This window comes from Loxodonta africana, chromosome 5 (genome assembly GCF_030014295.1).
Source record: "Loxodonta africana isolate mLoxAfr1 chromosome 5, mLoxAfr1.hap2, whole genome shotgun sequence".
Taxonomy (NCBI): Eukaryota; Metazoa; Chordata; class Mammalia; order Proboscidea; family Elephantidae; genus Loxodonta; species Loxodonta africana.
The window spans coordinates 86154054-86226142 of record NC_087346.1 but is presented as its reverse complement, the minus strand read 5'-3'; the positions used below and the strand labels follow the sequence as shown (position 1 = coordinate 86226142).

The 72089-nt window shown below is 36.6% G+C and overlaps 1 protein-coding gene and 1 pseudogene across 1 annotated transcript; one reads left to right on the top strand and one right to left on the bottom strand.

Moving 5' to 3' along the window:
• The window catches only part of LOC100663991 (UDP-glucuronosyltransferase 2B31-like), a 7631-nt pseudogene extending 639 nt beyond the window's left edge, over positions 1-6992 (top strand).
• Positions 6993-45168: 38176 nt separating this feature from the next.
• Positions 45169-62704, bottom strand: LOC100663710 (UDP-glucuronosyltransferase 2B17-like). The gene is made up of 6 exons (XM_023553368.2): positions 61981-62704; positions 57748-57896; positions 52661-52792; positions 48231-48318; positions 47168-47387; positions 45169-45530 (listed from the first exon to the last, which is right to left on the bottom strand). The coding sequence occupies exons 1-6, from the start codon at positions 62702-62704 to the stop codon at positions 45251-45253; spliced, it is 1593 nt and encodes a 530-aa protein (XP_023409136.1). The 3' UTR covers positions 45169-45250.
• Between the last annotated feature and the right edge of the window lie 9385 nt (positions 62705-72089).

Sequence of the window (72089 nt, the reverse complement as noted above, 5' to 3'; positions counted from 1 at the left end):
TTTGAAAGAAAGAAATTCATTTAACCAAGATGTCTATGAAATGGATTTCAGTTCTTCTGCTGATACAACTGAGTTGTTACTTTAGCTCTGGAACTTGTGGAAAAGTGCTGGAGTGGCCAACAGAATATAGCCATTGGATGAATATAAGACAATACTGAATGAACTTATTCAGAGGGGTCATGAGGTGACTGTTCTAACATCTTCAGCTTCCATTCTTATTGATCCCAACAAACCATCTGCTATTAAATTTGAGGTTTATCCTGCATCCCTTACTAAAGATGACTTTGAGTCTTATTTCATGAAATGGATCAGGAAATGGACATACGATCTGGTGAAATATACATTTTGGACTTTTTTTCAGTAGTACAAGAAATATTTTGGGAATATCCTGACTGTATTGAAAGGCTTTGTAAAGACATAGTTTTTTAACAAGAAACTTACGACGAAACTACAAAAATCAAAGTTCGATGTTGTTCTTGCAGATGCTATTGGCCCTTGTGGTGAGCTGTTGGCTGAACTACTTAAAACACCCTTTGTGTATAGTGTTCAGTTCACATGTGGCTATACATTTGAAAAGTATAGTGGAGGGCTTTTAACTCCACCTTCCTATGTACTTATTGTTATGTCAGAATTACATGATCGAATGGCATTCATGGAGAGGGTAAAAAATATGATAAAAAACAAAACATATGATATATGTGCTTTATTTTGACTTTTGGTTCCAGACTTTTAATAAGAAGAAGTGGGATCAGTTTTACAATGAAGTACTAGGTAAGTTATGTTTTTAGTTGATAGAGTGAAGTCCTAACTTTTCTTGTGGCTTTGAAGGTGAGTTTGTGTAAATAAAAAGCCAGAGGAATTTGTTTTCTGTAAGTAAAAAATGAAATGAAAACATGAAATGATCTATCAACCTCACAAATTTATAGAGAGGCTTTTATCATATTATCAGTTAGAAGAACCTGGTGGTTAATCACTAGGACATTTTATTGTATTCTTTATCTTACAAAATTCATTTTCAATCTCCATGAATGTCTGGATGAACACAGGCATGTAGATTGTAGAGTGATACATATTTCCAGCATAATTATCTATGTAGCATTGGGAAAATTTCTTGTCGTATAGCTCGGTTTTGTGATTTATTAATTAAAACATTTTTCCATAGTGACTTCTCAGGATTCCTTCTCAGTTGAGAGATACAGTGGCTTTATCCCAGATTCAAAAATTGTAATTTGTATCTACAATATTTTATTAATCCAAGAGCTAAATAATCATAGTGAAAATAATACAATTCTACATAACTTGTCCCTAGTGAACCTTGAAGTTTCAAATGATTCCACATTTCTTCATTAAGTGCTTAAAAATCACCTGTCTTACAGGCCTATGATGTTGTGGTTGGGTTGACATACAATTTATTAGTCTGTATTTTTTGAAAACTATGTGTCTTTGTTTAAAAAAATTCAGAGTGAGTATATTTATATCTATAATTTTTTTTAAATGCTCAGTATTTAATTGCAAATAGTTTAACTTATTAATGAAATGTTATCGAGCTCTTCACTTGAACCAAATGCTGTAGTTGGTACAAGGAATTCAGCCATACTCACAAAAACCTCGAAGTTTATTTGGAAAACCAAGTGTCAAGGGACTGGCTTGCTAAATTGTAGAAACTAGACTGGGTACTTCTGGGAAAGGTGTTTCCGTGGTTATGGTAGGATTAACTGATTGGGGAGCTCAAATTCCAGTTGTCTGCATTTTTGGGTCTGTTACTTTTGCAACTGTAGAAAAAATAAATGCATATTTAATTCTACATTGGCTTAGCTCTAATAACTGTTTATGGTGGTGAAAGTACTGATGTGACATTAGAGACGTAAGGCTCCTCTCACGCTTTTAAACATCTTTGGCTCTGTTATTGCAAGCTCCCTTCAGAAAATTACCTGAAAATACGGATACCAATTTTTTTCAAATTTCCTCCACTGTTTGTTTTCCCTTTTCTTTTCAGGAAGACCCACTACATTATCTGAGACAATGGGGAAAGCTGAAATATGGCTTGTTCAAACCTATTGGGATTTTGAATTTCCATGCCCATTCTTGCCACATTTTGATTTTGTTGGTGGGCTCCACTGCAAACCTGCCAATCCCCTGCCCAAGGTAAACTTATTACAGTGGGTTTAGAATTTTCAATTGAAATGATTCTAATTTCTTCATTCAGAATGTTTGACTAAGTAAGAAGGATGTGGGAAGTGTGCTAAGTAAGAAAGGATGTGGGAAGTATGCTAAAGTGACTTAAAAATTAGAAATTCATATATTTCCATGCCACCACATGTATCTGAATATTATTATCATGACAGAATAAAAGTGGGATATCTGTAAGACTTTGAGAATAGTCTAAGTTAAAATCTTCATTATTCAGCACATAAGAAAGTATCAGTCATTCATTCAGAGATTATTTTTAGAGTGACTACCATATTCCAGGTGAACTAGGTGATGGTTGGATAGCAGAGAAACCAAACAAATATGGCCTCTGCCCCCTCCCCTACTCCACCTCACATATACACATCTTATATTCTATTTGGAAAAATAGAACAGAAGCAAGAAATAAAAATACAGTGTGAAAAGAGTTATAATAAGGAAGGACCACAATGTTAAGAGAACACCCAGAAGGGATCATAGAAAGTAACCTGGAGTCATTGATAATTAAAGTGAAGGGTATGCAGGAATAGGTAGAGAAGTTGGGCAAAAGAGGAAGACAAAATGAAAGCATCTATAGTAGTAATGGTGGTCCCTGAGATCTCCTAGTGAGCAGGAAGAGGACATATAAAGAGGCAGATGACGTGAAAGAAGTCGTTGGATCCAGAAGGAGTTTGAAACATCTATTAAGGACATTGGGGAGACAGTGGAAAGAGTTAAGCAAAGGGGAGATATGAGCAGGTTTCTTTTACAAAAGAGCCCTCAAGATGCAGTTACTGGATTGGATTGTGAAGGAGCAAGACTGTGGAATGGCAGACCTCTTAGGAGATTGTTTCAGGAGATCAGGCACCAGATGATGGGAAACTAGACTAGAATGGTCGTAGAGTGTAGACTATTCCCCTAATATTAGTTAATACATATAAAACACTCCAAATACCTCTGGCACAAAATAAGTAATCTGAAAGTAATATTAGCTACTGCAATTATTGCTGTTTTTGTTATTATTACTATTAATCATTTCATATGTGTCAGGCACTTTAGATAGACTTCGCATTTAATAGGAATTGGTCTTCTAGTAGGTCAAAATTATACTCTCTAGCAAATTCCTGAAGAACATATATCCTGTGGAGTTTTTAAAAGTGGATGTGTATACGTTTTGGCAAACAGATGAACTAGCTGAATAGCTTAAATTTTGTTGTAAAGATTTAGGTTCTTCACCTGTATTGTAGTTAAGGGGAAGACCATTCCTAAACATTATAAATGGGTGAATATAAATGGGTACTGTCAACAATATTTGCAGCTAACCCCAAGTGTACTTGCTTGTGGCCTTGGTTTACATCATTGAAACTGTTCATCATTTGAAACCTCACAGTTTTACATCTTTGAGAATAAAAGTCTTGGTTTACCCAATCAGAGGAAGTATTTCCTACCATATACCAACCCCACAGGAAACCTCAGTAAAAGTCCCTTTGCGTATAAAAATAAAAACAAACCTAACTCACTCCACAGTGTTTCCAAGGATGTTTCTTGTGGATTCCAACTGCTGATCTTTTGTGTAGCAGCCATACATTTAACCATTGCACCACCAGAGCTCCCCTTTGAGTATATGCGTATCTATATCATAGCTGCCTGATAGAATGAACGCAGAAAATTTATCCTGTGCATATAATAAATACAAAAAAAAAAATCTGTATACATAATAAAGACTAAATAATTTCTACCCCTTGAATCTGAAAATTTCCCTTAGTTTGAAATTAGAAAATAATTCTGCCAGCGTATAGGATAATATTCCTTATGAAGGACAGTGAGAATCTATTTTAAATTACTATTACACCTTTAATACATAAATAAAAATCAAGCATTCTTAACGCACTATCATATACTCTATTAAAAGATCTGTTTTGTTTACTTTCTTCTTGGCAGCAACATAAAACTGAAATCCTTTTCAAGGATTAAAGCTCAATAGTTATTTTGAGTGTAAATTATTTAGGATATATATCTACATATAAAATGTCTTTCAAAGGGTCCAAATGCTGTGGTAAGATTAATGAACATTTTCTGAAATATAACCTTATTCATGAAAGGTTTTCCCATTCACATTAAAGGAAAATGACAGTCTTAATAGGAGGAGGAAAGAGAGGAGGAGATAGAGGATGAATAGTAGTTAAAATAAATAATATATTTACAGTAGTTATTTATATTGCAGAGACAAGATTTGAATCCAAGTGAATGATATGAAGACTGTTATCCATTATTTTAAAAAGTGATTGCTTCCCCATATTACTTGCTTTTCCATTATTAGATTCTCAGATTATTTGACTTTTTTAAAAAAGAAATAAAGCTTTTGACAAAATGCATCAAAAGATTTAAAAATAATTATAGCCTTTGACCTCATTATATACTTATAAGAACCTACCCAAAAAAACCTACATGAACCAAAAAAACAAAAAAAAATCAAGTGGTGTAGAATCAATATATATGGCAGTGTTATTTGTAAAAGTAAACATTGACAGTAATTTAAATTCCAACATTAACGAGAGGTTAAATAACATGTGTATCCACACAATTACATTTCATCAAAGAATGCTTAATTACACAAAATCAATCATTATATAAGATTAGTTGGAAGTCAAGGGGCAAATTGATAAAAAACAATATGATGAAAAATTTATTTTAGAAAAATGTATATACAGTGGAATTACAATTTTCTAAATATATGTCACATATTTATACATCAGAAACTCTAGTGGCGTAGTGGTTAAGAGCTATGGCTGCTAACCAAAAGTTCGAATCCACCAGGTGCTGCTTGAAAACTCTATGGGGCAGTTCTACTCTGTCCTATATGGTTGCTATGAGTTGGAATTGACTTTAGGCAGCAGGTTTTTTTTTTTTAATATACATTCCTGCATATGAATAATATAAACACTAGAAGGAATGGGTACAGAGTTTAAACACTTTCAGGATGGAGTTTATGGATGAACCTTACCTTCCCTTTTGTATTTTTCATACTTTTCCAAAATTTCTTACAATGTGCTTGTATTATTTTCAGTAAGATGTCACAGAATTAGGAACGAACCAGTCCAAGTAAGCGATTAATCTATAAAGAAAGATTGTATTACTGTAATGCTGTCAGGGTCCATCTTGCACAGCAAAGGGAGCACAAGTCGGAATAATTTTCAAACAATTCCAGGCAAACATGTCTTCACCAAGAACTTTATATAGTTTCTAGTGAGCTTCTCAAGAGCATGACCAGGTCCCTCCTGGAGAAAGGCCTCGGGTACCTCTCCCACTAGGGAGAGAATGCTCCCCCCAGGGCACAGTGAAGTGATGATGAAGGTCCCTCATAGCTACGGTTATGCATAGCACATTCCACAGGTACATCAGTTTCATAATATGATTTCAGGGCAAGAAGTATCACAAGTAAGCAGCCTAGAAATATGGACATTCCAATATGTAACCACAAATGTGTATTTATGGACTGTAAATGGAAATCTTATGACTATTTCACAGAAATTATAAACCCAAAGTTCTTCTGAACGTTAGAGATTCTTAACCTCTGGACATTAAAGGGCATTTCAGGGGAATATTTGGGAAACCATGAAAAAGCTTAAGGTGTGATTAAAAGATTATGTAACTGAGAGAGATATAGATATACAATCAGCCCCACTCTAACTAATTTTTCCTTAGTGTTCATAGTCATGAAGCAAAATAATAATGACTCCCAACCAAAAGAACACTCCAGAAAAATTGCTGGAATAAACACCTGTGTTTTAGTAGAACTATAACGAAACAGGTGCTGTCGAATTGATTCCAACTCATGGTGATCCCACATGTATCTGAGTAGAACTGTGCTCCACAGAGTTTTCACTGGACGATTTTCCAGAAATAGATCACCATTACTCTTTTTTTGGTGCACCTCTAGATGGACTTGAACTTCCAAACTTTGATTTGCAGCCAAGCACAGTAATTATTTGTACTGTGCTGGTACTCCAGTAGAAATAGAACTCTGTGGAATTAAAGCTGAGTTAAGATCCTGCTGTGGTGTCTCCTTCCAAGAAAGTATATTAGTAATTAATAACTGTAAAAGAAGAGTAAGGATTCTTCTCACTACTGTGTAGCTGCTTAATTTCATTTTTTGCTTATATCATACCTCCCCACGCACATATTTACGCAAATATACATAATAAAAGCCATAGATCTCATCTCACACATGCCTTCCAAAGGAACTGATTGATTAGTTTTATTGAAAAAAAAAAAAAGCAGCCACTATTCTAATAATTTTCTCTATCAATACTTGAAAACCCCTGGGTGGCACAAACAGTTTGATTTTGTGTACTAAACAAAAGATTGGCAGTTCCAATCTACTCAATGGCACCATGGAGGAATGATCTGGAGGTCTGCTTCCTTAAAGGTTACAGTGGGAAAAAAAAAAACAAAAAACAAAACCCTATGGAGATTTGTTCTACTCCGTAACACATAGGGCTGTGGTGAGTCAGAATTGATTCTACAGCAATGTGTTTGGTTTTGGCTGTTAGTTCTTGATTTTCTCTCAAGTTGTTTGTGGCCAAATCTTTAAATGTTGTTCAATACTTTGTTGCTGTTTCATGATGAAGCAAATGCTGTCTTCACAGGAAATAGAAGAGTTTGTCCAGAGCTCTGGAAAACACGGTGTGGTAGTGTTTACTTTTGGGTCAATGGTCAGTAACATCACAGAAGAAAGGGCCCATGTGATTGCATCAGCCCTTGCTGTGCTAGCCATCATTAAAACTTTAATGATTACAATATCATATGACATCTTATCTTTGTGAATCTGTACACTCAGGTATATCATGGGATAAAAAATTCATATTTTCCTACTCAATCAACAAGCAACTGTCTTTGAAACTTTTTCAACTTCATTTATCCAATCTTACTGAACATTCATTTATCCAACGACAGGCAGCTTATCTGCCATGTATAGCATACCATGTCAGGCACTCTAGTGAATAATAATATTAATACAATACTGAACCTGCTCTCACAGATCTTAAGATTTAGTAGGGAACAAAAAACTTCTGTAGTGTAGCATAGCAAAAATCAGAATATGACAAGTGTCAAATGTCAATTATCAAGTTCATGTCATTTTTCTTTACACTGAAAATAGCTTTTGCACTTACTTTAATTATATAAGTAACTCATATTCCGGGTAAATAATTCAGATAATACAAAAAAGTATAAATAAAATTCACATAAATTTCTACCATCCTGTGGTAGCCATCATTAAAACTTTAATGATTACAATATCATATGACATCTTATCTTTGTGAATCTGTACACTCAGGTATTTATTTAGGTGCTATCCCATGATTTTCACCAAATTATTTGCCATGGCCAAATTAGTTTTCCGATTCTTGAACAAACTTAGATTTTGAAATTATGAAGTCATGTGAAACTAGAGTTACTAGATGCTCTTTTTAACTTGTTTTTTACATAAATGACATACCATAATTCTATAAAATATGCTTTTTTATATAATTATGCACTTTTTGGCTTTCCTCCAATTTCTTCCCTCCCCCACCCAACCAGCAGGCAGCAGCACCCCACCTTCCAATGACTGGTGTTTATAACCTCATGTGTATCCTTCCCTTTCTTCTCCACATACAAGCACATGCACATATGTAAGGGAGGTTTTCACAATATGTTTTACTAAAGTGTATGATATGATCAACTTCAGAAGAAGTGAAAACTAAAATGATTAAATGAGGCTGAGGGTCAGAAAGAGACAGGTTTTCAATTATAAGCACCTATATACTAACTGATCTGTTAAAAACATATGTATGATTTCCTTAGATTTTTACTAAAGTTTATTTCCTTTTTCCTAATGACTTATTATCATGAAACCAAGAACTTGAAGAGAATACATAGTTTTCAATTTTTCTATTCAGCATTGTACGGGAAGTCCTGGCCAATTCACTAAGAAAATTATGTGAAAAGAATAAAATTTAAAATGCAGAAGGAGAATTTGTCATCACCTATGGATAATATGGAAGCCATGGTGGCATAGTGGTTAAGTGCCATGGCTGCTAACCAAAGGGTTGGCAGTTCAAATCTGCCAGTCGCTCCTTGGAAACTCTATGCGGTAGTTCTACTCTGTTCTGTAGAGTCGCTAAGAGTCAGAATCGACTCAACAACACTGGGTTTGGTTTGGTTCTGGGATGGATAATGTGGTTGTCTATTGAGAAAATTCAAAATTAGCAACTGAGAAAGTATCATAGGCTATTAAAAGTTCTGTAAGAAGACCAAATATCATAGCAAAATTAGAAATCAATGGAATTCCTAAACGTCAGAAAAAATAAATTATAAAATATAGATTTTATCACAATAGCAACAGGCATTATAAAATAAATGTAATCTTAGGAAGAATGTTAAAAACCTATAGAAATAAAAAAAAATTAGCATTTACTGAAGAACATAAACGAAGGCATAAGATAGAAAGACCTTGCATGTACCTGTGTATTTATTTCAAAATCTTGAAAATATTTTTAAGAAGCACACATATACTATTCTGGAATAGTAAATGTCCAACAATAAGAAAAAACTGAAAATGAAGTATACACACAAGAAAAGAGTGGGTGATAATTATTAAAACACTGTGGCACTGGTGTACAAATATACATATATCTCTATCGACGGCCATATATGTATATAGATAGATAGATAGGTAGGTAGACAGATAGATAGATAGATCAGTAAAGATACTAGAGTTCAAAACATATCCAGATAAGTTGATCTGTTGTATGTAGAAATTCAGTGTATGATAAAGGGGACATTTAAAATCATTTAGACCGGATTATTCATTCATACATGGTATTGGGACAGTTATACAATGAGATCTCCATTTAATACTGTCACAAAAACCAATTTCAGATCGAATTACAGAGTTAAATCTAAACAATAAACCTTAAATTGTTAAAAAATATAAAAAATAACATGTTTTAGAAACCTGGAATTAAAAATGGCTCAAAACTATCCTTAAATAATTTACATATTTAACAGTATAAAAAAATTAATTTTCATATGGAAGATGTCATAAAAAATTAAAAGATAACTTATAAATTAGTGGAGAACATTGACAACACCTATCACAAACCCATAATTGATACTCATATGTGTAAAGTCTAATAAAAGGTAAAGCTATAGATATATATGAGCAGAGTATAGAAAAAGACAATTACCAGGAAAAGAAATGTAAATAGCTAAGTGAGTTTATGAAAACATTCTGTATATCAAATCTACAAATGATTAGGGAAATGCAAATTAAAACAAAAAGAAAATAGCATCATTTCCTGTCACATTGGCAGGAATTTACAAGTTCAATATAGAAAATGGGCAAGTATGCTTAAAAGCCTGTGAGTGGCCACCGGAGATACTCCACTAGTCTCACCCTTTCAGGGGCAAAGGAGAATGAAGAAATCTAAAGATACAAGAGAAAGATTAGTCCAAAGGACTAATGGACAAAAACTACCATGGCTTTCACCAGACTAAGTCCAGTACAGCTAGATGGTGCCTGGCTACCACCACTGACTGTCCTGGCAGGGATCATAATACAGGGTCCTGGACAGAGCTGGAGAAAAATGTAGTACAAAATTTTAACTCACAAAAAAATACCAGACTTAGTGGCCTGACAGAAACTGGAGAAGCTCTGAGATTATGGCCCCTGGACACCATTTTCAGCTCAGTATTGTCACTCCTGACGTTCACCCTTCAGCCAAAGATTAGACAGGCCCATAAAACAAAATGAGACTAAATGGGTGCACCAGCCCAGGGGCAAGGACAAGAAGGAAGGAGGGAACAGGAAAGCTGGTAATAGAGAACCCAAGGTAGAGAAGGGAGAGTATTGACATGTCATGGGGTCATTAACCAATGTTATAAAACAATATGTGTACTAACTGTTTAAGAAGAAGCTACTTTGTTCTGTAAATCTTCATCTAAAGTACATTAAAAAAAAGAAAATTGGCAAGTCTGATAGGCTGTTGGTGAAAGAGTAAATTGTACAACTATTTGGAAAGTTATTTGACAATACCTATCAAAATGTAAAATGAGCGAACCATATAACTTCTAGATCCCTTCTAGATACTTCTCCATTTTATTAAAAAAAATGTAAGGATAAAATGTATGTACAAGAATATTCAATACGTCTCACTTGTAATAGGAAACTTCAGGAACTTTCCAATTGCCCAAGTATAAGTGATTGTAAAAAGACATTTTGGTACATCCGTACATAAGAAAAGACGAAAGCATTAAACAAAAAACAAACAAACAAAAAAGCCAGACCAATCAGCACTGATTCAAAAGTGTATTCATGATACATGATTGAGTAGAGAAAAAGCTATTCGGAGGAATATACTAGGGTGAGTCAAAAAGTATTGCTACTAGGGTTCTAGTCCATACAGGCACTGGTTTATTTCAAACAAAATGCATTTAAACATGTTTCCATGATCGGTGGATTGATGCAGACAAATTCTCTCAGCATTAAGAAGACTTGCCTTAGTCTTGCTAGGGTGCCTTCAAAAAAAAAAAAAAAAAAGGATATTTTTTGTGCCATGGAAAAAAACGATTTTAAGGTCAAGGCTAATATCAAGTTTTTAAAAAAACTCAAGTGGACAACTTCCCAAATCACTGAAGCTTTGCAGCAATTTTATGAGAATGCTGCCCCATATAAAACAGCAGTTTTCAGATGAATTAAACATTTTAAGGAAGGTTGGCAGAGACTTACCTCATCCTGAGACCAGAAGAACTAGATGGTGCCCGGCCACAACCGATGACTGCCCTGACAGGGAGCACAACAGAGAAGCCCTGAGGGAGCAGGAGATCAGTGGGATGCAGACCCCAAATTCTCATAAAAAGACCAGACTTAATGGTCTGACTGAGACTAGAGGAATCCTGGTGGCCACGGTCCTCAAACCTACTGTTGGTCCAGGACAGGAGCCATTCCCAAAGACAACTCATCAGACATGGAAGGGACTGGACAATGGGTTGGAGAGAGATGCTGATGAAGAGTGAGCTACTTGTATCAGGTGGACACTTGAGAATGTGTTGACATCTCCTGTCTGGAGGGGAGATAGGAGGGTAGAGAGGGTTAGAAACTGGCAAAATTGTCACGAAAGGAGAGACTGGAAGGGCTGACTCATTAAGGGGAGAGTAAGTGGGAGTATGGAGTAAGGTATATATAAGCTTATATATGACAGTCTGACTTGATTTGTAAACGTTCACTTAAAGCTCAATAAAAATTATTAAAAAAAAAAAAGAAAGTTTGGGAAGACCTCAAAGATGAACCAAGAGAGGGAAGACAGCTCAGAAGGTTATGGTGACTATTTGTTGAAATTCCAAAGGGGAAATCTGGGTAGATTTTTTTTGAAGGACACAGTATGATCATGGGGGCTTATTATGAAGGGATTTTAAGAAAACTGAAAATTGCACTGGTGAGGAAAATTCCAGGAAACTTGGGCAGCATAAGAACAAGTTCTTTCATTTTCTAGTGCTTCTGTAACAGTAACATCAAATGTGAGTGGTTTTAAAGAACAAAAGTTTATTTTCTCACAATTCAGAAGGCCAGAAGTCTGAATTCAGTGCACCGACTATAGGGAAATGCTCTCCTTCTGTCAGCTTTATAGGAAGGTCCTTGTCTCTTTCAATTTCTATAGCCCCAGTGTTCCTCAGTTCCTTGGTGATCTTCCCATGGCACCTATCTTTGTCCCTCTCTTTGATTTATTTCTGTATCTAATCTGGTCTTTTTATTACACAGAAGGGCTTAGGTTTAGGACACATCCAAATTCTCTTAGCATTAAGCAGACTTGTCTTAGGTTCGTTAGGTAAAGTGCCTTCAGGAAAAAAAAAAAAAAGGAAAAAAACAACAGTTTCTAGATGAATTAAACATTTTAAGAAAGGTCAGGAAGACCTCAAAGATGAGCCAAGAGAGGGAAGACCACTCAGAAGGTTATGGTGACTGTTTTTTGGGGATTCACAAGGGGTAATCTCAATCGATTTTCTTGAAGGACACAGGATGATCACTGGGGTTTATTATGAAGAGGTCTTAAGGAAACTGAAAATTGTCTTAGTCTCATTTGGGCACCTTAAAAAAAAAAAGGATACTTTTTGGCTTAATTAACAAAGAAAACACTAGTCTCAAATGGGATTATATTTACAAATATAGGGGTTATGTTTCCAACTCATTTTGAGAAGACATAATTCAGTACATAACAGTAAGCTTTAAGGTATTTTTGCTTGATAAGTCTAATTTTTATGTCCTTCATACTTTATAAGGAGCCCTGGTGGTGCAGTGGTTAATTGCTTATTTGCTAACCAAAAGAGCCCACCAGCCACTCCACAGGAGAAAGATTTGGAGGACTGTTCCCTTAAAGATTACAGCCTTGGAAACCCTATGGGGTGACTCTACAGTGTCCTATAGGGTCGCTAGGAGTTGGAATCGAATCAACAACAATGTGTTTGGGTTTTGTTTGTTTGTTTTCATGCTTTATAGTAACAAAAGCATAAAAATTAAGTATAAATTTATGTTATAGAGTGAATGATGTATGAAGATATAATTGGTGATAATAACAATATAATGAGGGGAAGGCGAGGCATGGGATAGGTATGGAGTATTTGTATCTTACTGAAGTTAAGTTGGTATCAATTTCATCTGGGTTTTTATAACTGTAGGATATTAAATGTATTATTCAAGGAAAATATAAAGAAAATATCTAAAAAGTATACACAGAAGGAAAGAAGAAATGAATCAAAATGGCTTACTACTAAAAAACAGCAAAACAGAAAAGTTGGCAGTAGCATAAAAAAAAATCACAAAATAGCAGAAGTAAGTCATTAAAAAAAAAGTCATTAGTTGTCAATAATTACAGTGAATGTAAATAGACAAAATGCACCAATAAAAAGGCATAGAGTGGCAGAATGGATAAAACAAAACAACAACAACAAAAAAATGACTAATATATACTCTGTCTATAGGAGACACATCTTAGGCTCAGGGACACAAACGAGTTGAAAATAAAAGAATGGAAATTTTTTTTTTTTTTTTTTTTTAGGCAAATAGAACTGGGTGGTGATTTTAATATCAAACAAATAGACTGCAATTGAAAATCTGTTAAAAGAGATAAAGGATATTAAATAATAATAAAAGGGTAAATTGATCATGACAGTATACCAATTTTAAATAGATATGCACTTAAATCAGCCCTCTAAATGTATAAAGCAAACACTGACAGAAATGAAGGAAGAAACAGCTCTATAAAAATAGGTGGCGACTTCAATGTACAACTTTCAATAATTGACAGCCCATCTAGAAAAAAGATCAATAAGAAAACAGAGGATATGAATGACACTAAAAACCAACTATACCAACCTGACCTATATAGAACACTCCACCCAAAACAGCACAATATATATTCTTCTCCAGGGCATATGGATCATTCTTCAGGATAGACCATGTTAGGTTTAAAGCAAGTCCCAATAAATTTAAAAATATTGAAATTACACAAAGTATTTTCCCTGACCACAGTGGAGTAAAATCAGAAATTAATAACAGAAAGAAAACTGAACAATATACAAATATATACACTATTAAACAACTAACGGGTCAAGGAAGAAATCAAAGATAAATTAGAAAATGCTTAAAGTCAAATGAAAATGAAAACAGAACATATGGAAAGTTATGGAACACAGTGAAATCATTGCTCAGATGAAAACTTATAGTGGTAAATGCCTACATTAAAAAAGAAGAAAGATAAGGAATTACCTACCTAGTGTAACAACTTAAGGAACTGGAAAACGAAGAGGAAACAAAACACAAAGCCATCCAAAGGAAAGAGATAACAATGTTAAGGGCAAGATAAATGAAATAGAAAGTATAAAAACAATAGGATCAATGAAAATGAAAAGATCTATAAAATTGAAAAATCTTTAGCTAGAATAACAAAAAAATAGACAATTTATAATTATCTAAAATCAGAAAGTGGCAACATTACAACCCACCCAACAGAAATAAAAAATGATCATAAATGAAGACTATGAACAATTATATGCTAACAGATTAGGTAATCTAGATGAAAAGGACCAATATACACACTTCTTACATAACTCAAGAAGAAACAAAAGATCACAACGGGTCCATAACAAGTTAAAGTGAATGACTAATCAAAAACACTCAAGTCAAAAACTAGCACAGGTAACCTTGGGCTAGATGGCCTCACTCAAAAATTCTACCAAACATTTATAAAACTAACCTCAATTCTTATTAAACTTTTCCAAAAAACAGAAGAAAGAAAACGTCCTAAAGCCGGATAAAGACAGTACGAGAAAATTACAGAACGATATCCCTTATGAATTGTTGTTGCTGTTAGGTTCCACTGAGTTGGCTCTGACTCGTAACAACCCTGTGTACAACAGAACAAGACACTGCCTGGCTCAACACCATTCTCACAATCATTGTTATGCTCAGGCCCATTGTTGAAGCCACTGTGTAAATCTGCCTCATTGAGTGTCTTCCTCTTTTTTACAGACCCTCTATTTAACCAAGCATGATGTCCTTCTCCAAGGACTGGTCCCACCTGATAACTTGTCCAAGGTACATGAGATGAGGTCTCATCATTCTTGCTTCTAAGGAGCATTCTGGCAGTACTTCTTCCAAGATAGATCTACTTGTTCTTCTGGCAGTCCATGGTATATTCAATATTCTTCTTCAACAACACTGTAATTGAAACGCATCAATTCTTCTTTCGTCTTGCTTATTCACTCTCCAACTTTCGCATGTATATGAGGCAATTGAAAATACCATAGTTTGGATCAGAAGCACTTAAGTCCTCAAAGTGACATCTTTGCTTTTTAACACTTTTAAGAGATTTTTTTTTTTTGCAGCAGATTTGCCCAAAGCAATATGCTATTTGACTTCTTGATTTCTGCTTCCATGTGTGTTGACTGTGGACTCAAGTAAAACGAAATCCTTGACAACTTCAGTATTTTCTCTGTTTATCATGATGTTGCTTATTGGTCCAGATGTGAGAATCTCAGCTCCTTTTTTTTTTTTTTTAGTGTTGAGGTGCAATCCATACTGAAGGCTACGGTTTTTGATTTACATCAGTAAGTACTTCAAGTCCTCTTCACTTTCAGCAAGCAAGATTGTGTCTGCATATAGAAGGTTGTTAATGAGTTTTTCTCCATTACTGATGCCGCATTCTTCTTCATATAGTCCAGGTTCTTGGATTATTTGCTCAACATACAGATTGAAAAGTATTGTGAAAGGATACTGCCATGATGTACACCTTCCTAACTTTAATCATACAGTATTCTCTTGTTCTGTTCAAACGATGGCCTCTCAGTCTATGCGCGGTTTCCTCATGAGCACAATTAAGGGTTCTGGACTGCTCATTCTTGACAATGTTATCCATAATTTGTTATGATCCACACAGTCGAACACCTTTGCATAGTCAATAAAACACAGGTAAGCATCTTTCTGGTATTCTCTGCTTTCAGCCAAGATCCACCTGACAACAGCAATGATATTCCGTATTCCTTTTCTGATTCCAGCTTGAATTTCTGGCAGTTCCCTATCAAGGTACTGCCGCAACCACTTTTGAATGACTTTCAGCATCATTTTATTTGTGTGTAATACTGATAGTATTGTTTGATAATTTCCACATTCTGCTGGATCGCCTTCCTCTGGAATGGGCACAAATCGGATCCCTTCCAGTCAGATGACCAGGTAGCTGTCTTCCAAATTTCTTGACATAGACAAATGAGCACCTCCAGTGCTGCATCCATTTGCTGCAACATCTCAATTGGTACTTTGTCAGTTCCTGGACCCTTATTTTTTGCCAATGCCTTCAGTGCTGCTTGGACTTCTTCCTCCAGTACTATCAGTTCTTCATGATATGTTACCTCCTGAAATGATTGAGCATCAAACAATTATTTTTGATACAGTGACTCTGTGTGTTCCTTCCATCTTATTTTGGTACTTCCGGCGTCATTTAGTAATTTGCCCATAACCCAAAACCCTTGCCCACAGAATCCTTCAAAATTGGAACTCAAGTCTTGAATTTTTTCCTCAGTTCTTTCAGCTTGAGAAGCACAGAGCATGTTTTTCCTTTTTGGTTTTCTAACTCCAGATGTTTGCACATATCATTATAATGCTTTGTCTTTTCGAGCTGCCTTTTGGAATCTCCTCTTCAGCTCTTTTATGTCATCAATTCCTCAGTTTGCTTTAGCTACTCTACTTTCGAGAGCATGTTTCACAGTCCCTTCTGATATCCATTTTGGCCTTTTCTTCCTTTCCTTTCTCTAATGACTTTTTGCTTTCTTATTGTTTGATGTCCTTGTTGTCATCCCACAACTTGTCTGGTCTTCAGTCATTAGTGTTTACTGTGTCAAATCTATTCTTGAGATGGTCTCTAAATTCGGGTGGGAGATACTCAAGGTCATATTTTGGCTCTTGTATAGTTGTTCTAATTTTCTTCAGTCAACTTGAATTTGCACATGAGGAATTGATAGTCTGTTCTGCAGTTGGCCCCTGGTCTTGTTCTGACTGATGATATTTAGCTTCTCCATCATCTCTTTCCTTAGATGTAGTAAGTTTGATTACTGTGTATTCCATCTGGTGAAGGCCATGTGTATAGTCACCATTTAGGTTGTTGAAAAGATGTATTTGCAATAAAGAAGTTGTTCTTGCAAAACCCGGTCATGCGATCTCCAGCGTCATTTCTATCACTAAGGGCATATTTTCCACATACTGATCATTCTTCTTTGTTTCCAACTTTCACACTCCAATCACCAGTAATTACAAATACATCTTGATTGCAACATTTTCAGACTGCAGAAGTTGGTAAAAATCATCAATTTCTTCACCTTTGGCTATAGTGGTTGGTGTGTAAATTTGAATAATAGTCGTATTAACTGGTCTTCCTTATAAGCGTAAGGGTATTATCCCATCACCAACAGCGTTGTGCTTCAGGATGGATCTTGAAATATTCTTTTTGATGATAAATGTGATGACATCCCTTTTCCATTCATCATTCCTGACATAGTAGACCATATGATTATTTGATTCAAAATGTCCAATACCAGTCCATTTCAGCTTGCTAATGCTTAGGATATCAATCTTCATATGTTCCATTTCATTTTTTTTTATTGTACTTTAGGTGAAAATTTACAGTTCTAGTTAATTTCTCATACAAAAACTTATACACATATTGTTATGTGACATCAGTTGCACCCCTTGCAATGTGACAGCATTCCCCCTTTCCACCCCAGGTTTTTTGTGTCCATTCAACCAGTTGCTGTCCCTTCCTGCCCTCATTTTGCCTCCAGACAGGAGCTGCCCATTTGGTCTCATATATCTGATTGAACTAGGAGGAACACTCATCACGTGTATTATTTTTTGTTTTATAATCCAGTCTAATCTTTTTCTGAATAGTGGGCTTCTGGAACAGTTTTAGTTCTCGGTTAACATAGACACTGGGGGCCATGGCTTCAGGCCAACCATTCAGTCTGGTCTTTTTAAGTGAATTTGACTTCTGCTCAGTACTTTTCTCTCTCTCCATCCTGGACTCTCTGTCGTGTTCCCTGACAGGGTGGTCATTGGTGGTAGCCAGGCACCATCTGGTTCTTCTGGTCTCAGGCTGATGGAGTCTCGAGTTAATGTGGACCTTTTGTCTCTTGGGCTAATAATTTCCTTGTCTTTGGTGTTCTTCATTCTCCTTTGCTCCAAGTGGGTTGGGACCAGTTGATGCATCTTAGATGGTCGTTCGCAGGCTTTTAAGACCCCAGATGCCACTCACCAAAGTTAGATGCAGGACATTTTCTCAATAAACTTTGTTATGCCAATTGACCTAGATGTCACCTGAAACTATGGTCCTCAGGCCCCAGCCTCAGCTACTCTGTCCCTCAAAATTTTTGGTTGTGTTCAGGAAACTTCTTAGCTTTTGCTTTGGTCCAGTTGTGCTGACTTCCCCTGTGTAATTTCTTGTCCATCTCTAAACCTAAGAAGATTCTTGTCTACACTCTGGTTAGTGAAATTCTCTTCCCTTCCCTCCCCAGCCTCTTAACTATCAAAGAATACTTTCTTCTATATTTAAACCTTTTCCTGAGTTCTTATAATCGTAGTCTCTTACAATATTTGTTCTTTTGCAACTGAGCAAAATGCCCTCCAGGTTCATCCGTGTTGTGAGGTGTTTTGCAGGTTTATCATTGTTCTTTAGCGTTGCATACATAGTATTCCATTGTGTGTATGTACCATAATTTGTTTATCCATTCATCTGTTGATGGGACATCTAGGTTGCTTCCATCTTTTTGGTATTGTGAGCAGAGCTGCAATGAACATGGGTGTGTATATATCTATTCAGGGCTCTTATTTCTCTAGGATATAGCCCAAGGAATGGTATTGCTGGATCATAAGGTACTTCTATATATAGATTTTTAAGGAAGCACCAAATCATTTTCCAAAGTGGTTTTACCATTTTACATTTCAACCCTCTCGCACTCCCCCCAAAAAACAAACCCACTGCCATAAAGTCGTTTCTGACTCATAGTAACCCTATAGGACAGAGAACTGCCCCACAGAGTTTCCGAGGAGCACCTGGTGGATTCGAACTGCTGACCTTTTGGTTACCAGCCATAGCACTTATACACTGCACCACCAGAATTTCCACCAACAGTGCATAAATGTTCCAGTCTCTCCACAACCTATCCAACATTTATTATTTTGTGTTTTTGGATTAGTGCCAGCCTTGTTGTAGTTTTAATTTGCATTTCTCTAATGGCTAATGAATGTGAGAATTTCCTCATGTATGTCTTAGCTGCCTGAACGTCTTTTTGTGAAGTGTCTGTTCATATCCTTTGCCCATTTTCTAATTGGGTTAGTTGTCTTTTTGTTGTTTCGGTGTTGCCGTATCTTGTAGATTTTAGAGATTAGACCCTTAGCAGATATGTCGCAGCCAACATTTTTTTCTCCCAGTCTGTAGGTTCTCTTACTCTTTTGAAGTCTTTTAATGAACTTAAGTGTTTGATTTTTAGGAGCTCCCAGTTATCTAGTTTCTCTTCTGGTGTTTGTGCATTGTTACTAATAGTTTCTATACTATTTATGCCATATATTAGGGCTGCTAGTGTTATCCCTATTTTTTTCTGTGATCTTTATAGTTTTAGATTTTATATTTAGGTCTTAGATCCATTTTGAGTTTGTGTTTGTACATGGTGAGAGGCATGGGTCTTCTTTCATTTTTTTGCAAATGGATATCCAGTTATGCCAGCACTGTTTGTTAAAGAGACTGTCTTTTCCCCATTTAATGGATTTTGGGCTTTTGTTAAATATCAGCTGCACATAGGTGGATGAATTTACATGTGGGTTCTCAATGGTGTTCCACTGGGCTATGTACCTCTTAAGGTATCAGTACCAGGCTGTTTTGACTACCATGGTGGTATAATAGTTTCTAAAATCAGGTAGTGTGAGACCTCCCGCTTTGTTTTTCTTCTTCAGTAATGCTTTACTTATCTGGGGCCTCTTCCCTTTCCATATGAAGTTGGTGATTTTTTCTCCATCTCGTTTAAAAATGCTGTTGGAATTTGGATAAGGATTGCTTTGTATCTGTAGATCACTTTGAGTAGAAGTGTAATTTTCAAAATTTTGGGACTTCCTACCTGTCATGGATCAAATTATGTCCCCCCAAAATGTGTGTATCAATTTGGCTGGTTCATGGTTCCTGGTAGTGTGTGATTTTCCTATGTATTGTAAATCCTGCCTCTATGATGTTAATGAGGGAGGATGGAAGGCAGTTGTGTTAGTAAGGCAGGGCTCAAACTACAAGATTGAATTGTGTCTTGAGGCAATCTCTTGACATATAAAAGAGAGAAGCAAGCAGAGAGACAGGGGGACCTGAAAGCAGTGCCCGGAGCAGAGCGTGTGCTTTGGACTTAGAGTCTCTGCACAGAGAAGTTCCTAGTCTGGGGGAAGATTGTTGAGAAGGCTGACAGAAAAAGAAAGACTCCCTCTGGAGCTGATACCCTGAATTTGGACTTTTAGCCCACTAAAGTGTGAGAAAATAAACTTCTCTTTTTTTTTTTGGTAAAGCCGTCCACTTGTGGTATTTCTGTTATAGCAGCACTGGATAACTAAGACATTATCCAGGTTTATTTCTAAGTATTTTATCTTCTTGGGGGCTATTGTAAATGGTACTGATTTGATGATTTACTTTCTGAGGTTCCCTTTGTTGATTTAGAGGAATCCAACTGATTATTTATCTTACATCCTGATGCTTTGATGAACTCTTCTATTAGTTCTAGTAGTTTTCTTATGGATTCTTTGGGGTTTTCTGTGTGTAAGACCATATCATCTGAGATTAGGGATGCTTTTACTTCTTCCTTACCAATTTGGATGCCTTTTATTTCTTTTTCTTGCCTTATTGTTCTGGCTAGTACCTCCAACACAATGTCAAATAAGAGCGGTGATAAATGACATCCTTGTCTGGGTCCTGTTCTCTAGGGGAATGCTTTCGGGCTCTCTTTAAGATAATGTTAGCTGCTGGCTTTGTGTAAATACCCTTTATTATGTTGAGGAATTTCCCTCCTATTCCTATTTTGCTGAGAGTTTTTAATCAGGAATGGTTGTTGGACTTTGTTAAATGCCTTTTCTGCATCAATTGGTAAGGTCATGTGGTTCTTTTGTTTTTTTATGTGATAGATTACATTGATAGTTTTTCTAATGTTGAATCAACCCTGTGTACCTAGTATGAATCCCACTTGGTCATGATGAATTATTTTTGATATGTTGTTGAATTCTATAGGCTAGAATTTTTTTAAGGATTTTTGCGTCTGTGTTCATGAGATATTTGGGCTGTAATTTTCTTTTTTTGTGGTATTTTACCTGGCTTTTTTTGTTTTTGGTATCAGGGTTAGGCTCGCTTCATAGGCTGAGTTCTGGAGTATTTCTTCCTTTTCTACACTCTGAAATAACTTTAATAGTCCTGGAGTTAACTCTTCCCTGAAAGTTGGTAGAATTTTTCAGTAAAGTCATCAGGGCCAGGTCATTTATTTTTTGTTTGTTTGCAGTTCTTTTTATTACTTCTTCAATCTCTTCTTTTGTTACAGGTCTTGGCTTTTCTACCTTGGTTTGTGTTAATATGGTTAGGTAGTATGTTTCCAGAAATTTGTTCACTTCCTCTAGGTTTTCAAATTTGTTGGAGTATAGTTTGTCATAGTACTTTGTTATGATCCCTTTTATTTTAGTTGGGTTTGTTGTGATATTGCCTATCTCTTTTCTTATTATGGTTATTTGCTTCCTCTCCTGTTTTTCTTTCGTCATTTTGGCAAATGGTTTATTGATTTTGTTGATCTTTTCAAAGAACCGACTTTTGGTCTTGTTGACTCTTTCAATTGTTTTTCTAGTCTCTATTTCATTTATTTATGCTCTAATCTTTATTTCCTTTTTCCCATGTCCCATGAGCTCCTTTTGCTGCTTTCTTTCTATTTGTTCCAGTTGTAGGGTTAATATTTTCATTTTGGCCCTTTCTTCTCTTTGGTTGTGTGCATTTATTGCTATAAATTGACTAGTGAACACTGTTTTTGCTGTGTCCAAAAAGTTCTGATAAGATGTTGTCTTAGTTATCTAGTGCTGCTATAACAGAAATACCACTCTCTGGCCTTAACAGAGAGAAATTTATTTCTTTACAGTAAAGTAGGCTAAAAGTCCAAATTCAGGGTGTCACCTCCAGGGGAAGGCTTTCCCTCTCTGTCAGCTTTCTCATCAATGTTCCCTGGACTAAGAGTTCCTTCGTGCAGGGATCAAAGGACGTGCTCTGCTCCTGGCACTGCTTTTTTGGTAATATGAGGTCTGTCTGTTTCTCTGCCTCGCTAACACAACTACTTCCCAACCTCCCTTATTAACATAATAGAGGCAGGATTTACAACATATAAGAAAATCACACAATAATGGAAATCATGGCCCAGCCCAATTGATATACACATTTTTGGGTGGACATAATTCAAACCTTTGGCACCCCAAAATCATATTCTTGCAACATTTAAAACACATTCACCCCATCATGGCATAGCAAAACTCTTAACTCCAAGTCCAAAATCCAAAAATTCCTCTTCATCTGTGAAATCTAGCATACAAGTTACCTGCTTCCAAGAGTACAATGGCAGAACAGGCACAAGCTAGGCGTTTTCATTACAAATGGGAGAAATGGGAAGAAAAGAAGACATAACAGGCACCAAGTCAGCAGAATACATTACATTAGCCCTCAAAGCTTTGAAAATAATCCTCTTTTCTCTGAGACGATTTACATAATGACCCTGCCCTCCAGACTCTAGGTGTTGGCCACACTCTCCAGATTCTGAGTGGGGGACCTTCAGCTCTGGGCTTCAGCTCCACATTCCAGGCCCACTGGGAAAGCAAATCTGCTCCCTCAGCTTTAGGCACTCACACCATTCTCCTTGTCCATTTCAATGGCAACTCCACCCTTAGACACACCAGAAGTCATGGCTCCACCCTTTGAAACCCCTGAGGTCATGGACATACATTTTGAGACTGAGACAGCTCTGCTTCTTGTGTTCCTTGTCTCTTTAGCTCTGTTTCCCGGTTTCTTGGCCTCTCAGCTCTGGGCCTCACGTTCACATTTGCCCTGCTGGGGCAAGTGTTCCAAAGCTCAGTAGCTCCACTGATAAGTGCCCAGGGGCACCCCACTTCTCCAGGAAGCCTCCTGCACATAGGCACTCAGCTCTCTTGCTTGGTAGGTCAGCTCCAGTGCCGTCTGGCACTGGTATCCTGGTTCTGCTGCTGCCAGTTCTCTGCTGCTACCACTTCTCGGTGCTTCAGGTTCTTTGCTGCACTGGTCCTCTGCTGCTGTCACTCCTCTATCCATTCATAGTTTCAAAACCACTTTCACATTTTAGGTATCTGTTAGAGCAACACCCCACTCTCTCAGTACCAAATTCTGTCTTAGTTATCTAGTGTGCTGTAACAGAAATACCACAAGTGGATGGCTTTAACAAAGATAAATTTATTTCTTCCCAGCAGAGTAGGCTAAAAGTCCAAATTCAGGGTGTCTGCTCCAGGGGAAGGCTTTCTTTCTCTGTCAGCCTGCTCATCAATGTTCTCTGGACTAGTAGCTTCCCTGCTCGGGACCCTGGTTCCAAGGGACGAGCTCTGTTCCTAGCACTGCTTTCTTATGGTATGAGATTCCTCTTGCTTGTCTCTGCTGTGTCTCAAGTGATTGCCTCAAGACACAACCCAATCTTGTAGGTTAGTCCTGCCTCACTAACACAACTGCCTTCTGTCCTCCCTCACTGACATCATAGAGGCAGGATTTACAATATATAGGAAAATCACACAATACCAGGAATCATGGCCCAGCCAAACTGATACACACATTTTTTTGGGGGAGAGGGGTCATAATTCCAATCCATGACAGATGAATTTTCATTCTTATTTGATTCCATGAATTTATTTTGTCCTTGATTTCTTCTGTAATCCAGTAGTTTTTGTGCAAGGTGCTGTTCAATTTCCATGTATTTGACTTTTTTATCTTGCTGTTTCTGTTATTGATTTCTACTTTTCTGGCTTTATAGCTAGAAAAGATGTTTAGTAATATTTTGATGTTTTGGATTCTGTTCAGCCTTGCTTTGTGGCATAACATATGGTCTATTCTGGAGAATGTTGCATGTGTGTTGGAACAGAAGGTATATTTGGCTGCTGTTTGATGGAGTGTTCTCTATGTCTATGAGGTCAAGTTGATTGACTGTGGCATTGAAATCTTTTGTGACTTTATCGAGTTTCTTTCTAGATGTTCTGTCTTTCACTGAAAGCGGTGTGTTTAAGTCTCTTGTTATTGTCATGGGCTTCTCTTTTTCTCTTTTCAATGCTGTTAGAGTTTATGTATTTTTGACTTCTTTCGTTGAGTGCTTGCATACTTATTATGGTTATGTCTTCCTGCTGTATTTTCCCTTTAATCACTATATAGTGTCCTTCTGTATCCTTTGTGGTGGATTTTGATTTAAAGTCTATTTTGTCAGATATTAATATTGTCACTCCTGCTCTATTTTGGTTGTTGTTTGCTTTATATATATTTTTTCCATCCTTTGAGTTTTAGTTTGTTTGTGTCTTTGAGCCTAAGGTGTGTCTCTTGTAGGAAGCATATTTTTTTTCTTTTATTTAGCCCATTCTGCCACTCTCTGTCTCTTTATTGGTGCGTTAATCCATTTACATTCAGTGTAATTATTGACAGGTAAGAGTTTACTGCTGTGATTTTTATTTTTTTGTTGTTGTGGTGGTATTGCCAGTTTCTTTGTTTCACTTAATTTTCTGTGCTGAGTCATTTTTCATCATATATTTTGTCTTCATCTTTTGCGTTGTTGATTTTGTGTTTGCTGAATCTTTATGCTTTTCTTCTTCTTTATTTTTAATGGGTAGATTTCTTAGTTTCCTTTGTGTTTACCTTAAAATTTACCTCTATTTTTCTAAGTTTAAACCAATCTTTTATTGCTCGATATCAACTTAACTTCTTCTCCATATGAAAGTTCTATGACTATACTATTTAGTCCCTCTTTTTTGTTTTTATGTTGTCATGGTTTACGTATTGATGTCTCTGTTTCCCTATTTTCAGTCTTTTATTCAGTCTTTTAGTTTTGACTTCTTTTTGTGACTTCCCTATCTGAGTTGATATCTGGTTGTTTTGCCCTGTGTTCTAGTCTTGAGTTGTTGTCTGATATTGTTGGTTCTCTAGCTGAAGGGCTTCCTTTAGTATTTCTTATAATTAGGGCTTGGTTTTGCAATTTCCTTTAACTTCCATTTATCTGGAAATGCCCTAATTTTGCCATCATATTTGAGAGGCAGTTTTGCTGGATATATAATTCTTGGCTGGCATTTTTTTTTTTTCTTCAAGGCTTTATATATGTCATCCCATTGCCTTTTTGTCTGCATAGTTTCTGCTGAATAGTCAGAATTTAATCTTATTGACTCTCTGTTGTAGGTGGCTTTTAATTTATCCTTCACTGCTCTTAAAATTCTATCTTTATCTTTGGTTTTGGCAAGTTTGATTGTAATATGACTTTCTTTTGGGATCTGCCCTGTGTGGGGTTCATTGAGCTTCTTGGACAGATATCTTCTTGTCTTTTATGATATCAGGGAAGTTTTCTGCCAGCAAATCAGTAATTCTCTTAGTAGTTTCTGTTATTCCCCTCACTGTTCTAGTACTCCAATCACTTGTAGATTTTTTCCTCTTGATATTGCCCCACATAATTCTTAGAGTTTTTTGGGGAGTGTGTGTTTTTAAATTCTTTTATCTGATTTTTCTCAAAAATATTGCTGTCAAGGGATTTATCTTCAATCTCACTAATTCTGACTTCCATCACCTCAGTTCTGCTCCTGTGAGCCTCTATTGAGTTGTCTAATTCTGAAACTTTGTTGTTAATCTTTCGGATTTCCATTTGCTGTCTCCCTATGGTTTCTTGCAGCCTGATAAATTTCTTATTCTGTTCTTGTATTGGTTTCCTGAATTCCTCTATTGCTTTGTCTGCATGTTCCCTTACTTGGTCTGCATTTTGCCTGATCTCTTGAAGAGCTCTGTACATTAATCTTTTTGAATTTTAACTCTGGTTATTCAAGAATTTATCTTCTTCTGGAGTGTTTCCTGGTTCTTTGTTTTGGTTGTTCACTGAAGCCATTTTGACCTGTTTCTTTATGTGATTAGGTATTGATGTCTCTGAAAGATCAATAATTTATTATATTTATTTATTGTGTGTTTGCTTACTGTGTATTAGCTTTTTTAATTATTATTGTTTGTTTCATCTTGATATGCCCAAGTAGACTAGGCATGTAAGCTACTTTGGTTATTAGTATCTTTGAAGCTCTCAAGTCCTGTCTTCAGGTGGTTAGAGCTGCTACTAAGTGTTTGAGCCCAGGTGTCCACTTTTCTTGTGTGGATTTAGTTCAGGTGTCTAGGTCATCAGTCACCGAGGGTGTGGCACAGTCTCTCACCTACAGTGCTATACTGGTAGGGCTGTGTAGAGGTGACTGGAGCAGGTACAGGTATCTGGCTGCTGTAGGGTAGTATGTGCTGAGTAAGGCAGGGGGCTGATGGCTGTCTCTGAGTGCCTGGGTGGAAAGCATATCTGTCCCCTAAATCACTTAGGTGGGTGAGATTTGCAGCCAGACTTTGGACATCCAGTGCTGTTGGCTGTAAGGACTGGGAGTCACCACTTGTTCTTGGACCCCTCTTGTGGGTAGCTAGGTGGAGTGGATGAAACCATCAGACCTCAGGTCCTGGATGTGGGTGGTTGAGGATCCTTCTTAACAGGCAGGGCAGTGTCAAATGTCAGGAATCTGCCACCCCACTCCCCCTTGGCTGCTGCAGTTGAAAAATAGGCTTCTGGTACATAACCTGTTATTCTATGTTATTGAGGGTCTTCTCTGTTGAATTGGCCCACACAGGCCTAGGCATAGGTGATGGGCATTAGAAGTCTGTGGACCACTTATGCCAGTGCCTAGGCAAAGGAACAGTGCCTGCCCTGAGTTTTCAGCTTAGGGCACATGGTGATTTTTTTAAAGCCATGAGTCTAATTTGGTTGCAGATAGTCCTGAGTTTCTGGCTTAGGGGGCTTGTCATTAATGAGTGTCTATGGTGTTGAATCAGCCCATACAGGTCTAGGTAGGGTTAAAGGTCTTTACAAGTCTGTAGACAGCTTTGGCCAGTGCCTAGGCAAAGGGGCAGTTCTTCCCTGAGTTTCTGTGTGCGGGACTTGGCAGGTCCCCCCCTCCCCCGAAAGCTGCGAGGCTCATTTTGGGGCGATAACCCTAGTCCAGGCTTAAAGGGCATGGTAATTGTTGAATACTGCCAACTGGTGTCAGAGTGAAGCAGGGAGGGGGTGGGTGAGGGAAAAGTGGCACTTCTCTGTTGTAGAAGTCCTGGAGGGGAAGGGGTTATTTTGATCTCAGATGGTAGTTTAGATGCTTGCACTTAACTTTCACAGATCCAGTGTTGTTTCCCTCTGGCTCCGGAGGCTTGTGTAGACTCTCTGCAACCCAGTCTTTTCCAATGCGGTAAAATGCATCCTGAGCACTACTGCTCCACTCAGCCTGCTTGTGCAGACCAACCTAGCCCACAGGGTGCCGGTTACCTCAAGACTGGAATTCATTCACTGCTTCTGAATTGTCTGTCCATCCTCCTGCTGCTCAGTCTGACTCCTTAACTTTGTCTTTAATGATCAGGATTCCTAGATTGTCATATATAATCAATTCACTTGTTTTTTCAGGTCTTTATTGTAAGAGGGACTACAGGAAGCATCTGGCTATTCTGCCATCTTGGCCCCACCTCCTTCATTTCATTTTTGACGACTCCCAATTTTTCTAGAGCCATACTTCGTACATTCTGTGTTCCGATTATTAATGGATGTTTTCAGCTGTTTCTTTTCTTGTTGAGTCATGCCATATCAGCAAATGATGGTCTCAAAATCTTTACTCCATGTATGTCATTAAGGCTGACTCTACTTTGAGAAGACCTCTTTCCCAGTCATATTTTGAGTGCCTTCCAACCTGAGGTGCTCATTTTCCCCTATCAGATACTGTGCCATTGCTTTTCATAAGGTTTTCACTGTCATATTTTTTCAGAAGTAGACTGCCAGGTCCTTTTTCCTAGTCTGTCTTAGTTTTAAAGCTCCACTGAAACTTGTCCACCATGAGTGACCCCACTGATATTTGAAATAGTGGTACATAGCTTTCAGCACCACAGCAACATGCAAGCAACTGCAATACAACAAATTGAAAGACTCCCTTATGAATATAGATGCAAAAATACTTAAGAAAATATTAGCAATTTTATCCCAAAAGCTTAGTAAAAGGATTATACATCATGTTCAAGTGGGATTCATCCCAGGAATGTAGAATAAATATTAGAAAATTAATCAAAGAAATACACCACATTAGTAGAATAAAGTCAAAGAACTATATGATCATTTCAATTGATGTAGAGAAGGCATTTGACAAAATCCAACACTCTTTCATGATAAAAACACTCAACAAGCTAGAAGTAAAAGGGATATTCCTCAATAGGCTAAAGTGTATTTATGAAAGGCTTGCAACTAACATCATATTCAATAGAGAAAGTCTAGAGCTTTCCTCTTAAGATCAAGAACAAGACAAGGATGCCAGCTCTCAACACTGCTATTCAGTGTTGTCCTGGAAATTTTAGATAGAGCAATTAGTCAAGAAAAAAGAAATAAGAAGTATCCAATTTGGGAAGGAAGAAGTAAAACTATCCCTTTTCACAGATGACATTATTCTATATACAGAAGACTCTTAAGGATCCAAATAAACCACCAGATGTAATAAATGAATTCAACAAAGTGGCAGGTCAACACACAAAAATCAATTTGGTTTTCAGTACATCAGCAATGAACAATCTGAAAAGGAAATTAAGGAAGCAATTCCATTTACAATTGCAAGTAAAAGAATAAAAAACATGAGAATAAATTTAACCAAAAAAGTCAAAAACTTGTATACTGAAAGCAATAAGATATTACTGAAAGAAATTAAAGAAGATCTAAATAAATGGAAGGATGTTTCATGCTCATGGACTGGAAAATTTAATATTGTTAAGACATCAGTACTATCTAAAGCAATCTATAGAGCCAATGAAATACTCTTAAAAAATGCTCTTCCTTGCAAAATGGAATATCCAATTCTAGATTTGTATGGAACTGCAAAGGGCACTGAATAGCCAAAGCAATCTTCATAAAGAAGAACAAAGTATGAGGATGCACACTTTCTGATCTCAAAACACAGTTTTAGCAATTAAAACAGTCTACCACTGGTGTAATAGTATATGGAACAATGGAATAGAATTGAGAGTCCATAAATAAAACTATACATCTGTTGTCAATTGATTTTTGACAAAGGTGCAAAGTCCACCCAGTGAGGGGGGAGGAATAGTCTAATAAACTGTGCTGAGACATCTGAATTTCTACAAAGAAAAGAGTGAGCCTGGACCCATACCTTATACCATATACAAAAATTTATTCAAAATAGATGGAAGATTTAATTGTGAGAACAGAAACCATAAAACTTTTAGGTGAAAACAGAAGTAATGCTTTGGCACCTTGTTTTTAAGTGGATTCTTAGCTATGACACCAAATGCACAAGCAACAAAAAACAAAATGGGTGAATTATACCTCATAAAAATTACAAACTTTTTTGTTCATCAGAGTACTTTGTTAAGAAAATGAAGAAACAACCTACAGATTCAGAGAAAAATTTTGGAAACTATCAGTTAAGGGTTTGATATCCAGATTATATGAAGAACTCCTATGACTTAACAACAAAAATACAAATGACTCAAGCAAAAAATGGGTAAGTGACATGGGTAGATATTTCACCAAAGATGAAATGCAAATGTCTGATAAGTACATAAAAAGATGCTTGATATCATTTGTCATTAGGAAAATGCAAATCAAAATCACAATGAGATACGATTTCACACTCATTAAAGTGGGTATGATTAAAACAATGGAAAACAACAGTTGTTGGAGGGGATGTGGTGATGTTGGAGAAATATTATACGATTCCACTTATGTGAAATATCTAGAATAGGTAAGCATATTAATTGTTTAAAAGTGTGTTATCTATTTTCTATGTATTTGTGTATTTTTCAGTTTCCTTTCTGTTATTAATTTCTAATTTCACTCCACTGTAGTCAGAGAAAATACTTTGCATAATTTCAATATTTTAAAATTTGTCGATTCTGGCTTTATGACCTAACATGTGTTTAATCCTGAAGAATGATCCACATACATTTGAGAAGAATGTATATTGCTTTATTGTTGATAGAGTGTTCTATGTATTTATATTGGTTCTGGATGATTTATAGTGTCATTCAGGTCCCGTATTTCCTTATTGATCTGCCTAGACGTTTTGTCCATTACTGAAAGTGTTGTATTGAATTCTCCAACTATAATTGTGGAGCTATTTCTCCCTTCAGTTCTGTCAGTTTTGCCTTATACATTTAGGGTATCTAATGCATGTATATTTGTAATTGTCATATCTTCTTGATGAATTGACCCTTTTATGATTATATAATGTGTTTTGTTATCCCTTTTACAAATTTTGACTTCAAGTCTTTTTGTCTGATATTAAAATCACTACCACAACTCTCTTTTGATTTTTGTTTGCATGTCATATTTTTTTTTTAATCCTTTCACTTTCAACATATTTGTGTCCTTGGGCCTAAGATAAGTCTCTCATACATAGTACATAGGTGGATAATGTTTTCTTATCCATTCTGCCACTCTCTGTCTTTTAATTGGAGCATTTAGTCCATTTATATTTACTAAAATTACCTATAAGAAGACTTACTATTTTTTGGTGTGTGTTTTATACCTTCTTTGTCCCTTATTTTCTTTAACACTGCCAACTCTTACGTTGTGTCACATTGCTTTTTTGTGTGTTAAGTTATTTTGTTTCCCTTCTTCTCTTTTATAAGTATTTTACATTTAACATCGTACATTTATAACAACCTGGATTAAATTGATACCAGCTTAACTTCAGTAACATACAACTCTATACCTATACCATTCCTATCCACTTTTTATGTCGTTATCACCAATTATCTCTATACATCTTTTGCCCTGTAACATAATTTTTTTTGTTTCTATACATTTGTTATTGTAAAGCATGAGGGACATAACAATTAAGATTATCAAGCAAACATATCTTAAAACTTACCCTCAGTCTTGCCCATGCAATTATCTTTAATCAAGATCTTTCTATATCTAAGTTCGAGTTACTTTCTAACATACTTTCTTTTCCAGCTGAATAACTCTCTTCAGCATTTTTTGTAGTGCCAGCTTTGGGAATAGAAACTCTCTTTGCTTTTGTTTATCTCCTAATGTTTTAATTTCAGCCTCATTCTTCAAAGGCAGTTTTTCTGGGTATAGTATTTTTGGTTGACAGCTCCTTTCTGTCAACATATTTAACATACCATTCCATTTCCTTCAGGCCGCTAAGGTTCCTGAGGAAAAATTTATTGGTAATCCTATATATGTGACTGTTATCTTTTCTCTCACTGCTTTCAGGATTCTTTATCTTTAATTTTTGAAAGCCTGATTATATCTCAGTGTAGACTTCTTTGATTTTACCCTACTTTGCATTCTTTTAGCTTCTTGGATTTGTAGGCTTATCGCCTTCATCAGATTCGGGAAATTTTCTGCCATTATATTTCTTCAAGAATTCTTCTGTCCCTTTCTCTCACTCATCTCCTTCTGGGTTTTCCATGACGCATAACTTGGTTTTCTTGGTGTTGTTCCACAAAGACATTAAACTGTATTCAATAGCCTTAAGCCTCCTTTATTATTGCTATTAAAACCAAAAATCTGTTGTTGTCTAGTCGATTTTGACTGATAGTGACCCTATAGGACAGAGTAGAACTATCCCATAGAGTTCCCAAAGAACACCTGGTGGATTTGAACTGCTGACCTTTTGGTTAAGAGCTGCAAGCTCTTAAGCACTATGCCACCAGGGTTTCTTTCTTGCTTTTAGCTCCATAATTTCAACTACTTTCTCTTCTAGTTCATTGATTCTTTTACCTCATGAAGTCTGTTGTTAAGACCTTCCAATTTGTTTCTCATTTCAAGTATCCTCTTTCATTTCTAGTATTTTGTTTTTGTTTCTTTTCATACTATCTCTTTTTTAAGAAAATTCGTTTTCTCCATGCATGATTTTCCTGATTTCTTTTGGCTCTTTGTCTGTGTTTTCCTTATGTTCTTTGAGTTTATTTAATGTTGTTGTATTATATATATATATACACATATATATATATATATTTTTATTATATTCTTAGATTCTGTTTTTTATCCAGGCTTCCATAGATACAGTACCCTCCCTCCTTCTTGTTTGCTTGAATAGGCCATTATTTTCATTTTCTTTGTGTGTCCTATGATTTTTTTGTTGAAGCTGGGAAATTAGAATTTTACAGGCTGTTAGATTCCTCAATTCTCTCCTGGTTAATAACCACTTGCTCTCAAGTTGGTTCTGACTCAGAGCAATCCTATAGGACAAGGTAGAAATGCCCCATACAGTTTCCTAGGCTTTAATCTTTACAGAAGCTTTCTCCCATGGAGCAGCTGCTGGGTTCCAATGGCTGGCCTTTTGGTTAGCAGCCAAGTGCTTAGCCACTGTTCCACTCGGGCCTTTTCAATTCTCCCCAGTATTTGATATTTTTAACAGGATTACATTCTGGTCTGGAAGAAACTCAGGTGAGCAAAGCCTTCAGATCTTGCTTACCACCTTACCACCCCCTCTTCCTCTCTTTGTTAGCCTCCCCTACCTCTGTATTTTTACTAGGATTTGAAAAGCACAGACCAAGATTTCTGCCTTTAAGTGTCTCCCAAATAGAACGGTGAACATGCACCAATTAATCAGTCCACCAAGGGGTATAGCCAAACTAAACAGAACACACACTAATCAATCTGTCCAACAGAGGGCACAATCTTCTTAATTTTTTATTGTTCCCTCACCTGCTCTGGTGAGGTTGTGGTTAAGAGGTATGACTGCTAACCAAAAGGTCAGCAGTTTGAATCCACCAGATGCTCCTTGGAAACTCTACGGGGCAGTTCCACTCTTTACTATAGGGTCTCTATGAGTCAAAATCAAATCGACAGCAAAAGGTTTGCTTTCTTTTTCCCCTGCCCGGTGTGGGCTGTGTTTTCGTGTCCACGTTTTCAGTTAGAGAGATAACATCCAATAAACCACCAGTGGTGCTGAGTGTATCCCCCCATTCATGGATTCCTCCTTAGCTTGCTGAGGTCCCACTTATCTCTCAACCAAAGATTAAAAGAGTTTAGATGAGCCATGGGTGAATTGCCTGGGACAGCAACAGACTTTCTGCCATGCTAGGTTGGGGAAAGGTTCCCATACCCCAAATGGGCTTTTGGGAAGGTCTTGCTGATTTCAGAGAGAGAGCTGGGGACTTCTCCTGTGCACAGACAGGCAGTGCACTTGCTAGGGCAGTGGGCTTCTCTGCAGGTGTCACTTCTGCAGTCTGTGGCAACAGATAGTTTATGGCCCTGAGAGGTAGAAGTGTACTGCCAGTGAGAGACACAGCGTTCCTACTGTATTAGAGTCATTGTTGATGCATGTCCATGTACATATTTTTGCTGCTGTCCTCTGCCCACTGACTGAGAATCCCCCAGGGTCAAACTCAGATATCTTTCTGTATTTCTTGATATATATGTGTGTGGGGAGAGTTGGAAACTAAGCCTGCTCATGTCAATATCTTCCCATAATTCCCTTCAGTAATTACTTTAAATGTTAGTGGATTAATCTCTCCTATGAAGTAGCAGAAATTAGCAGAATAGATTTAAAAAAATATTAAACTATATGCTGTCTACAAGAGATACACTTTAGATCTGAAGGCACAAGTAGATCTAAAGTTAAGGAGTGGAAAAGAAATTCCAAGCCAATAGCAATTAAAAGAGAGCTAGGTTGACTATACTACTATTAGAAAAAATGTATTTTAAGTCCAAATTGTCACATTAGACTAAGAAAGGCATTATATGTTGATGAATAGTATCGACCAATAACAAGAACAATCCTACAAAAAGATAAAACAATTATAGACATATGCATACCTAAGAACAGAGCTACACTATATATAAGACAAAACTAAGAGGAGAAACAGACAAGTCAATAATGGCTGGAGACTTCAAAATGCCACTTTTAATAATGAATAGACTAACTTGAAAGAAGATCAATAATGAATTAGAGGACTTGAACAAAACAATAAACACATATAGAACACTTCACCCAACCACAACAGAATAAGCGCAATACAAATTTTACTCAAGTATACATTTACCTTTCCCAAGAGCAGACCATAAATTAGGTTGAACTGTCTCAATACATTTACAAAGATTGAAATCATACAAAGAATCTTCTCCGATTACCAAGGAATGAAACTACAAATCAATAACAGAAGGAAAACTGAAAATTTCACAAAAGTGGAAATTAAATGACACATTCTTAAATAACAGCTTGGTCAAAAAGTAAATCACAAGGAAAAATTAGAAAACATTTTAAAACAACAACAACAACAAAAGGAAAATCTACCAAAGGCAATGGATGCAGCAACAAGAGTTCTTAGAAGAAAATTTACAGTTGTAAATATCTACGTTTCAAAAGATGATCTTAAGTCAATAATCTAACTTTACACCTTAAAGAACGGAAAAAAAGATCAAACTAAACCCAAAGCTAGCAGAGGAATGAAAATATTAAAGATTACAATTAGACCTGTGATAAACAAAATAAAGAGAAAAATAATAAAACAAATTAATGAAACCCAATGTTGGTTCTTTGAAAACATCAACAAAATTGACAAAACACAAGGTAGATTAAAAAAAGAAAGGAAAATATTAAAAATCAGAAATGAAAATGGGGACATTACTGTCATTCTTAGAGAAAAAGGATTATAAGAGAATCCTATGAACAATTGTACATTAACAAATTAGATAATTGAGATTAAATGTACAAATTGCTGGACATACAAATACTCAAACTGACTCAAGAACAAAAAGAAAATCTGAACATACTTACTACAATAGATTGAATCACTAATCACAAACTTCCAGGGAAAAGGAAGGCCATGACCAGATAACTTTACCGGTGAATACCATCGACATTTAAAGAATAATTAACACCTGTCATTTTCAAGGGCACTGAAAATAATAAGAAATAAATGCTGGCAAGAATGTAGAGAAATTGGAACCCTCTTATGTTGCTGGTGGGAATAGAGAATGGAGCAGCCACTGTGGAAAGAGTGAGGCAATTTTTCAAATGGTTAAACATAGAATTACCATATGATTCAGCAATTACAGCCTAGGTATGTACTCAAAAGATTTGAAAACAAGTGTTCAAAAAAAACTTGCACTATTAATTAATAATAGCCAAAGTTGAAACAACCCAAATGTCCATCAACTGATGAGTGGATAAATAAATGTGGTATAACCATACAATGGAATACTATTCAGTGATAAAAAGGAAAGAACTGATACATGCTAAACATGGAAGAAACTTGAAAACATGCTAAACAAAAGAAGCCAGACACAAAGGCCACTTAGTGTATGACTCCGTTTGTATGAAATGTGCAGAACAGGCAAATCCATACAGACAGACAGAAAGCAGATTAGTAGTTGCCAGGGTCTGAGGTAGGGAGAATGGGAAGCGACTAATTAATGGTACAAGGTTTTCCTTTGATGTGACGAAAATGCTCTAGACAGAGGTGGTAGTAATGCTTCATTGTGAATGTATTAAATGCCACTAAATTGTATACTTAAAAATGGTTAAAACAGAGACTTTTTTGTTCTGTGAATTCTACCTCAATTATAAGAACCAGGTGTCTGGCCAGATTTGGCCTACAGATCTTATTTTGTTAACCCAACCCTATTTATCCCACGAACTTAATTCCTACTTATCTGAAATGGGAAATTCTGTAATTTTTATCTTTTACTTTTGGAAATGCTGTATTTCTTTCTTGTTTTTTCCTTTCTTTCTATTGCCATCCAGCTGATTCTGACTTGTGTATCAGTGTAGAAGTACACTTTATAGGGTTTTCAATGACCGTAGTCTTACAGAAATAGAACACTAAGCTTTTCTTCTGTGGTGCCACTGGATGGATTCAGGCTGCCAAAGATTCAGTTAGTAGTTGAGCGCTAACTATTTGCACCACCCAGAGACCTGAAACATGTTACATTTAAAAATTATGTTAGATAATTTATGGCCAAAGCTGAACTCATTGTGGAAACTTTCTATGCATTTTAACAGTGATAAAACCCATTACCTTACTGTAGGTTCTATTCCAACTCATAGTGACCCTATAGGACAAAGTAAAACTGCCCATATGCTTTCCAAGACTGTAATATTTACAGAAGCTGACTACCACATCTTTCTCCTGCTGAGTGGCTGGTGGTTTTGAACCACCAACCTTTCAGGTAGCAGCCCAAAGCTTTAAGCCTGCACCACCAGGGCTCCTTAATAACGATAATAGTCCATGGAAATGGTGCTTTACTACTTACAATAACTATATACAGAAACTATTTTTAAGGTTTTACCATGTGTCTTAGTTATCTAGTGCTGCAATAACAGAAATACCACAAGTGGATGGCTTCAAAAAACAGAAGTTTCTCTGGCTAGTAGGCTAGAAATCCAAATTCAGGGCATCAGCTCCAGGGAAAGATTTTCTCCTCTGTCAGCTCTGGAGGCAGGTCTTTGTCATTAATCTTCCCCTGGACTAGGAGCTTCTCCATGCAGGAACCCTGGGTCCAAAGGACAAACTCTGCTCCCAGCACTGCTTTCTTGGTGGTATGAGGTCCCCCGTCTCTTTGCTTGCTTCTCTCTTTTACGTCAGAAAAGATTGGCTCAAGACAAAATCCAATCCTGTAGATTAGTCTTGCCTCATTAACAGAACTGCCAGTAATCCCATCTCATTAACATCATAGAGTTAGGATTTGAAACACTTAGGAAAATCACATCAGATGACAAAATGGTGGACAGTCACACAGTACTGGGAATCATGACCCAGCCAAACTGATATACATATTTTTGGGGGACACAATTCAATCCATGACAGTATACTAATCCATTCATTATTATAATATCTCCATGAGGTAGATAATATCATTACCATCATCTTCATTTCATTGGTTACGAAGTTGAGGCACAGAAAGTTTAAGAAACTTGCTCAACTATATAAACCTGAAGTGGTTTTGTAGGGACTTGAATTCAGGCAATCTAAGTCTGGAGTGAAAGCTCTTGCCCTTTTCTAAATGATCCTTGGAAGTTAAGCTTCATCACTTCTGCTGTATTTGTTGAGACAGTCACAAAACTTGCTGCCATTGAGTCAATTCTGACTCATAGTGACCCTATAGGACAGAACAGAACTGCCTCACAGGGTTTCCAAGGCTGTAATCTTCATATCTTCCTCCTGTGGAGTGGCTGGTGTGTTCCAACGGCTGACCTTTTGGTAAGCAGCCATTGTGCCACCAAGGCCCCTTGCCTCTGCAAAGGCCTGCCCATGTTCAAGGGGAGAGGACATTACTTGATGGGAGAAGTTTTAATGTATTTGTGGTCATGTCTCAAAACCATCACAAATATAAACCTTTTAAGTAAGCCAGCAGAGGCCACCAAGGTACTGTAATTTTCATTGTTTTTAACATTAGAGAGTTTGTTGTTGTTGTTGTTAGGTGCCGTCGAGTCGGTTCCAACTCATAGCGACGCTATGCACAACAGAACGAAACACTGCCCGGTCCTGAGCCACCCTTACAATGGTTGTTAAGCTTGAGTTCATTGTTGCAGCCACTGTGACAATCCACTGATGCCCTTCTCCAGGGACTGATCCTTCCTGACAACATGTCCAAAGTATGTAAGACGCAGTCTCGCCATCCTTACCTCTAAGGAGCATTCTGGTCACACTTCTTCCGAGACAGATTTGTTCATTCTAGTCCATGGTATGTTCAATATTCTTCGCTAACACCACAATTCAAAGGCATCAGTTCTTCTTCGGTCTTCCTTATTCATTGTCCAGCTTTCACATGCATATGGTGCAATTGAAAATACCATGGCTTGGGACAGGCATACCTTAGTCTTCTTTAGAGAGTTTACAGTATTATAATTGCTGGAACGATGTTCTGCTGCTATTCATAAGGTTTTCTTAGGCTAATTCTCTTGAGAAATAGACTCCCAGGTCCTTCTTCCTAGTCTGTCTTAGTCGGAAGCTCAGCTGAAACCTTCCTCCATGGATAACCTTGCTGATATCTGACTACTGGTGGCATAGCTTCCAGAATTATAGCAACGCACAAGCCCCCACAGTATGACAAACTGACAGACACATGAATAGCAGTGTATCATTGTCTAGTATAGTGCCAGAAGATAAGCCCCTCAGGTTGGAAGGCACTCAAAAGATGACTGGGGAAGAGCTGCCTCCTCAAAGAACAGCTGACCTAAATGGCATAGATGGAGTAAAGCTTTTGGGACCATTATTTTCTGATGTGGGATGCCTCAAAATGAGAAGAAACAGCTGCAAGCATCTGTGAATAATCAGAACGTGGAACTCACAAAGTATGAATCTAGGAAAATTAAAAATCGTCAAAAATGAAATTGAATGCATAAACATTGATATCCTAGGCATTAGTGAGCTGAAATGGACTGTTACTGGCCATTTTGAATCGGACAATCATATAGTCTACCACACCAGGAATGACAACTTGAAGAGGAATGATGTTGCATTCATCGTCAAAAAGAACATTTCAAGGTCTATCCTGAAGTACAACGCTGTCAGTGAGAGGACAGTATCCATACGCCTACAAGGAAGACCAGTTAATATGACTATTACTCAAATTTAGGCACCAACCACTAAGGCCAAAGATAAGAAATTGAAGGTTTTAATTAGCTTCTGCAGTCTGAAATTGATCGAACTTGCAGTCAGGCTGCATTTATAATTACTGGTGATTGGAATGTGAACGTTGGAAATGAAGAAGGATAGGTAGTTGGAAACTATGGCCTTGGTGATAGAAACAATGCCGGAGATCGAATGATAGAATTTTGCAAGACCAATGACTTCTTCATTGCAAATACTTTTTTTCATCAACGTAAATGGTGACTACACACATGGACTTTGCCAGAAGGAATAAAGGAATCAAATCAACTTACATCTGTGGAAAGAGATAATGGAAAAGCTCAATATCATCAGTCAGAACAAGGCCAAGAGCCGGCTGTGGAACAGACCATCAATTGCTCATATGCAAGTTCAAGCTGAAACTGAAGAAAATCAGAGCAAGTCCACGAGAGCCAAAATATAACCTTGAGTATATTCCACCTGAATTTAGAGACCATGTCAAGAATAGATTTGATGCGTTGAACACTAATGACCAGAGACCGGAAAAGTTGTGGAATGATATCAAGGGCATTATACATGAAGAAAGCAAGAAGTCATTGAAAAGACAGGAAAGAAAGAAAAGACCCACATGGATGTCAGAGAAGACTCTCAAACTTGCTCTGGAACATCGAGCAGCTAAAGCAAAAGGAAGAAACGATGAAGTAAAAGAACTGAACAGAAGATTTCAAAGGGTGGCTAGAGAAGACAAAGTATTAGAATGACACGTGCAAAGAGCTGGAGATGAAAACCAAAAGGGAAGAACATGGTAGGCATTTCTCAAGCTGAAAGAACTGAAGAAAACATTCAAGCCTCAGTTGCAATAGAGAAGGATTCTATGAGGAAAATACTAAACGATGCAGAAAGCATCAAAAGAAGATGGAAGGAATACACAGAGTCATTATACTAAAAAGAATTAGTTCATGTTCACCATTTCAAGAGGTAGATGATCAGGAACCAATGGTACTGAAGGGAGAAGTCCGAGCTGCACTGAAGGCATTGGCGAAAAACAAGGCCCCAGGAATTGAAGGAATATCAATTGAAGTATTTCAAAAAATGGATGCAGCCCTGGAAGTGCTCACTCTTCTATGCTGAGAAATTTGGAAGATAGCTACCTGGTCAACCAACTGGAAGAGATCCATATTTATGCCTATTCCCAAGAAAGGGTATCCAACGAATGTGAAAATTATCAAACAATATAATTAATATCACACACCAGCAAAATTTTGCTGAAGATCATTCAAAAGCCACTGCAGCAGCATATAGACAGGGGACTGCCAGAAATTCAGGCATCATTCAGAAGAGGTCATAGAACCAGGGATATCATTGCTGGTGTCAGATGGATCCTGGCTGAAGGCAGGGAATACCAGAAGGATGTTTACCTGAGTTTTATTGATTATGTAAAGGCATTCAACTCTGTGGGTGATAACACATTATGGATAACATTGCAAAGAATGGGAATTCCAGAACACTTAATTGTGCTCATGAGGAACCTGTACACAAATCAAGAGGCATCTGTTCGGACAGAACAAGGAGATACTGAGTGGTTTAAAGTCGGGAAAGGTGTGCATCAGGGTTGTATCCTTTCACCATACCTATTCAATCTGTATGCTGAGCAAATAATTCAGGAAGTTGGACTACATGAAGAAGAAAGGGGCCCCAAGATTGGAGTAAGACTCATTAACAACCTCCGTTATGGAGATGACACAACCTAGCTTGCTGGATGTGAAGAGGACTTGAAGCACTTACTGATGAAGATCAAAAACCACAGTATGGATTATACCTCAACATAAAAATCTTCACAGCTGGACCAATAAACAACGTCATGATAAACAGAGAAAGGATTGAAGTAGTCAAGGATTTCGTTTTACCTGGATCCGCAGTCAACACCCATGGAAGCGAAATCAAAAGATGCATTGCATTGAGTAAATCTTCTGTAAAGGACCTCTTTAAAATGTTGAAAAGCAAAGATGTCACCTTGAAGACTAAGGTGTGTGTGCCTGACCCTAGCCATGGTATTTTCAATTGTATCATATGTGTGTGAAAGGTGGACAGTGAATAAGGAAGACTGAAGAATTGATGACTTTGAACTGTGGTATTTGTGAAGATTATTGAATATACCATGGACTGCCAAAAGAAAGAAGAAATCTGTTTGGAAGAAATAAACCCCGAATGCTCCTTAGAAGCAAAGATGGCGAGACTGCATCTTACATACTTTGGACATGTTGTCAGGAGGGATCTCTCCCTGGAGAAGGACATCATGCTTGGTAAAGTACAGTGTCAGTGGAAAAGAGGAAGATTCTCAACAGGATGGATTGACACTGTGGCTGCAACAATGGGCTCAAGCATAGCAACCATTGTAAGGATGACACAGGACCAGGCAGTGTTTCATTCTGTGCTACAGAGGGTTTCTATGAGTTGGAACTGACTCGATGGCATCTAACAATAACAACAATTACTGGGATCTTCATAAACATAATAAATTTATCCAGAGATGTTTTCAACATCAAATAGGTGTCCTAAAAAAAGGTCACAAGTTGATAAAATAGTTGGTATGCCATAAAAAAAAATTATTTCTAGTTAATTCAAGCATTCTGAATGGTACTAATGAATTGATAATACAATATCAAACTCTTGAATCAATATGTTTATCTGAGTAATTAATTTTTAGGCCACATAATCCATACATGAAAACCTTATTGTGGAAGATCAAATAACACAGAAGTATATAGAGTAACATTTTAAATTCCCAGGCTTGGAAATTCTGTGTATTCTTCTAGGACATTTCCTCTAAGTTTATACAAGTTTACATATGCTTTATTTCCAAAGAATAGAGTATCATACTTTATTTTTCTGGAACTTGTTTTTTGTTTAGCAACGTAAAATGAGAGCATTTAACGTTACTGCCTGTGATCTGCCTGTTCTCTGTAATGATTACATACTTTATCCCTTTCATTAGAGGTGAGAAGTGTGTTCTCTGACAGCTAGTTGGGTGGTGGAGGGAACATCCTTTACATACATCTATGTGCACATGTGCAATTATTGATACATGACAGGTTCCTAGATGCAGAATTGCAGCTTTCAGTCTGTACGTTTAAATTTTATTCAAAAGTTTATTCTACATTGCACCCTTGAAAATAGTTTTCTCAGATTCTTACGTTTTGTAAATTTTCTGGGGAAAATAATTTACTGGCTTAATTTACATGTCCCTAAATGTCAGTGATGTTTGTCATCTCTTATATATTATGGCCATTTTTACTTTTGTGAATTGCCTGTTCATATCCACATCTATTTACATATTGGACTGTTTGTCCTTTTTATTTGACATTTGGGGGGGTCTTGCTAGACAATGCATACCAATCCTCTGTTTTTAAAATGTGTTGTAAGATAGTTTGATGAAAATTTATAATTATATGCATGATTTAACAATATCTATTATGGCACTATATTCTGTTTTTCTTTAAAAATGCCTCAATTATCTAGATCAGTTGTATGGGAAGTTTTGTTGTAAATTTTCCCTGGAATTCCTCTAACATCAAAATTTTATTTGTATTTAATAAAGATTTAAGATTTTTTGGTGTTATATTTGGATGATGATCTTCTTTACCAATAAAGACAACTAGATTTTTCTCAACTTGGACCACTTTGATCTTAAAGAGTGTCCCTGAAGTTTAGGTTTTGGGAAGGCTTTGAAAATACTTGTAGTTTGATTTTCCATAAATTGACTTAATTTGTTATTCCTTGTGTTGTAGATGATTGAGATTATTCATACAGTGCCTACATTGAAAAGAAAATGATAATTATATTATTTTTACCTATGCCAAAATGTTCAATGTTTCCTTACTAGGGGTTTAAGAGAGATGGGACTACAGATTTTTTTTTTTACGTTATGGTGAAAATATACACAACAAAACATAACACAATTCCAAAATTGCTACACATATAATTCAGTGACATTGTTTACATTCTTCAAGTTGTGCAACTATTCTCACTACCTGCAGCGTGCTGGATCACCTTTCTAGCCATGGTCTTGTAACTCACACCCAAGTGAGTGGCTGAGACTGCGTGATTGGGTAATTGTAGCCCACGAAAGGTATCAGCCAGTTTTGGCATTCTTCTGGGCTTGAAATGAGCCACTCTAAAGGTGAGAAAGAGAAGATACCACCAAGGAAGAACAGCCAGGAGCCAGCACATCCTTTGGATTCAGGTTCCCTGTGCTGAGAAGTTCCCCGAATCAGGAGACAGAGAGAGGGAGAGATGTAACACTGAAGGCAGTGAGACCCACTAGCAGAGACCTGGCAGCAGGAGATGGTGTGGTGAGCTTTCTGGTCAAAGGGCAGAGAAAGCTGAGTGCCTTTGGGCAGAGGCTTAGGGCCAGGGAGAGGTGTACCTGCAAGCATGGCTGGGAAGAGGCTGTTCTGATGGAAGAATTGTATCCTTGAACATTCCTGAGCCTGAATTGTAACCTGTTACTTCCCTAACAAGCCTCATAATCATGCGTATGGTCTATAAGTTCTGTATGGTCATTGCAATGAATAATTGAACCCAGCAGAGAAGTAAGAATGCTGTGGAAGGGAAGGCTGGTGTTAGAATTGGTAAAGATGGCTGACTGAGGAGGCATGTCTTATCCTTGCCTCATAGGAATCAGCCTTGTGCTGTTGATTTGATTCTCCTAACCCCTGGTAAAGTTAGAGGAGGTCAGGCACTGCCACCATGCCATTTTTACACTACCATTTTCCAAATTATTTTAACGCCATTAACATACATTCCACGCACCCTAAGCAAAAACTTCCTCTATTCCCTGCCCTTTCATCACTGGTAACCACTAAAAATTTTTGGTTTCTATTTGCTTATTTAATATAAGTGAAATTATACAGTATTTGTCCTTTTGTGACTGACTTATTTTACTCATCATAATGTTTTCTACGTTCATCCATGTCATGGCATTCATGAGAACTTCATTCCTCTTTATGGCTCAGTAATATTCCATTGAATGTATATACAGCATTTTGTTTTTCCATTCTTCATTTGATGGACATTTTAGTTGTTTCCCCTTTTGTCTATTGTGAATAGTACTACAATGAACATTGGTACACATGTGTCTCTTTGTGTAGCTTCTTTCAGGTGTAATTGCTGAGCCATACGGTAGTTCTGTATTCAACTCTAAGAAACCACCAAGCTGTTTTCCACAGTGGCTGTGCCATTGTACAATCCAACTGGCAACGGATGAGGTTTCCTGTTTCTATACGATCTTGCTAACACCTAATGTTTCCCACTTTTTGATCAATACCATTCTATTAGGGTTGAGATGGTATCTCATTGTGGTTTTGATTTACATCTTCCTAATGGATAATTGAGGCCCTGGTGGCACAGTGGTTAAGAGCTTGGCTGCTAGCCAAAAGACTGGCAGTTTGAGTCTACCAGTTGCTCCTCGGCAACCTTGTGGGACAGTTCTACTCTATCCTAGGGTCGCTATAAGTCAGATTCGACTTGATGGCAATGGGTTTGTGTCTTCTGCTTTGGAATGGCAAATGAATTTGAACATCTTTTCAAGTGTGTGTTGTTCATTTGAATATCCATTTCAGTGAAATGTCTGTTCAAGTTCTTTGAATGGGGCAATGCATTTTTGAGGAACGCAAGAAAGAATCAAACATTCTTACCTAAAGTTTAGTTATTTAGAATAATAATCATCGTTTCAAACTGTGTTCAGAACACATTAAATTTTGCAACATTTTTATAAAATAGCTAAGTGATATAGTGCGTCATGTTTTGACATAAGTGGACATATGTGCCTTTGGATAGAATGAAAATTCAATAAGTTCCTTTAGAGTTCAGACTCTGTATTATTACAAACTACAATTGAGACAGTACACCCATTACCAAAGACTAAAAACGAGAGTGAAAGCAGGCAGATTAATGAAGAAAAGAAGATTAACTAGTGAGTCCAAAGGCTTTCACACATAGCTCAATTTTATAATAGGAAGTATGTAGGGATCATTATATTTCTAAGTCTACATAAATTCCACTTGAAAATGACTTAAGCTTGAAGAGGGAAAACAACTTACCATGTCTTTTAGGTAAGAAGTGCTGCTGAGGCTGGATACATAGTAAAATTTAAGCAGCACTACTGGTCTCCCCAAAACCAAATGGATGGATGAATCTTTTTACACAGTTTTAATTCTTCAATAGTTTCTGCAGCAACAGACAAAAGTATACCAATTTCTGCACCAACACAAAGTTAAAATATTCTGAGTTTTTATAAAATAGTATTGATGCTGTAAATATAATTTTTAATATTCGTTTATCTTAGCACAATGTGTGATAGTTATGCTTCAAAATTTTGAGAGGAGTAACTCATGAATTAGAGCAATATATAAAAATATATACTTATATGTATATTTATTTTCATATTTCTCCAGTTTTTTTTTTTTTTTTTGCTTCAAATATTTCAAAGTCTTAGACAGGTAATAAATCTCCTGAAAGAAATTTTTGACTTAACCAGGTAAAGTGTGAAAATTGTTTTGTTACAGGAAGAGGAAAATCTGACATTGCAGCCTATTCCTGCTGGAATAAACTGTTGGAGTTCCATATATCAGTACGCAATATTCAGACCTCAGATGCAGCTACTCTCTTTTTTTCTTCTTTCCTGTCTTAGAAAACTTCAGACAACAAAGCAGACAACATTTTGTGATGATGAATATAGCCATTGCCACACAGGCCAGTAGGAATGCAATCACATCCAAAGAGTGGTACTGGAACCAGGTGAGGTCATAGGCTGCAACCCGAAGGTGTTTGGCTCCTTTGTGACGCATGACAAACTCAATCCAGAAGACAGCTCGATCTAGAGGCTTCACTGGCTGATCATGATGAATTCTTGATAATTTCATAGCATTCTCTTTATAGCTAAACGAAAAACACAAAGGCAACAGATTTGAAAGGAGTTAATTTCCTTAAGGATATCAAGTCCATTTTGAAAATAGTTCTGACAAGATTTTTGAAAATATAAATGTTTCAAAATATATCCATAGACTTGCAGCAGGAGAAATACGTTTTTGCTTGGATCATCATAGTAAGTTTGGCTTATAAATTGGAGTTTTCTAATTCACACATATTTTAAAAGGTGAAAATGGAAGTTAATACGGGAAATGTAAATATTTTCTAGTAGTTGAAATAATATGAGTTATTCTAAGTGCTGTAAGCAACATAGTGCAAATGTGTTTTGAGAATGATCCTTTTGAAGTTTTTAACTAGGAATTGTGTCATGTTCGATAAAATGCCTCCTAATGGTCTTTCTGCTTCCATCTTTCTTTTGTACCCTCAACTGTCTGTTTTCCTCCTAGTAGCCAGTGTGAATCTTTTGAAATATACATCAGAACATGACACTCACCTACTCAAAGCTTTCAACTGGCTTCTCATCACATTTAAAATAAAGCACAAATCTGTTCTCTGGACTACAGAACTCTACATGATCAGGTTCTTGGCAACAACATCCATCACTTTGTCCCATGCACAGACTTCAATAGGCACATTGGCTTTCTTGTTGTTTCTTGAACACACCAAACTTGTTCCCACCACAACACCTTTCCGCTTTCTCTTACCTCTGTCTCTTTCCTGGAACCCTTTTTCTTTCAACATCCTGAGGCTCACAAATGAATGTTGAATTTTATAAAATGCTTTTTCTTCAGTCATTTAATGTTCATATTTTTCTCTTTTATGTTGATAATTAAATTGCATTGATTTTATTGAAATATTTTGTATTATGTGTCTTTCAAGTTTAAAATCTTCCCTTGTGTGAATTCTATCATATTAAAAAAAAAAATACTTCTTACAATTACAGACAAAATTGTTTTGATTCTCCTGGAATCCAGATTCCTGGGTTCACAGAATTGGGGTGATCCACCCAAGCCATTTAGCGTCCTGTTAAACCTTGACCTTTAAGGAACTGTTTTCCTAAAGTCACCTTGAAGTCATACAATAGCCTTGTAAGCACCTTAGCAGAGATCATTTTGCCTTAGGCATTGGGCTCTTTTGGAGAATTAGGAACCCCAGGGTCTGACTGGAAAACACATGGTATACCCTTAGTGAGTCTCTGTCTTCAGCTGCCTGGAACCCTGCATTTATTTTGATGCTATCTCTTGGGAAATTAACATAACAATGACCTATATAACCTGCTTTCCCTGTGACCTCTTTGAGCCGCCTTTCCAACACCTTGGGGTTGACTCTCCCTGATTTGAATCATGTCTACTCACAATAAATATATTCTGTCACACTAATTTTTAGAGTTTCTCTAAGCTTTTTGATATTACCTACTTAAAATTTGCATATATTTGAATTTTAAAAAATTGAGGTGTTGCACTAATTGTTTTCCAATTAAATTTGTGGAATTAAAATACAACTTTGAAATTACTGGTTGAAAATAAAAGTGAATTTCAAATTAGTTAAAAATTAGCCTTTTTAAACTGAGCTGATATTCATACTCTTTGTTGACACTAGAAGCTATCTATAAAAACTGCCTAGTAAAAAATATATGTTATACTCACGAAGTGTCATTAATGACTGTGTTCAATGCATTGAGAAAATCTGTACTTGACATTGTGTTCAAGTTCAAGTAGACAGCTGCTCCCTTGGCTTTCATGTGAGCCATGTTATCAGGTTGATCAACAAACAGGGGGAGTCCCACCATGGGAACTCCATGGTAAATGGCTTCATAGACACCATTGGTTCCACCATGTGTGATAAAAGCTTTGGTTTTTGGGTGACCTAAGAAAGAAATTAAAAAAAAAAAAAAAAGCTCTTAGTCCCATAATTAAAAAATGGAAATGGATAGTATAAGCCAATACAGAAGGCAATATTTTCTGCAGAGGATTAATACACTCAAGGAATCACGTATATAACCCATTGCCTTCAAGTCGATTCCAACTCATAGCGACCCTATAGGACAGAGCAGAACTGCACCATAGAGTTTCCATGGAGTGCTTCGAACCGCCAACCTCTTGGTTAGCAGCTGTAGCACTTAACCACTACGCCACCAGGGTTTCCTCACATATATATCTACAGATTATTACCAGAGGACACTGTAGGAGGAAATGAGAGAAAGCTTTGGTACCCAGTTGATTTGTCAGTTAGAAAAGTGTGGGAGAAACCTAGATTCAAACAACTCCACGCTCAAAATCACAGAAGCATGAAGGAACCATTTCTCTTAAGAGCGTAGAGAATGACTCTGGTATATGCAGTATCTCAGTGTATGTTTGGAAATAGAGGAGAAATGATGGATTTATGCTGATCACAAAGTATTTTGTAACCTGTTAGGTTTGTACTTTAGTTTGTAGGCAGTGGAAGCTGCTGAAAGTTCAAAGGAAAGTGGTGTTATTTCCATATAACACCTTAGATAAAGAACTATAACAGCAGTGGGGAAGATAGATTTGAGGCAGGAAAACCTGGAGGCAAGAAAGATGACCCATGAGTTATAGAAAATTTAGAGGTCAGAGATAGTGCCTGACTGCCAGTGTTTTCAAAGCAGAAGTTGGATTTGGTAGCTGTGAACTATTATTCCTCAGATATTCTCTTATTCAGAATTTTAGTACTTGCTTGTCACAGTCTTACCAAGAAGATCATTCTGGGGGATCCACTCATACAGCCGAGTATTAGGTCCCAATGTATCTGGTGTCTTGCCTCCAAATCTCCACACAACCTATTAAAGATGAAGTAAATGCATTATTCATGAGTAAGATAATAGATTGAGAAGTTATTTTTCACAAATTAAAGGATATTAAGAAGTCGTCTTTCTTTGCTTCATCTAATGAACAGACAGGGTATCTTCTGTCCAGAGATGTTAAATAATGAGTACTGTTCAGTACCTGCTGCCACTGAGTCGATTTCAACTCATAGCAACCCTATAGAACAGAGTAGAACTGCCCCATAGAGTTTCCAAGGAGTGCCTGGTAGAGTCGAACTGCCAAACTTTTGGTCAGCAGACGTAATCCTTAACCACTAGGTAACCAGGGTTTCCATACTGTTCAATAGTTTAAACAATTAAAGTGTCACACACCTAAGGACTCATTTATCATGTATTTTTTGTACGGCTTACTATAAAATGCTATTATTTGTTGTAAAGAGCTGAAGGAAATTAAGTAGATTGTAAATGAAGAACTATAGTACTTAAGATGCAATCAAGAATCAGTCAGAGCCATAGTGTTTAAAACACAAAGTTAGCTGAAATTCCCACAGATTTATCTTCTGGGGCCATCTCATATAACAAACACCGGTTTTACTATAAGAAAAAGTTTGCATGGTGTAGCATTTCTGAGGAAAATAGGTAAGAATTTGCTTATGTTTACTTTTTCATAAAGCATTTTGATGAAGAGTTATATATTTATAACAAAGAAGAAAGCATAATAAAGTATACTATATTATAATAATTGTCAATGATATACTTTATTTTACATGGGACAAATAAAGTTTCTTTTCCTTATGCATAGAATATTAATTATTTTTTATTAATTACTGGAAGAAACCTGCTACCTTCATTCTTTTAAACAGAAATGTGTTGAAGGCACAATCCCCGTTTTTCTTTTCCTAAGGCATTAGTAGTTGTGGAATTGACATTGTATGGTAACATATCGTGAAACAAGCTAGGAATTCCAGAAACAATAATATGGTGGGTATTAAAATAAAAACTAGTTGACAATGCCATATTATTGTCATTGACTATTGTTTCTGTTGTTAGTTGCTGTCGAGTGGGCTCTGGCTCATGGTGATCTTATGTAATACAGAATGGATCATTAACTGATACCTCGCTATCTTCATGGTCATTGTTATTTTTTTTTAATTCATTGTTGCGGCTATTGTTTCAAGCTATCTCCTTGAGGGTTTTGATGACTCTCTACTTCACCAAACATAATGTTCTTTGCTAGTGATTAGCCTTCTCTGATGAAGTGTACAAAATAAGTGAGCTGAAATATTGCCATCCTCACTTCTGAGAAGCATTCTCATTGTATTTCTTCTAAGACCAATTTATTTATTTATTTTTTTTGGCAGTACAGTATATTCAGTATTCTTTGCCAAGATCGCAATTCAAAGGCATCAATTCTTCTTCAGTCTTCTTTATTCATTGTCTAGCTTTCACACACATATGAGACAATTGAAGAGATCATGGCTTGGGTCAGGAACACCTTAGTCATAAAAGTGGCACCTTTGCTTTTTAAAACTTGAAAGAGTTCTTTTGCAGCAGCTTTCCCAGTTTAGGAGCCCTGGTGGCACAGTGCTTAAGAGCTATGGCTGCTAATCAAAAGGTCAACAGTTTGAATCCATCACCCTGTCCTTGGAAACTTTATGGGGCAGTTCTGCTCTGTCCTAAAGGATTGGTTTTGGTCGGAATCAGCTCAGCTGCAACAGTTTTTGTTTGGTTTCTCCCAATTCAATATGCCATTTGATTTTTTGACTGCTGCTTCCATGGGTCTTGACTGTTGATCCAAGTGGAATGAAATGATTAATTACTTCAATTTATTCTTCATTTACTGTGGTGCTGTTTATTGGTCTAGTTTTCTTCGTGTTCAGGTGTAAGCCACAGGGAAGGCTCTAGTCTTTTACCTTCAACACTAAGTGATGCAAGGTTTTTTCATCTTTGCCAAGCAAAGTTGTGTCATCCGTGGTGGTTATTGACCATATTGTTATTGTTAGATGACTTTGATTTGGTTCTGACTCATACTGACCCATCGTACAATGGAAGGAAACACTTCTGGGTCCTGCGCAATCCTCACAATCGTTGCTGTTTGAGACCATTGTTGCAGCCACTGTGTCAATCCATCTTATAGAGGGTGTCTTAGTTATCTAGTGCTGCTATAACAGAAATACCACAAGAGGATGGCTTTAACAAAGCGAAATTTATTTCTTCACAGTAAAGTAGGCTAAAATTCCAAATTCAGGATGTCAGCTCCAGGGGAAGTTTTTCTCTCTCTGTCAGCCTTCTCATCAATCTTCCGCTGGACTAGGAGTTTTTCCACACAGGGACCCTGGGTCCAAAGAACCCGCTTTGCTCTTGGCACTGCTTTCTTGGTGATATGATCTCCCCCACTGTCTGTTCGCTCCCTCCTACTTTTTGAGAGATAAAAGTTGGTGCAGGCCACACCCCAGGGAAACTCCCTTTACACTGGATCAGGGATGTGATCTTAGTAAAAGTGTTACAATCCGACCCTAATGCTCTTTAACATAAAATAGCAATCACAAAATGGAGCGCAACCACACAATACTGCTAATCATGGCCTAATCAAGTTGACACATATTTTGGGAGGGCACAGTTCAGTCCATGACAGAGGGTTTTCCTCTTTTTGCTTTCTATTTTACCAAGCATAAAGTCCTTCTCCAGGGACTAGTCCCTCCTGATAACATGCGCAAAGTATATGAGACAAAGTCTTGCCATCCTTGCTTCTGAGAGCACTCTGGCTGTATTTCTTCGGAGACAGACTTGTTTGTTCTTTGGCAGTCCATAGTACATTCAATATTTTCCACCAAAGCCATAATTCAAAGGCATTATAATAACCTCAGTTAAGAAAATTAACAGTTTCTGCTATTAAGTTACTTAGTTGTACTTTATGGACTGAAAAATGAAAGAAAAAACCAAACCCGTTGCTACTGAGTTGATTCCAACTCATAGTACCCCCATAGGACGCAGTAGAACTGCCTCATAGGGTTTCCAAGGAGCACCTGGTGGATTCGAACTGCCTACCTTCTGGTTAGCGGCCAAACCCTTAACCACTATGCCACCAGAGTTTCTACTTTATGTCCTAGAGCAATCTAATTTGGAATGTCTCCTGTATCAAAGAAGATACACCTAGCTCAAAGTAGTACCTAATGCCACAACTGCCTCTTCTCAATGAAATGAAATCTGTCAATCTGGTTTCAGCCTAATTCCAGTTCCTTAGAGATAAAAATTGTGTGTGGGTTACTTGGAAATAGTTTCAATCTGGCACGAAGGTGCGAAGTAGTTTGCCCCCAGTGAGACAGCTTTGATTGATCCTATCAGAAAGCCTCTTGATCCATGTACAGTTTTCTCATGAACACAATTAAGTGTTCTGGAACAGCCATCGTTTGCAATGTCATCCATAATTTGATATGATCCACACCATCAAATGTCTTTGCATAGTCAGTAAAACACAGGTAAATATCTGTCCTGTATTCTCTTTCAATCATGATCCATCTGATATCAGAAACAATATCACTTGTTCCACATCCTCTTCTGAATCCAGTTTGAATTTCTGACAGTTCCCTATTGATGTATTGCTACAACCACTTTTGAATTATCTTTAGCAAAATTTTACTCGGCAGGGATAAGGAGACCTTTACATCAAAAGCCCGTGCCCCTTCCTTAGCATTGCCCTTTCCTGCTTTCATAGGAGGCAAAGCCCGGCCCCCTCGGGCAGCTGCCTCTCTATTCCTCTCCAGGATTCCACAGAAATGAGCCCAGGATTATTTCTGGGTCTCTACATAGAGGGCTGGTTTTAAGATATACATTATTTTTACCTTGTGAGAAGTAGGGTCCAGAGCAGGAAGAGTTCTAATTTCACCTGGGTCTGAATTCTAACGTTCAACTCATCTTTTATTAAATTCTATTTTTGATGTTGAGTTCTTGTGCAGTGACTGATTTAATTGTAACTTGATGCCTCTCTGCTGCTGCTTGTAACTTCCAGAGTCCCTCTTGGGTAAACGCTTTAATTTGTAGGGTAAGATTTGGGCATTTTTACTTTCCTGGCCATACATATTATCATAATAGCTTCAAAATCTCACACGCATCCTCCAATATATAAATGTTGCTGAGAGCAATGTGAAACTCAATGTGGACGATGTAAGCAAATGAGCCCCCCTCGAACTATTTCAGGATTTAACAAAAAAAGAAAAATGGGAATATGAGATCATCTTTATCCAATTGTATTATGACATTCTCTTCCCTTTGTGGAAACCATTTTAATGGGCCCTGTTTACAGACTTTAAAGAGGCTCATTCAAGTAATTGTTCAGCACAAAGACAACTTAGTGTACCTTCTGTGGAATCTTGGCAAGGGCTGCTGCAATCAGGTTAGCCTTTTCTTCTGGAAGGTTTTTGACCATTGACCCCAAACTAAAAACCACGACACCATCTTCTCCAGAGCTCTGGACAAACTCTTCCATTTCCTGAAAATACGTAATTTTTTTTTACATGAAAAAGCAATAGTACGGGGAGATCTTTGTTTCATTTTGTTCATTTTCTTTTTTTAGTTTTAAGAAAATACATACACTCACTTCCAGGTAGACAAGAATTGTTAAAGTAGTCTTGTATTCTAACATGACAAACCATTAAATACTTTGAGAAGGAGACTGGTGACATTAAATCCATTTTTCTACCCAGTGAATAATTTATTCAACAGTACTCAAGAAGAGATGGCAGTAAAGGAAATCTTTGAACAACCTGGCATATGGTGCAATGCAGTTATAACTTTGAGTGCTAAAAAATGTATAATGCTGTGCTAAACAATACTGAGATCTAGCAAAAATAATTTAATGATTTGTTCCAGGAAGATAAAACTGTGGCCCACTAAAATATCTTACTTATCAAGGCTAGCAGCTTGTGCATCAAGACCAGTTTTAAGACCTCACTTCATTGTGTCCACTAATCCAAAACTGTTATGGCCTAAACTATGTCCAAGTTCTCTGCTTTGCAAAGATCTTCTTAATATGACCTCGCCCAGGCCTGAACAGCTTGAAAATACTTCCCTCTGAATTCCCTTCTGAAACAGTAATAAAATTCTGTCAAGGAGCTTTTTCTCTTCCTGCAATGTCAAACAAATTGAGCTTTTTTTTTTTTTTTTTTTAAGGTCTTTGAGGAGTTGAAAGTTGACTTAAGTATTCAAGAGGCTCTGAACTCCTTACAGGATTCCTTGAATAAAGGGAAAAGAGAGTCTGTAACTAGGATCCTTGAATTACTTTGTATATTATTGTCTGTCAAATTGATCCCTTTCTGGGAAGTTTTATTTTGGTGTGTGGGCTTCCTGGTTACAATGGCTAAAGAGAGGGTACATATAAACGTTTTGGTATGAGAAAAGAAGTGCCCTTCTTAAGTTACCTGTATGTACATCAGTAAGAACCTCTATTATTAACCCCAACCTTTCCTGGTGTTTCAAATTCCCATACCAGTAAGATCCCTGAAGTATAGCCTCTGATAAGACTCTGACTTATTAACCTTTTTTCTGTGGACATTACAGTAATTTTCTGAAACTTGCAAATATTTGTGAAAATAATTTTTCTTCAAGGTATTTTATCTTTTTTCTTTCTGGCACAAACTGAGAATGTTGACTATGTTATACTAATCTTACCTCATACTAAGAAAATAGCAATTCAAACTTTGCTGCTGTTTGTTCTGCCCCAATTTCATTAAAATTCCTAATAAAATTTCAATGAAATATATTAATATTATTTTTATATAGCCTTCTTAAATATTGGGTATAAATTTGATTGTATATTTGATACTGGCTCAGGTATTTCTAAGGAATCTGAACCAATGGTTGATAATGAATGTTATAAATTTTACCTACAAACCATTTATATTAGGCAGATAATACTCCTTGGGAATGTGAATTAATGGGTAAAACATCTGGTCAACTTATCTATGGATTCATAGAGGCCCATGACACAAAGTCATGAAAAATCTTTGTCTATATTCTAACTCAGCAACTATGTTACAAGTTAATACGTAACCAGTCCTTTCCTGCCTGACCTGACCTAATCACTATATTTGTTTTCAAGCCTAGCTAGTGATTTAGGTTATCTAAATGGTTGAGATAACATTATGTTTTCTAATTTATGTGTTACTGAGTGATTTGTAATGCATCACTCCAAGTAACTTCTTTTTTTTTTTTCTTTTTTATTGTGCTTTGGGTGAAAGTTTACAGCTCAAGTTAATTTCTTATACAAAAATTTATACGCATATTATTTTGTGATATTAGTTGCAATCCCCACAATATGACAGCACACTCCCTCTTTCCATCCCAGGTTCCTTGTGTCCATTCAACCAGTTCCTGTCCCTTCCTGCCTTCTCATCCTACCTTCAGACAGGAGCCACCTATTTGGTCTCGTGCATCTGATTGAACTAAGAAGCACACTCCTCAAGTGTATTATTTTTGTTTTATACTCCTGTCTAATCTTTGTCTGGAGTGAGCTTCTTGGAGTGGCTTTAGTTCTGGATTTACAGAGCATCCAGGGGCCATAGTTTCAGAGGTTCCTCCAGTCTCTGTCAGAGCATTAAGTCTGGTTCCAAGTAATTCCTAACAGAAGCTTTTTTTCCCATAGATTGTATTATCAGGTTACAATGATCTCTGCTTTGTTTTATGCTGTAAAACTCTGTGGTGTCAAATTAGACTGGATCAAATGCTGGAGTGCACCCAGATATATCTTGGGGGAAGAAAATTATGAGTTTGCCAGTATATATTCTAATACAAATTTATAAAAATATCGGAAGGTATTTTAGTCATCAAATGATGACTAAAATGCTGACTAATGATGACTGGTGATGCTGTAACAGCAATACCACAAGTGGATGGCTTTAACAAAGAGTTTATTCTCTCACAGTCCAGTAGGCTACAAGTCTGAATCCAAGGTGGCAGCTCCAGGGGAAGGCCTTCTCTCTCTGTTGGTTCTGCAGGAAGGTCTTCGTCATCAGTTTTCCCTTGGTCTGGGAGCATCTCAGTGTAGGAAAACCTCAAGTCCAAAGGACGTGCTCTGCTCCTGGGACTGCTTTCTTGGTGGTATGAGGTTCCCTACTTTCTGCTTACTTCCCTTTCCTTTTATCTCTTGAGAAATAAAAGGTGGTGCAGGTCACACCCCGGGGAAACTCCCTTTATATTGGATCAGGGGTGTGATCTGGCAAGGGTATTTGCAATCCCAGCCTAATCCTCTTTAATGTAAAATTACAATCACAAAATGGAGGACAACCATAAAATACTGGGGATCATGGCCTAACCAAGTAAATATACACATTTTGGGGGGGACATAATTCAATCCATGACAGACGGAATCCCTCCAGTCTAGATTAATGATCAGATATTAAAGCTTCTAGGAGAATTTAAATTCTTTGGTTTTTTGCTAGTACTTGTAAACTCTCTGATTATCCTCAGAAGTCAGTTGTTTCTAGAAATTTTATTATCTCTTGCTTAATGTAAAACCTATGACCAGATCTGGCCTTTATTTTTGCCTTACTTTATTTCTTGCTAACTCTTTTCCCTTTTTTAATCTTTCCGAGTCTAGTGTCTTTACAAATCCTTTTAAATCCTTTTGTTGATGGGAGCACTAATACAAATTGTAATCACAATAGTTAATATTTGTTTAGCATAACTATGTTCTTCCGTAAGGGCTTTACACAAAGTAGGCCATTTTATTCTCACACCAGTCCAATGAGATAGGAGCTATTATCATCCTTATTTTAGAGATAAGGATGCTGAGGCATAGGAAGTTAAGTAACTTGTCCACAGTCACATAGCTGGAAAGTGGCACAGAACCAGTTGTATATTTGTATTTATGTTGCAAATTACCTAATCGATTATACCATGAGGGATCAGAAATTCTCTTTCTACTTTCTCCAAATTCGTGCACCTTTCTCTTTATCAGAAAGTGTGTCCGCAAATGCCATTCACAAGGATCTAGCACTTTGCCCTGCCTTGCCATTATGTGGTGTCAAGTGCTTACCCTCATCCTGCTCTCCTCTCTGCACACATGCATTCATCTCAGAACCTGGCTCTCTGATGACAAGCTCTTGTAAGGTTCACATGTAGGGGAACAAAAGCTGCCTTATGCCTGAGCCAAAGATACACATGAAACTACATTTTAGTAGAAAATGCTACACTTTGGACTATAGGCACAAATTTAGATAAAATGAAATAAAACCTTTTTTGCCTTTAATTTTGCCTGTCTTTTTCCCCATGCACACTGATTTTTATACAGATGGTATTACAGGTTTGGGTAATGTCACGGACTGAATTATGTCCCCTGAAAAACGTATGTGTCAGTTTGGCTGGGCCGTGATTCCCCCTATTGTGTGGTTGTCCTCTATTTTGTGGTTGTAATTTTATGTTAGAGAGGATTAGGGTGGGATTGTAACACCCATACCAGATCACACCCCTGATCCAATGTAAAGGGAGTTTCCCCAAAGTGTAGCCTGCACTACCTTTTATCTCTCAAGAGATGAAAGGGAAGCTAGCAGAGAGTGGAAATCTCATACCGCCAAGAAAGCAGGGCTGGGAGCAAAGTGTGTCCTTTAGACCCAGGGTCCCTGAGCTGAGATGCTCCCAGGGAAGACTGATGACAAAGACCTTCCTCCAGAGCCGGCAGAGAGAGAAAGGCTTCCTCAGGGCTGGTGCCCTGAATTTGGACATCTGGCTGTGAGAGAATAAACTTCTCTTTGTTAAAGCCATCCACGTGTGGTATTTCTGTTGTAACAGCACAAGATGGCTAAGGCAGGTAGAATTGGAGTCTTTCTGCATGTGCTGCCGCTCATAGTATCATGAATTACAGCCCCAAATCCCATTTTATCTCTAGCATGGACTTTGAATATAGACACATATTTTCATTTTTGATATAATATTATTAGACTTTGTTTCTTTGAATACTTTGCAATTTTCTCAATTAAAATAGGAGAGAACTACCTCAGTCTTTCCTATCATAATATTATTTGTGCTTTATTGTATAAGAATGTGTAAAAACCCATATACTTGTTTAATATTTATGGCTTATCTTGTCATCTAGTCTGTTAGCTTCCTGAGAGCTGGGACTCTGTCTCTCTTCTTCATTGCTCCCTCTCCAGTCGTGAGTAAAGAATTCAGCATCTAAACTTTGACACAGAATACTCTATGTTGAGCAAATTATCCTTACATGTTGGGCAGTGCAAAATTCTTTTAAAATGGCTATATGCACGTGATCTGAGCTTTCTCTCGACCTTCTCCACATTTATAATGTAACCCACAGACTTGTGGTGATAATAATACATGAAAAACATGATGTACGAGGGAATGGTGTGATGAAATTTTATACGTTTTCAAGTGTCTTTTCCACAAGACTTCTGAACTGAGAGTGGAAAACACTTTTTGAGACCAAAGTTTTACCTTAGGCAAAGGTTTGGCAGGTTTACAGTGGAGTCCTCCCACAAATTCAAAATTAGGTAAGAATGGGCGAGGAAATTCAAAATCCCAATATGTTCGTATCAGCCACATATCAGCTTTCCCCATCAATTCACACAATGTAGTGGGTTTTCCTGAAAAATAAAATAGGGACAGGGAAATTTATAAATTCATAAATATTGCCACTCATATTCACTTTTCTTACAAGACCTGGGAATAAAATCTCAGGTCTCTGTATATCAAGATGTTCAAAATATGTTGGTGTTAAAAATTAAAACAGACATACGAACCAAAAAAAAAAAAAAGGAAGGAAGGAAGGAAGAAAATCCATGCAAGCGAGAGACTTATATATCTAATCTGAAACTCCACCTCTGTGTTATACGATATAGGTTCAAACGTTCATTAAAGGTTCTTTTCTTTTTTTTTTATTCTCTTGTATTACGAGTTCCCCCTAACTGATAGATTTTTATTTCTAGGCCAGTATTTCTCTATAGTTGTCTGAGTACGTGACGACCATTACATTCTAACAATTCATTTTTATTTTCTGTCTACATAGTACTAGCATGACTCTTTTATGATATTTGTGACAATTTTACCTTAGTCTCTTGCACATTCAACATATTTTATTTTCTTTACTAACTGATCATTCACAACCTCCAGGGCTGACCCATGTAATACCAATAGCTTAATATGGAACATGGCCTCATTTCAGGAGCCACTTCTCTGCTCCATGAAACTGAAGAAACATTCCAAGGTCCATGATAGTGGTTGAATATGAAATTGTTTTCTAGAAGAGGTAATTCTTAGTAATCCTCCACATCAAATATGGATTTTCAGTGTGAGGAATTTGCATTGTCCACACCAGCCTGCATCTGGTGTACAACCTCCAGAGAACAAACAGATTATCAGTGGAAGGATGAATTTCCTTTAAGGGTACAAGGAAAGGCAGGCAGAGGAACCCCAGTGGACCGGGTATTCTCCTTAATTGATGACATGAGTAAAGAGACTTCTAGGCACTAATGATGGAGAGTTCATTAGGAATCAACAAACATTTTCTTCCATAGCTGAGAAACTTACTCTCTCTTGTTTATTTTACTGAAGAAAGTTTATCGTTGAAGCAAACTTCTGGGACATTTGTGATCACTAAAGTACATGATGAATATTAAACTCTAAATGAAGATGATGTCTTTCACTTTTACCTCCATGTCATTGATTTCTTCCCTTCCAGGAAACTTGAAATAATCTGACATATATTGATTATTCCAACACAATTTAAAGAGCTTGCTTTCTGATAACTATCTGAAAATAACTGAACTTTAAAAAAAAAAAAAAAAACCCTATCTTTCAATCCATCAAATACATTTTCTTGCCCAAGTTTGCACCTTCCATCTCCAGAAAAATTAAAAAATGTTACAAAAAAATGAAGATAAGCCTTACTAAGCAAAAGGAGATTCATCTGCAAAAAGCTGTAAATTTCTCCTTTTATGAGTTTATAACTTGGCCATGGAATCTCCTTTCTCAATTTCTATCCCTGGACTGAAATTAGCAAAGCTGTTATGGGAGTTTTCCCAAGGAATGAAATAAAACTTATGGTTCTGATTGGAAAGCTGACTTGGTTGTAAAAGTCTATTTGCATCAGTCTCTTGTACATCTGTTCTTTTATTTACTTAAAGGTCTCCTAAATTTTTTGTGGATTTAGTTTATTTGTTTAGTCATTTATTTTCTACAGAACCACCCACCTACCCCCTCACTACATCCATCATTTTGCTTTCTCCTTTGATTACTTGCCGTATGATGCCCTGTTTTCCTTCACTTTACCATCCATGTCCTTACTATGGATCCCATCCAGTTCTAAGAGCTTATTTTCTATGACCTACAATTCATGATTAATTTTTAACAGCTTTATCTTAGAGACTTTGATTCCGGCTTCATGCTTTCTATCACTGACAATTATAACTTCATACAACACATATAGTCATTGGTTAATGTTTTTATAACTAGGATCCTTATTCTCTTAATAATATTAAGTTAATGTTACATACCTTCTTAGCCACTGTTAATATTACATTTGTGCTAAGAATGGTCAAGTTCCACTTAAAAGAGCTATTTGTCTTAAAGTTCCAATTTTTTTTTCCAGTAGTAGCCAAAGAAAAGGATGTTTTACATATATTAGCAAATGGTGGTGAGGAAAAATTTCTCTTGGAGAAGGTAAATTTGGGCAATTTAGTTACACATGTCAGCTGTGATGTGACATGCAGCTGTTAAAAGGACACCCAGCTTAAGAAAAACTAAACTGAACTTCTTTTATGAGCATACTCAGTGCTTAACACAATGTCTCTCTAAAGGGAAAGTAGAGTTTTAAAGACTATCTCTCTTTTCTTTCAGTTAATGCAATATGCAAAGTGTTATGTGCAGCTACTAGACTGCTGTGCCTCAATCTCCATCTCCATCACTTCCTTCCCACGAGACCTCGAGTGACTTACATATACTTTCTTTACTTCAGTTTCCACATCTGTAAAATTTGGGGAATAATAATGCCTGTAAAAAGAGTTTTTGTGTGTCTTCCCTGAGTTAACACATGTAAAAGACTTAGAAGAGTGTCTGGAAGACAGTAAGCTCTTAATGTTTACTAATTTTCTTGTGCCCCACTCAAAACAAGGAACATAGGAGGAGCTCAATAAATACATGTTATTGAATAAATTGTTTACAGAATCTTAATTAGAAATCATTCATATATGAAAATGCACTAGACCAGGACATTTTGCTTCATTTTTCTAACAGATGGTAAGCGGGCATATAGAATCAGACACCAGAGACTGGTCATTCTAATATTAATCCTCAATGTTTTAAGTTTATTTAACAGATTGTTTAGATAATGCACAGAGAATAGTCATCCAGAACTATGTAATTCCCTTCTTAAAAGAGATATTAGATGGTAACATAAAAGAAATACTACAGATATAATAATAGGAAATTCAGTTTGCAAGACAAATATCAGAGACTTTGATTTTGAAAGCTGAAAGGAACCTTAAATACAATCTCATAGAAATGTTTAATTTTAAAGATAAGTAAACAGAGTTACATAAAATGGCCGTGTGATTTTTTATTACAGCCGGTTTCAGAAAGTATGTTTCCTCATGACTGATTTTTACTTAACGTTATCAGGATAGTTAATGAAATATCTCATTGTGGTATACTAAAAATATCCACACATTCTTTGCAACTCCTTCATTAGTTGTCATGGTAGTTGCTGTCATGTGGATTCTAACTCATTGTTTTCCTATACATACAGAGGATAGCTGCTCCACAGGGCTTTCAAGTCTGTGACTTATAGGAAGCATATCACCGAGCCTGTCTTTTCATGGTGTCTCCCAGTGAGTTGAAACTACTAACTTTTTAAGTAGTAGTAGAGTGCTGACCTGTTTACACCACCCAGACGCTCCTCCTTCTTTAGTAGGTGGAGTCAATTTTTCTACTCCTTGAATTTGGGCTAGTCTTGTCACCTGCTTTTACCAGTATCAGGTAGCAGATGTGAGATTGTATGACCTCTGAATCTAGGCCTAGATCTTCATGCATGCTCTTTTGGATTCTGCTAGTCTATGAAAAAGCCCAATCTTTGCCCACTGAAGAGACAACATGGAGGAGAGAATCAAAGTGCCTTGATAATCTGCCGGTCCTGAGACATGTGAATGAGGTTTTCTATTGCCCTCTTGTCCCACCAAGCTGAGAGCTAGCTGTAGTTGAATGAGTGAGCCCAGACATGCCCCAAAGGAGAAACATTTCACTGATCCGAGCCCAAATTGCTGACCCACAGAATCGTGGGCAAATAATAAGATTGTTTTTGTAAACCCTGAGTTTTAGGATGGCTATCACTGCAGCAATAAATAACTGGTACACTTATGATTTGTGATAAACACAGTGCATATATAACTCTTTACGTAAAAAAGCCCTAAGAATATTAATACAGTGTTTCAATGCCACAGTAAAGCATCCAGTGTCAATGAGTTCTAGTTTACTTTGCCTGTAAAAGCTCTGTATAATCACTGATATATTTTGACTAAGAAACTTTTATATTTCCATTTCACCACTGCCTCAAATAAAATATGCATTTCTTTTGAGCCTATACTCCTACATATTTACTCTAAAACATACAAAAAAGCAAAATTTCTTTCCACCTACTGGAGGTAAGAAAATATAATAAATGAACCACTAACTTACCTAAAGCTTCGCTGTAAAACTGATCCCACTTCTTCTTGTTAAAAGTCTCAAAGAAAAAGTCAAAATGTAGGAGATACAACATATTTGTCACTCTCTCCATGAATGTCATTTTGTCACTAAGTTCTGATACGACAACAGGTACATAGGAAGGAGGGTATGGAAGTCCTCCGCAGAGTTTTTCATATGTATTGCCTGTAGTAAATCGAAGAGTGTAGATGAAAGGTAGGTTAAGTAGCTCAGCCAGCAGCTCACAACAAGGAGAAATGGCATCTCCAAGAATGACGTCAAATTTTAATTCTTTCAGTTTCTTTATAAGTTTCTTGTTTGAAATTGCATCTTCACAGAGCTTTTGAATAGTATCAGAATATTCGTAATACGTTTTTTGCATCTTTGGACCATATGCCCACAATGTACTCCTTGGTAATTCAAATGCCCATTTTGTGATCCATTCCATAAAATAAGAATCTAATTCATCTTTAGTAAAAGATGATGGATAAACCTCAAAATTAATAGCAGATGGTTTGTTAGGATCCACAAGGGTGGCAGCTGAAGATGTCAGCACAGTCACTTCATGGCCCCTCTGAACAAGTTCGTCCAGTATAGCCTTTACATTCATCCAGTGACTGTATCCCATTGGCCACACTAGCACCTTTCCACAGGACCCACAGCTAAAATAATAACATAGCTGTATAAGCACAAGAACTGAAGCCCAGTTTTTAAGCATCCTGGTAAAATCCAATTCTTCCTTAAAAAATTCTCTTACCTTGTGATCTGGCTCTTATGTATACACAAGAAAGAATCAATTAAGTTAAAATGTAACTACCACAGGTCAAAGTTCAAGTGGTTTGCATGCCAACGGGAGAGGTTTTGGAAAACAAAAGAATAAAAAAAAGGATAGATGATTTTATATTTGTATGTATGTATAATAAATACCAGTATCTTTGTAAATGCTGCCTCTAGGCTTAGAGAAAATTCTTTTTCATAGAAACTTTGCAGTATAAGAGGGCAGCATTATGTCAAATAGACCTTTTTATTTCCTCCTCCATATTTTATACATTTATATGAGCTCCATCTCATTTCCCTTTCTTTGTTCTTCTGATCACAGATATTATTTCATCTTTTTCCCCCCTGTCTAAACATAGGAATTCTTCAAGTTCCACTTCATTTACATTTTTTATAAGAGACTATTTCCTCTTAGCCTTTAAAAAAATAAAATACTTAGGAATAAATCTAACCAGGGGCCTGAAGAACCTGTTTAAAGAAAACAACAAAACACTACTGCAAGAAACCAAAACAGATCTACATAAATGGAAAAACATACCATGCCCATGAATAGGTGGACTTGACATTGTGAAAATGTCAATTCTACCCAAAGCAATCTATAAATACAAAGCAATCCAGATCCAAATACCAACAGCATTCTTTAAAGGGATGGAAAAACTAATTATCAACTTTATATGGAAAGGAAAGAGACCCCACATAAGTAAAGGGCTGTATTGAAAAAGAACAAAGTAGAAGGATTTGCATTATTTGCCTTCGGAACCTATTATACAGCTATGGTAGTCATAACAGCCTTTTACTAGTACAACAACAGATGCATTGGCCAATGGAACAGAACTGAGAGCCCACATGTAAGTCCATCTACCTACGGTGACCTGATCAAAGGGCCCAAAATCCATGGGGGAAAAGATAGTCTTTTTAACAAACAGTGCTGGCAAAACTGGATGTCCATGAAACAGAGCCCCTACCTCACACCAAACACAAAAACTACTTCAAAATGAGTTAAAGACCTAAATATAAAACTACGAATTGTAAAGATCATGGAGAAAAAAATAGGGTCAGCACTAGAGGCCCTCATGTATGGAATAAACAGGATACAAACCATAATTAATACACGAACACCAAGAGATAAGCTAGATAAATTAGTTCTTCTAAAAATTAAACACTTAGCATCATAAAAGGACTTCATCAAAAGAATAAAAAGAGAACCTATAAAAAGGACTTCATCAAAAGAATAAAAAGAGAACCTATAGACTGGGGAAAATTTTTTGGCTATGATATAGCTCACAAAGTTCTAATCTCTAAAATCTACAGGCAAATCCAACACTTTTACAGCAAAAGGACAAATAATCCAATTAAAAATGAGCAAAGAATATGAACAGATAATTTACCAAAGAGGACATTCAGGTGGCTAACAGACACATGAGGAAATGCTTGTTATCACTAGCCATTGTTATTATTATTATTAGGTGCCATGGAGTCAGTTCTGACTCACAGCAACCCTATGTAAAACAGAATGAAATGCTGCCTGGTCCTGGGTCATTCTCACAATCGATGTTATGCTTGAACCCCTTGTTTCAGCCACTGTGTCACTCCATCTTGTTGAGGATCGTCCTCTTTTTCACTTCTCCTTACCAAGCCAGATGCCCTTCTCCAGGAACTAGTCACTCTTAATAACACGTCCAAAGTATGTGAAACAAAGTCTCACCATCCTCACTTCAAATGAGCATTCTGGCTGTACTTACAAGACAGATTTGTTCATTCTTTTGGCAGTCCATGGTATGTATATCTATCCAATACTCTTCACCAACACCATAATTCAAAGGCATCAGTTCTTTTTCTGTCTTCCTTATTCATTGTCCAGCTTTCACATGCATATGAGGCAATTGCAAACACCATTGCTTGGATCAGGTGCTCTTTAGTTCTCAAAACGATGTGCTCACTCTTAAACACTTTCAAGAAATCTTGCAGCAGATTTGCCCAACTGAATATGTCGTTTGATTTCTTGACTGCTGCTTTCATGGGCATTCATTGTGAGTTCAAGCAAAGTGAAATGTTGCATATATTATTAAGTACATCTGTAGAAAAATTTTACTAGCACTATATTTGATTTCTGAATCAAAGTTGTGTACTTAACATAGTTAATGCCAAGTTGTTCAAAGACTGGTGTAGTGATTTTCCTTATCTTTTATTGGTTGGGAGAGTTCTCCCGTCTCACATTTTCTCAGGTCAGATTAGTGTATAAGCTTTATATAATAACCTCTGAGATTAAAAAAAATTGTATACATTTCCTCTTTAGATTTAAATTTTTAAAACTGTGTGTTTGTGTGACATGTCCATTTGTATTTTTCTTTTTGAAAGTTTCCTGCTCATATTATTGACTTTATTTTTATTGGATTGTTTGTTTTTGTATAGCTTATATTAACATATGTAAATAAAAGAAAGTTGCCCTTTTTCATTTGTGAAGCAAATAATTTTTTTTTGTCAATCTGGAATTTATACATTGAATTTGTGTGACTTGTTTATGCACGTGTGTGTGTATGTGTGACAGAGAGGGTTTTTTTGTGCCATTCCAAAATATTTAATTGTTATGTATTCAAATTTAATATTTTTTTATTGACCTTAGATTTTGGTTTTCTTGCAGAAGCTCTTCCCTATTCCAAAATTACAAAGAATACCACTCGTATCTTTTCCCTAAAACACTCATGTTGACAGATTTGATCTGTGTGATATTTTATTAAATTTTCATTCCTTTTGGAACTGATAAAATTTTGATTTTATCTAAATGCATTTCTGATGTTTGGAAAAAAAATTCTATGGATGCTTGGAGAATAATAGATGCTCTAAGTTCATTCATTGTAGAACATTGTATATATGTTTACCTAGTGTATTCAATAGGTTATACAAATCTTCATTCTGAATACTTTTTTTTATTGTGTCCTTTGCACATATCTGATATAATTATGTTCAAGTGCAGGATTGTTTAAGATTTACTAAAAATTCTATCACTTTCTGTTTTGAATATGTTTAGTCGTCTTATTTGTTAGGCAGTTCATGAGGATTTCACCTCATTATTTAGTTGTACCATTTATTTACATACTTTCCCTTCAATTCTGTTTTATATAATATTAATATTTTCATATTAGTTTTCTTAGTATTTACCTAATATATCACTTTGAATTCCAGTCTTGTCAATTTTCCTGCATTACTTTTTTTTTTGCTAGTATAAAAGCATATATTTTTTAATTCTATCAGTATGTATTATTTAGGTGGAGAATTTTAACCATTTTTGTCTTGCTAAGTTTTTTAAGTAGAGATTTACCTTTGAGACTTTTTGTTTCTTTCATAGAGTTTTTAACTTGATAAGTATTTTTTTTCCTCTGTTATACAATTTAACATTGTATTTTTATTCTTCTAGTCTTTATCAATCAATATGAACATATGTAATTTAAAATTATGGATTTCTTTTTGCAACTAAGATTAAGCATTTCATAAAATCTTATGAAATTAACAAAAACTTTAGCATATTTCATTTTCCTCTTTATTTCATCCATCTCTGCTCCTTCACTGTTGGAAAAACTTGAAATCCAGTATTTACTCATTAGTGCTTAGTTTCTTACAAATAAAATTGTTTAATTTCACTAATTCTTTTGCTTTTTCCCATTTTTTTGAATATTTATTTTGTTTTTGTCATTGAGAATATACACAGCAAAACCTTCAACAGTTTCTACATGTACAATTCAGTAATATTTGTCACTGTCTTTGAGTTGTGCAACCACTCTCATCCTCCACTTCCGAGTTGTTCCTCCCTCACCCTGAAGTCTTCTTTAAAACAAACAGTTTAGCTTAATTAGCAAAGAACGTCTGCCTTGAACATTGTGTTCTTTTAAAGAACTATCTGTATGGGATCAAACTGACAACACCAACTCAAACAAAAGGTTAGAGAAGAAACATAGGGGGCAGTAAGTTCATGTTAATGGTGAGGAAAAACTCAGAAAAAGAGGGTAAGAACGGTTTCACAACTTGAAGAATGTAATCGAAGTTGTACATGTAAGAATTGTTGAATTGTGGTAGATTTTTTTACATATATAATTTTTACTGTGCTTCAAGTGAAAATTTACAAATCAAGTCAGTCTCTCACACAAAAACCCATATACACCTTGCTACACACTCTCAATTACACTCCTCCTAATGAGACAGCCAGCTCTCTCCCTCCACTCTCTCTTTTCATGTCCATTTGGCTAGCTTCTAACTCCCTCCACCCTCTCATCTCCCCTCCAGGCAGGAGATGCCAACATAGTCTCAACTGTCCACCTGATCCAAGAAGCTCACTCCTCACCACCATCCCTCTCCAATCCACTGTCCAGTCCAATCCATGTCTGAAGAGTTGGCTTCAGGAATGGTTCCTGTCCTGGGCCAACAGAAGGTCTGGGGGCCATGATCACCAGGGTCTGTCTAGTCTCAGTCAGACCATTAAGTCTGCCTTTATGAGAATTTGGGATCTGCATACCACTGCTCTCCTGCTCCCTTAGGGGTTCTCTGTTGTGTTCCCTGTCAGGGCAGTCATCGGTTGTAGCAGGGCACCATCTAGTTCTTCTGGTCTCAGGATGATGTAGTCTCTGGCTCAAGTGGCCCTTTCTGTCTCTTGGGCTCATAATCACCTTGTGTCCTTGATGTTCTTCATTCTCCATTGATCCAGGTGGGTTGAGACCAACTGATGCATCTTAGATGGCTGCTTGCTAGTGTTTAAGACCCCACACGCCACTCTTCAAAGTGGGATGCAGAATGTTTTCTTAATAGATTTGATTATGCCAATTGACTTAGATGTCCCCTGAAACCATGGTTCCCAGATCCCTGCCCCTGCTATGCTGGCCTTCAAAGCATTCAGGTTATTCAGGAAAGTTCCTTGCTTTTGGTTTAGTCCAATTGTGCTGACCTCCCCTGTACTGTGTGCTGTCTTTCCCGTCACCTAAAGTAGTTCTTATCTACTATCTAATTAGTGGATGCCCCTCTCCCACCCTCCCTCCCTCCACCCTCTCGTAACCACAAAAGAATGTTTTCTTCTCAGTTTATACTATTTCTCAAGTTCTTATAATAGTGGTCTTATACAATATTTGTCCTTTTGCAACTGACTAATTTCACTCAGCATAATGCCTTCCAGGTTTCTCCATGTTATGAAATGTTTCACAGATTTATCACTGTTGTTTATCTATGCGTAGTATTCCATTGTGTGAATATACCATAATTTATTTATCCATTCATCCGTTGATGGGCACCTTGGTTGCTTCCATTTTTTGCTATTGTAAACAGTGCTGCAATAAACATGGGTGTGCATATATCTGTTTGTGTAAAGGCTCTTATTTCTCTAGGATATATTCCAAGGAGTGGGATTGCTGGATCGTATGGTAGTTCTATTTCTAGCTTTTTAAGGAAGCACCAAATTGATTTCCAAAGTGGTTGTACCATTTTACATTCCCACCAGCCGTGTATAAGAGTTCCAATCTCTCCTCAGCCTCTCCAACATTTATTATTTTGCGTTTTTTGGATTAATGCCAGCCTTGTTGGAGTGAGATGGAATCTCATTGTAGTTTTGATCTGCATTTCTCTAATGGCTAATGATCGTGAACATTTCCTCATATACCTGTTAGCTACCTGAATGTCTTGTTTAGTGAAGTGTCTATTCATATCTTTTGCCCATTTTTGAATTGGGTTATTTGTCTTTTTGCACTTGAGTTTTTACAGTATCATGTAGATTTTAGAGATCAGGCACTGATCAGAAATGTTATAGCTAAAAACTTTTTCCTAGTCTGTAGGTAGTCTTTTTACTCTTTTGGTGAAGTCTTTGGATGAGTTTTTCTCTTACATTCTTTATAATGTTTTACATACTGTTTATGCCATGTATTAGGGCTCCTAATGTTGTCCTTATTTTTTTCTTCCATTCCCTTTATCGTTTTAGATTTTATATTTAGGTCTTTGATTCATTTTGAGTTAGTTTTTGTGCATGGAGTGAGGTATGGGTCTTGTTTCATTGTTTTGCAGATGGATATCCAGTTATGCCAGCACCATTTGTTAAAAAGTCTGTCTTTTTCCCATTTAACTATTTTGAGGCCTTGTCAAATATCAACTGCTCATGTGTGGATGGAATTATGTCTGGATTCTCAATTCTGTTCCATTGGTCTATGTGCCTGTTGTTGTACCAGTACCAGGCTGTTTTGACTATTGTGGCAGTATAATAGGTTCTAAAATCAGGTAAAGTAAGGTCTCCCACTTTGTTCTTCTTTTTCAGTAATGTCTTATTTATCTGGGGCCTCTTTCCCTTCCATATGAAGTTGGTGATTTGTTTCCCCATCTCATTAAAGAATGTCTTTGGGATTTGGATCAGAATTGCATTAAATGTATAGATTGCTTTTGGTAGAATAGACATTTTTATAATGTTAATTCTTCCTATTTGCGAGCAAGGTATGTTTTTCCACTTAAGTAAGTCTCTTTTGGTTTCTGAATTGTGGTAGATTTTGCTGTGTCCATTTTCAACAATAATACAATAACAAATAAAATAAATTATTAAAAAAGCAACAGAGCTGTAACAGCATGAGTACTAAAGCCCAATCCTGAGATGGTATGGTTAAAGGCAATCTCCCTTAAAACTTCTCTTACGTCCTGTTATATCCCTTGTTTATATCAAAGAAGAATCAAGTTATGAAGTTAAAATGTAACTCCTCTAGATCAAAGTCAAAGAAATTGAACTCTTACTTAGCCAAGAAGAAGGCTATCAGGAAGTTAAAATATGCCCTGAAACAATGGCCCTTGTACACCCTGCTGAGTCAGAACTAAAGCCACTCCTGAAGTCCACTTTTCAGTCAAAGATTAGACAGTCCTATAAAACAAACAATTACTCAGATGAAGAACATGCTTCTTAGTTCAAACAAGTATAGGAGACCAAATGGGCAACACCTGCCCAAAAGCAAAGAGGAGAAGGCAGGAAGGGACAGGAAAACTGGACAAATGGAAAGGGAATGTGGGAGAGTGCTGACATGGTGTGCAGATTGCAACCAATGTCACAAAACAAATTGTTTATACATTTTTGAATGAGAAACTAATTTGTACTGTAACCTTTCACCTAAAGCACAATGAAAACAAGTTAAAATATAACTATTTTATTTCTAAATGAATAAAATTCAATTACGATGAATCAGTACATGTGGAAAGCAAATAGATGAACTTGAGTTTGTGTAGTGTGTTTAATGAATCTCCACAAACCTCCCAAGAGCTATCACTAGACTCAGGGGAGATGACCTTATATGCAGAATGACTCCATCTATAGAAGAAAGTCTTATGTCTACAGAGGTGCCAAATTAAATGATAACCAAACTAAAACCAAACCCATTGCCGTGGAGTCAATTTTGACTCATAGCAACTCTACAAAACTACTTATTCTTGTTTGTTATTTATTTGAAATTTCCTAAGCTGGCCTTCTGCATTTCCAACCCTATAGATTCCATTAACCCTATTGCATTTTCCCTGCCTTCATCTATTGTCTGGCTGTAGAGACTCCTTTCTCTTTTACTTTCTGTTCATACACAATAATCAAATTTTGTCTCAATTAATTTTCCATTCAAACATGGCTAATATTCAAATTCTACCTCAGTCACTCTATTTTATTTGAAAAGCTTCTCAGAAAGTCTACTAAGGTAGAGGGGTTGGCATTCTTGGACAAAGATTTACCTTCAGATCTTGTAGCACTCTTTTACCGTTAAAACTATTTTTTAAAAAAGAACAAAAACTTTAGCAACTTTAGTGAAGTTTTTGTTTTCCCTTGCTGGCTTGTAAAGGAGTGAACCTTCCAAATAACTGGGTCATCGAACAACCAGAACACATATAAAATCAAGGCAAAACTCACAATTTCCTCATTGTTAAAGAAACAGTGTTTGTTCACGTATGAAAAAGTCTTCATGCATCTAAAAAGGTCTTTTTATATGTGAAATGCTCAGAAGGGGTGTCTTCATGGATATGTGACCTATGCACTCACAAAGAGCCCTGGACTTTCGAAGGACTCATATTTGGTTTAATGCTCTGCTGTTGCTATCTTGAAATTTTTAATAATTTTTGAACAAAAGAATCTACATTTTAATTTCACATTGGACCCTACAAATTATGTAGCCAGTCTTAAGGGTTAGCGTTGTAAAAGTCAGTTATGAAATTATTTTCCGTTACAGCAGGAGTCAGCAAACTGTGAGCCAAATTCTACCCACCGCCTATTGAACCACAGTCACATCATTTTTTTCAAGTCAGCTATGAAAAGCTTAATTTAGAAAATGTTTTTAATCTCCTTACTGTTGCCTAACCCAAGAAATTTTTGCATAACCCAGGATCATAAAGCATTTTTTCTTCTTTTTTTCCAGTAGTTTTATAGTTTTACATTTATGTTTATGGTCCATTATGAGTTAACTTATATACATTTTGCAAGGTATGATTCAAAATCCATATTATGCATGTGAATATCCAATTGTTTCAGTAACATTTGTTGAATATACTATTCTTTCTCAATTGAATTGCCTTTGAACTTTCTTAAAGTTAGTAGATCACAAATGCTTGAGCCTATTTCTTGACTGTCTTCTATTTCACTGGTCTTTTACCTTGACACCAATATCATACTGATTTGATTACTTCAAATGTATAATAAGGCCTGAATTTATGTAGTATAATTTCTTTAACTTTGTTCTCCTTCAAAGCTGTTTTCGTTATTTATTCTAGGTTCTCTGAATTTTCATTTTGTTGATGTTTCTAGTTGTCATCCAGATGGCTCTGACAATTGCAGCACTGTTTACAAAAGCAAAAAGATAGAAGCAACCAATGTGTCCATCAACAGATGAATGGATAAATAAATTATGGTATATTCACGCAATGGAATACCACACATCGATAAAGAACAGTAAGGAATCTGTGAAACATTTCATAATGTGGAGGCACCTGGAAGACATTATGCTGAGTGAAATTAGTCAGTTGCAAAAGGACAAATATTATATAAGACCACTATGATAAGAACTTGAGAAATAGTTTAAACCGAGAAGAAAACATTCTTTTGTGGTTACAAGAGGTGGGTGGGAGGGAGGGTGGGATGGGGTATTCATTAATTAGATAATAGATAAGAACTACAATAGGTGAAGGGAAAGACAGCACACAATACAAGGGAGGTCAGCACAACTGGACTAAACCAAAAGCAAAGAAGTTTCCGGAATAAACTGAACACTTCGAAGGCCAGCGTAGCAGGGGCAGGGGTCTCGGGACCATGGCTTCAGGGGACTTCTAAGTCAATTGGCATAATAAACTCT

Excerpts from the sequence above, each read along its gene's own strand:
- LOC100663710 (XM_023553368.2), bottom strand. The coding sequence starts at position 62,704 with ATGCTTAAAAACTGGGCTTCAGTTCTTGTGCTTATACAGCTATGTTAT. Across the intron at positions 57,897-61,980 it reads GTTTTACAGCGAAGCTTTAG|GAAAACCCACTACATTGTGT; the intron begins GTAAGTTAGTGG and ends TTTATTTTTCAG. Across the intron at positions 45,531-47,167 it reads ACAGTCATTAATGACACTTC|CTATAAAGAGAATGCTATGA; the intron begins GTGAGTATAACA and ends TTTTTCGTTTAG.